This window comes from Chelonoidis abingdonii, chromosome 13 (genome assembly GCF_003597395.2).
Source record: "Chelonoidis abingdonii isolate Lonesome George chromosome 13, CheloAbing_2.0, whole genome shotgun sequence".
Classification (NCBI taxonomy): Eukaryota; Metazoa; Chordata; order Testudines; family Testudinidae; genus Chelonoidis; species Chelonoidis abingdonii.
In genome coordinates this window covers 7,590,722-7,661,863 of record NC_133781.1, presented here as the reverse complement: position 1 = coordinate 7,661,863, position 71,142 = coordinate 7,590,722, and the positions used below count along the sequence as shown (strand labels likewise).

At 47.7% G+C, this 71,142-nt stretch overlaps 2 protein-coding genes across 6 annotated transcripts in view; both read right to left on the bottom strand.

The window, feature by feature from the left end:
* The window catches only part of DNAH9 (dynein axonemal heavy chain 9), a 396,459-nt gene extending 371,785 nt beyond the window's left edge, over positions 1-24,674 (bottom strand). For 2 of the 4 annotated variants that reach the window (XM_032803609.2, XM_032803618.2), the window contains exons 1-6: positions 24,212-24,259; positions 18,392-18,588; positions 15,151-15,309; positions 9,347-9,477; positions 4,057-4,268; positions 2,273-2,506 (exon numbers count right to left, since the gene is read on the bottom strand). In XM_032803609.2, coding sequence (XP_032659500.1) covers positions 2,273-2,506; positions 4,057-4,268; positions 9,347-9,477; positions 15,151-15,309; positions 18,392-18,519 — 864 coding nt within the window. In that variant the 5' untranslated portion in view covers positions 18,520-18,588; positions 24,212-24,259. Of the gene's footprint in view, positions 1-2,272; positions 2,507-4,056; positions 4,269-9,346; positions 9,478-15,150; positions 15,310-18,391; positions 18,589-21,636; positions 21,765-24,211 lie in introns of all 4 variants that reach the window. The other 2 variants (XM_032803600.2, XM_075071725.1) reach the window with 2 other exon arrangements.
* Positions 24,675-34,653: 9,979 nt separating this feature from the next.
* On the bottom strand, positions 34,654-63,013 carry ELAC2 (elaC ribonuclease Z 2). 2 transcript variants are annotated; one of them, XM_032803642.2, is made up of 24 exons: positions 62,685-63,013; positions 62,216-62,266; positions 62,050-62,120; positions 60,511-60,575; positions 59,197-59,254; positions 55,268-55,336; positions 54,516-54,671; positions 53,715-53,773; positions 52,868-52,926; positions 52,704-52,776; positions 51,356-51,468; positions 49,186-49,284; positions 48,032-48,170; positions 47,863-47,948; positions 45,526-45,644; positions 44,500-44,596; positions 43,857-43,995; positions 42,684-42,722; positions 42,385-42,494; positions 38,803-38,902; positions 38,599-38,719; positions 37,904-37,982; positions 36,837-36,981; positions 34,654-35,424 (listed from the first exon to the last, which is right to left on the bottom strand). In XM_032803642.2, the coding sequence occupies exons 1-24, from the start codon at positions 62,933-62,935 to the stop codon at positions 35,170-35,172; spliced, it is 2,553 nt and encodes an 850-aa protein (XP_032659533.1). In that variant the 5' UTR covers positions 62,936-63,013; the 3' UTR covers positions 34,654-35,169. The 2 variants fall into 2 exon arrangements, with proteins under 2 accessions (XP_032659533.1, XP_032659544.1); XM_032803653.2 differs by lacking the exon at positions 54,516-54,671 and having other exon boundaries at positions 62,685-62,955.
* Positions 63,014-71,142: the final 8,129 nt, after the last annotated feature.

Sequence of the window (71,142 nt, the reverse complement as noted above, 5' to 3'; positions counted from 1 at the left end):
CCCTGGGGCTCAGGGGCAAATTAAAGGTCCCAGGGCTCTGTCCACCAGGGGGAACCCCAAGCTTTGCGGGGCTGGGGCAGGGATTTAAAGGGCCCAGAGCTCCCGCTGCTGAGGGAAGCCTGGAGCCCTTTAAATCCTGGCCCCAGCCCAGCCACCAGAGCCGTGGCCAGGATTCAAAGAGCTCTGGGCTGCCTGCAGCTGCAGGGACTCTGAGCCCTTTAAATCCCGGCCCCAGCCCTACCTCCGGAGCCGCGGCTGGGATTTAAAGGGCTCTGGGCTGCCCGCAGCGGCAGGGAGCTCTGAGCCCTTTAAATCTCAGCCGCAGCCGGGATTCAAAGGGCTCTGGGCTGCCTGCAGCTGCGGGCAGCCCAGAGCCCTTTCAATCCCCAATGTGGAAGTCGATGCAGTCCAGCATGGTATACTGGCTCTTGCCAGTATGCCGTACCAGACCGGCTTACTTTCACCTCTGCCTATTGAAAGCACATGACTGTAGCTGGGTGGTTACTCCGCTCCTGCACTGAAGGGCTTAAAACAGCCCTGCCAGGGGGCTGTGGCAGGGAAAAGTTGGGCTGATTGGCAGAGCAGCCGCAGCTGGGCCATGCCCCAATCTGACCACAGCTGGCCTGTATAAAAAGCCTGCGAGCCAGAGGCCCAGGATAAGTCTCTCTCCAGGCTGGGAGACAGCAGGGCCTGGCTGCCTGCAATAAGGGTACTGGAAGTGAAGCAGGGCTGGGGAGAGCCAGGGGAGCAGGGGAGCTCCAGGCTGGCAACTCCCCAGGCTGCAGGGCCTGGTCCAAGGCCCATAGAGGTACTGGGAGGCAGAAGAAGGCAGCAGGTCTGAACCCCCTTGCTTATGATGAGTGGCTTTTACACTGCAGTCTGCCCCAGGGAGCAGAGGCTAGATGGTGACTGGCAGTAGCCCAGACTGAGACAAAGTGGGAATAGAGGGTTGGGGGTTCCCCTGGGTGGGGAGACCCAGAGACTGCCAGGTATTGCCAGGGGGCAGCACCCCAAACACAAGGAGCAGCGGGTTCTGGGGGGGACATGGGAGCCAGTGGTAGCGGGACACTGGGCTGAAGAGGGCGCTGCAGAGGCTGGAAGAGCTAATTCCCTGGATAACCAGCAGGAGGTGCCTCAGGGGTGAGTCACGCACCATCACACTGACGCTACAGAGCCACAATGTCATCAGTTGGTAGGGTTGCCAGGCATCCAGTCGAAAAGGGGACCTGACATTGTCCACATTAGTCTTCTTGCCGAGAGCACAGGAAGAGCAGCAGCTGCTTCTGGAGCCTAGAAGAGCTGCTCAGCTGCTGACGAAGAGAACTGACTGGCTCCCGGACCCAGCTCCAGCCTCTCCAGAGGCCACTGCCGGGCAGCTGCAGCTCTGGGCTCTCTTAGCAGCAGTGTGATGGGGGGCTGCCTACCATCCCCAACTGAGCCCATGCAGAATTTCAGGGGGTACTAACTCCTGCCTAGCACCCTCTGACTCAATGCTGTGAAGCGCAGGCCAAGGACACCAGCAGGGGATTAGCACTGTGTGGGGACATGGGGCACAGGGCCTGTGGGGTCCTCCACAGACTGGATGGATTTAGACAAACATCTCAACTAAATTTAGATTATACAGCTAAGGTGGGGCTATGCGGGGCTGGAACGGGCAGTTTCTTGGCCAGGGGGCAGAGCCGGCTGGGGCTGTAGCAAGGGGCTTGGCTAAGGGGCTGGGGCTGTAGCAGGCGGTTTGGCTCTTGAATTGGGTTGCAGCCTTTGAGGTACCAAACCCAGGACATCTGGGATGATCCCAAGCCCACAGACCTGGCCAGCTGGCAGTGTGTACTGAGCACCATACAGATTTCCTGGGACAGCTACCTTAAATAAAGGGACGATCCTGGGAACACTCAGACAGATGGCAGCCCTGCTGTTGAGGGGCACCCACAGCCCCAGGACTGAGATTGGGCTGATGGATTTCTAGCTCCTGTGTGCCGTGAAGCCCAGTACATGCCACACATTTCCCTTTAGAGGGCTCTGCTTCTTTGGAGTGAATAAAACACCAACACCAGCCCAGAGAGAGGGACCCAGGTGTATATTCCGCATGTTCTTTAGCCAGGTTATGGTGCAACCTGGGTTATGGCCCCTGCCGCACTTAGCAAAAAATTGATTGGAAAAATGAGAAGGCTCCTTACCTACAAGGTGGATGAAGGGGTTTGTTGTCGAAAGTGGATTTATCTCTGCAAAATGCTGTCTCGGGTTTCACGGTATTTCAAGACCAAATACTCACCTCCACCATCTTAAGTCTTCTTAGGAAGCTGTCCAGCCGTGCAAACACCATGAGGGATTGGAAGTCCCATTCTTTCACTCTTTGGCCTGGTTTAAAGTATGTGTGGAGATTTTCCCGTCTATCCTCAAACGTCTGCTTGAAATAACTCAGGATGGCGAGCACCTCCCGCACTTTGCCCAGACTTTCTTCTGCTTCCCCCTTCAGAATGTCTTCTGGGGTCAGGTAATTCCAGGCCTATGATGATAGAGTCAGAATTCAAGTTCTGCTGCCCTGACGGTCCGGTTGGGTTTTTGGGCTGGCTACATTTAAATGTGTCTCTCAAACCAAACAATGTTTTTAAAAAAATCATTATATGGGGGAGCCTCAGGGGATGAGGAGATGACATGCCTTTTTTAATAAGCTTTCCTTAGCAAATCTAAAGATCTGGGGATGAAATCCAGGGACACCTTTCCACAACTCCTGCCTGCCATGAACACAGACGCCAGAACTCCAACTCCACGGACTATTCCCAGAGCCCAAAACCCAGTGCTAGCATGAGAGAGCTAGAAGGCCTTTCTAAGTGATGGTCTGACACCCAGCATCTCACTTGGTTTCAGGACTGATGGTTCCACAATGGGGTGGAAAGGCAAACCTTACTTAGCCTCTGACTGCTAAAGGGGGAGGTGAGGTCCTTCCCCCTCTGGAGAAGCAGCAGCCTTTCCCTCAGGCTGTAGAGTCCAGGAAGCCTGTGGAGAGCCAACGGGCCAGCTGCCATTTTGTTTTACAAAACCATGTAATGAACTCTGTGATGCCATAAGCTTTGTTTTCACTTGGCTTTTTCATTGCAATCTGCTGGGGGCTTGATCACTATTATTTATACAACACCAAGCAGAGCTCTGAGCACTTCACTGTGCTCTGACCTGCAGACTCTACAAACTGGGGTGCGTGCAAATGCCATAATCAGAAACTCCCAGTTTCCCTCAGCATTCCTCTGTTGAACACATGGGAGAGTTTGTGCCCCATAGAGGCAAGAGATTCTGCTCTTAAACCATCAGATCTTGAAGAGATCCACAGGAGGCAAGGGGTAGCTTCACAGAACTCCCCCAGCAGCTGCTGCCTCTGGAATTCCCTGGGGGTCAGGCACAGAGGGGAAAGGCAAGCATTACTGGGGACTATCTGCAGTGATTGTGTGGTTTTCTGTGGCTGAGAATCCAGCAGAAACCCACTAGCCCTGCTCATGGCCTCCTGGCAAAGCTGGGACCACATGGAACTCCAGAGAGAGGCTTCCATGTGACCTGGGTGACCATGCTATGGAAGTGCCACCACCCATTAATAAGACGCTTGGAATTGTGGGTGTTCATGGAAGTGCAGGGAGCACATGTCTAAGTGGATAAAAACACAGCTGAAGGACAGATGAGATGCAAGATAAAAGCCAAATGTCTGAGCAGCTCTCTTTGGTGCAAAGCATTAGCACTGCAGTATTAACATTTCTCCAAACTGTTCTAAGCAGACGTGAGCTCTGGCACTGGGGGGCACAGTGGTTTGTGATGGCTTTCATGTCTAACATGGATGGATGTGCAGCCCAGACACTACATGGCTGGCAGAATCAAGTGCCTGCATGAAACAAATCCCAGACAAGTCTAGTGGAAGATGTGAAAGCGCTGATACCTAGGGTCAAGGTGCAGTGTTGCAAGTGGGGCGTATCCTGACCTTGACCCCTACCCCATCTGTGGAAGCCTTGAGATAGAAATTTCTAACTGAAATCTGGGGTTCGAGGAGTGGTTTAAAGGGTCCAGGCCACCTACTTGTTGGATGAGAAGATTGCAGATTTCCTGAAGCAGCACTATGATCCGTGCAGGCGTGTTGTAGTAATTGGATGTGGCCCAGATTAAACAAACCATGTGGAGCAAGGGACTGATCAATGGCTTCACCTCATTAAACTCAACATTCTCTATCTCCTCCAAGACGTGCTGGAGAGGTGTCAGATGCAGGTTAATATCCTGGGCCTCAGTCAAAGCTGTGAAAATAAACCACACACATGAAAGGTGAGGTCTGTCCCTCCCTAGCATGCAGCTATTGCCTGGGCTCTGATTATCTCTAATGTCATTTCACACCCACAGGCAAAAACTCAGCTCACAAAATAAATTAAGCCAATTTATTTGGAAAAATGAACAGCAAAGGGAAACAGAAAACAACATAGCCAAAAAAAACCAACATGGTGTTACTCCTTGGGACTCTGGATAAAGCCAACTTCTGTCTATTTCTGCATCAGTTTTACCAGTGTAAAATACACAAAAGCTGCTTATGAAGTAGTTAGGATCGCTATGCACCTAACATACCCCAAAGCCTGGAAACCATAACTGTTGTGCCTTTGAATGTTACTAACCTAGGTTAGTCTACAGCAGTGGCTCTCAACCTTTCCAGATTATCGTACCCCTTTCAGGAGTCTAACTTGTCTTGTGTATTCCAAGTTTCACCTCACTTAAAAACTACTTGCTTACAAAATAAGACTTAGCAAAGAAGGGTCTACAAAAAACAGTTCTGCAGGCTACAAACCTGATTGCCAATTGATACAAGAGTTAGTTCTTCAAGTATTACTCTCCTAAACAACTAATTTAGAACAGCCAGCTTGTCTCTCTAACACAGGGGTCCCCAACGCAGTGCCCGCAAATGCCATGGCGCTCGCGGGGACATCTAAATGCACCCATGTCCTGGCCGGCGGTCGAGCATCCGCCAAAATGCCACCAAATTTCAGCATTTCGGCGGTGACGCCTCTCGATGACGCTGCTTGCTGCTGACAAGCGATGTCATCAAGAGGCGTCGCCACCGAATTTCTACGGCATTTCAGCGGATGCTCGACCCCTGCCACGGTCCTTCGTCTGGCACTTGCCAGATGAAAAGATTGGGGACCACTGCTCTAACACTATTAACAGGATCGTTATGAAGGAGTGAGAGAGACTGGCTGTGATGCTGGCAGACCTCACTGAACACTGACAAATGCATAGCCAGAAACCAGTCTGGTTCACCTGTGAGTTAATATAGTTAAAATAGATATTAGCGTGATAAGGAAGTGTTTAGACTTTATGGAATGCTTTTAGGATGCTGCATGTATTATTCCTACTTATAATATCTGTATGCCATGGTATGAATTTATATTGAGCATTTGCATTGTAAACCTCTGTAACTGTGTAACTCACCTAACAGGAAAAGCAGCATTAATTAAGGTAAAGTGCTTGTCCTGCACACAAGGTAGCCCACTGAAGGCAAGTGTGGCATTGTGCAGCATCAAAGGACAGAGACCTTGTTCACTGTATTCCTGACTCCCTCTGGGAAGGGGAGCCCTGCACATGAACTCATCCCTTCAGATAGATTCTGGGGGGAAAGGGATAAAAATCTCTGACAAGGAGAAACTGAGTCTCTCTCTATGCTGTCTAGACTCTGAGGGGCAAAGATTCCTAACCATAAACAAGAGATCCCCATGCTGCTTGGCCTGGGTTAGCCCTAAATGACATACACAGCAGCTTATTAGAGAAACATCTACTCATAACTCATTTGTGTGTGTACATTTCCTGTTTTAACCCTACAAATAACTCTAATTTCTTTTCTTTGTTAATAAATCTTTCGTTTATTACAGGATTAGCTACACGCATTGTCTTCGGTTTGAGATTTGAGTACAATTGACCTGGGGTAAGTGACTGGTCCTTTGGGACTGGGAGTATCCTGAATATTGCTGTGTTTTTTGGTGTAAAGTGACCATCTATCACATAGTCCAGCTTGCCTGGATGGCAAGTGAGACTGGAGCACTCAAGGGGACTGTCTGTGACTCCATGGTAAGGCTGTTACAGTGCTTTAAAAGTTCACATTGGTTACTGGGTTGGTGAAATCTAACTATAGAACATGCAGCCAGTTTGGGGTTTCTGCCCTGCTCTGTAACAGTCTGCCCTGAGGCTGGGACACACAGACGTGAGCCACTCCAGACAGTGTAACACTGGCGCTGACTAGAAAGAAAAGAGAATTCAAAAGAAAAAAAATCCCTCCTCTATTCAACTTCAGGAGAGTTACCCAAGGCAAATAGCAAGTCTCTGTCCTTATGAAGAAGGCTGTGGTGGGAGGTGGAGTGTAATGCAGCGCTGTCTCATCCACACTAAAGATGCTTCCAAAGAACAAGACTTCTCTTCTGCAGAGTTGCATTTTGTTACAAACTTAAAAAGAAACCTCTACAGATGGGAGTCCACCTTCTGCAGCAGCAGCAGCTGCTCAGGAGAAAAGTGCCTTGGCTTTGGTGAGCTGATAGGGTTAGTGACACCAAAGTTCTCAGAAGATGCTGGTTGTTTTGGTTGAAAAGAGGTTGTTTTTTTTTGCTGGTCTATAGATTACTGTTGGTCACGAAACAGGTGGTGTATCAGGGTCAGATTCACAGGGGGAACTTAGGTACCTACCTGCCTCTTTAGCTGGCAAAGTCCAACCTTTAAGCACTACTGACATTCACAATATCCTGCTCAGCCACCACCCAACCCCAAAGGTGCCTAATTTACTAGGCACGTATGTTTACACTGGTAAACTCTCCAAGGTACCTATATTTTGGCAGCTGGGCATGTACATAGCTGCCTCAGTCCAGGAATTGTCCAGCATCTCTGTGACGCACTCCCACCTAATCCCCTAGTCTTCCCACCTATCTCACCCATGAGGCCCACCCTGGCCAATGTGCTCAGAGGCTGCCTTCAAACACATCGACCAGGTCAGGCCCCACGCAAAGCATAGCTGGAGCACCAGACCCCTTTTATCCAACAGCCCCATAGTGAGGGCACGCACCCAGCATGGGGTTCAAATTCCACTCTATGGGCTTGTCTTCACATACAGCACTGCAGCCGTGCAGCCACCGTGCTTACGGAAGACACTACTACACCGACGGGACATTAATCCACCTCCCGAAAAGCAGTAGCCATGTGAATGGAAGCAGCTCTCTCAGTGACCTAACACTGTTTGCATGGAGGGGTTAGGTTGGTATAACTACTTTGCTCAGGGGGTGGATTTTTCACACCCCTGAGTGACATAGTTATACCAATATACAGATCTGTTTTGTAGATCTGGCCTATGGCTCTCTAATCCTCTTGTTGGAACTGTTCCACTCTGTGTAAAATGCTTAACTAGTCATTAAAGCAGGGACTGGGACTTGAGACTCCCACGTCCCAGGTGAGTATTCTAAGCATTGGGTCAATCTCCCGTTCTCTTTCTCTCTCTCTTTGGCCCAAATGAATATTTAAATATTTTGTACAAAGTGGCACAACTTTAACAGAAGTTCTCATCCCAGACGCTTGGGCACTTAGCTGGGATGTGAGAGACTTGGGTTCAAATCCCTACTCTGCAGGGAGTTGATCAATTTGAGCACTGATTTCCCTGCTGAAACCAGGTGTCCCACAACCTGAGAGAGTGCTCGAACTATTGGGTATGGTGGGAGTGGTACCAGCCACAGCTCCTCATTTTTTTCTTGAGAAAGGTGCTTAAGATAGGTCATCTTAACTCCAGGAGCAGATTGAATAGCCGTGAATCTCAAGCAGAGGGAAGTCCCTATCTCTGGTCCAGACTTAGGCACTGAAGTTCCTTTGAGGGGGCGGGGCTTAAGCGCTGTAACGCTCAGTCTAAATCCTCCTTATCAAGCTAGCCCTCACGGCCTTCTCAGAGATTCCTCCTTCCCCAATAATGAAGGAAACCACAGTAAATTCTCAGGATTTTGTTTGGGCTGGACTGAATTCCAATGGGCATGGCTTACTTGAGAAGACTGAACTTCTGCAGAGTTGCGCATTGCTTGGCTGTAATTTTGCTTCTCAAAAACACACAGTAGAAAACTTCTTAGAAACTATTCTTTTTTTTTCTGTAAAATGACAAGATTTCCGAATAAATGTGTCAACATTCTTATAATTCTGATTTAAATAGGGAGGCAAAGGTCCTTTGTTTGCCCAAAGGAGCAATTCCTCTTGTTCCAGTGTTAATGCACCAGGAGGGCAAAATAAGGAGGAGAAAGGGTGGAACGTTTAATCCCCTGCATCACCTACAGGACACTAACCCAGGCTTTAATCTTTTATGTTTTCTTTAAAAGTGATACCAATTAGGACGATGGTCTTGTTCAGATCTTATGACCTAAGCAGGTCAGTACTGGGTAGAAGATCTTGAAGGAGATCCCAGGTGCTGTATGAAGGGATTCTATGGATGTTCCCTCTGATCCAGTCCAACACAATGCTAGAAGACACTCTTTTCAGATGAAACATAAAACCAAGGACCCGACAATTTATTGCACTCAAACCCATTGCATTTTTCCTGGAGATAGTGCAGACTTTTTGTCAGAGAAGAGGACTCTACTCAGCCAAGCCACTGACCTGCTGTGTGACCTTGGGCATGTCACATCAGCTTTCCACACTCGTGATGACGCCTCAGGAAACCAGGGAGAACAATATTTGCCCACCTTTATCAAGTGCCTTAATATCCTCAGACCAAAGAGTGCTCTGCCCGCACCGGTTGCAAACTATTATTTTCACAAGACTGGGGTGTAAACCCTGGTGTCCAGACTAAATTCCAGTTTGGGCAATAATTAGTCTAATGAAAACTCCTCTTGTAGTTCCAGTTGGATGCAGTATTCAACATTTCCTGCCCTAACCTGTTGTGAAGGGCTGTGGTTTGCTGTAAAGCAGCCACCATGATCATACTGTAGTAGAAGGTGACTTTAATCCATCAGGATGAGGCACTCTGGATTAATAGGAGATTATTACTAAAGGTGGCACAAATCCCAAAATTCCTTTAGGGACCTTTCTGGATCCACAGACCAGTAATCAAACTGGTCCCAGGATGGTACCAAAACTACAGGGTCATCTACAATCCCAAATCTCTAACCCTTCTGCCCCTTCCTCCTCCCAGATGCCCCTCCCAACAATCCCCTCCCTGCACCCCTCTCCCACAGGCTCCAAGGCTTCACTAGGACATCAAGGACCAATGTCACTGCAGACCAGTCATGTTGGGACTGTAGCTATAAAAATCAGGGGATGGGAAAAGACCAACCATGAAATCAGCATAGGTAAGGCAAAGAGGGTGCCCAAATCTCACCTTCTACGACATCTCTGAACATTGCTTTGAAGGCTGGGAAGTAGCTGCTCTGCACTCTGTCTAGCAGTTCGGCCATTTTCCTCACCTTCTGAGTTCTCAGCTGATTGTAAATGCATTCCAGGTCCTCATACCTACAGCAAAGCAAGAGAGATGAGAGTTCTAGGTAGAGATCACAGCAGCTGAACCCAGGCAAATAAATGTCCATCGCCACTCCATCTGCACTGAGCAATTCACACCTAGCCTGCACGGCTGCTGGCTCATAGGAGTTCCTCAGATCTCATGGGCTTCAGCACTGTGAGGGCTAATCCTTATTCCAAGGGGAAGCCCAGTTCAGGGGCCAAAGTCAGTGACTGCCCGCAGTCCAACTGCCAGGTGCCCCTCCTGAAGTACAAGACAGGAGGGACGGAGGACAGGAAATTAGCTCTGCATTTTTTTAACTGAGTTGGCTGAGCATGACTGGAGTTTATTGTAAATAAAAACAGCTTGTAACAAGTCTGATTCCTGAGTCAGGGTCTGTCACTGCAACTGAGGCCTCTAACCCCTCACTGCAAGCAGAGAAACGGATTCCTTTTTGTCAGAAAATGTAACATGTTCTGGGCTTCAAAAACTAGCTTTGAGTTTCTTGGAGAGAGGGGAAGAAGTCCAGTGAGAGGCTTCCATTAGCTTTTACGGGTGTCTGTGACACACTTTACCTCAAAGTAGCACCCTGTAACCCCCACACCCATCATTTGTATGTGGTTGTGATATTTCATACAAAGCATGCCTTGTAAGGTGCCATATGAAAGGTCATGATCTGCTGAAACCCATTGTCTTGTCAAAACATGTATATTGTTAGTGTGTATGAATACACTATATGTATGAAAACACTGCTATATGGTTGTTGCTGAAATACATTGTGTGTCCAGGAGATGCCCACAGCTAACTCTCCAGTGTCAACAAACGAGGTGACCCTCACCCAGGCGGGCGTTAAGTGACCATCGTGAGCCATTGACTAGCCAGGTAATGTAAACAAGAGATTTATAATTTTGTGAGAGACAGTTGTACAAGCACCGCACAATGGGGACTGCTCAACTCTGTGACTCATCAAGGCCCACCAGGACATGCCTGGCTAGTATCGTTCCTGGGACATGAACTGAAAGTATAAAATAGGGAACAGCAGCATCATGCAATTACCTCTCTCCTCCCCCACCTACAACGGAGGCACCAAGAATGCTGAGAAGACAAAGACTTCAAACTGATGAGATTGGTCCTAGGCTGAAAAGGAAATTCAGCCTGTGTATTAAGAACTGTAACCTGCCTGCAACATCCGGTAGGGTGAAAAAAAGCTGTTTGATTAATCTTGCTTAGACTAATGGAGTTTAGAATTTAGACTGCGATTTTACTTTTATTTCTTAGGTAACTAACTCTGACCTTTATGCCTACCACTTATAATCACTTCAAATCTATCTTTCTGTAGTTAATAAGCCTATTTTAATGGTTTATCTTTACCAGTGAGTTTATCTAAAGTGCTTGGGGAATCTGCTCAGATTACAAAGGCTGGTGCTTGGTCCATTATCCTTTGACAAAGTGGCGAACTAATTAATATGTTTGCACTGTTCAAGAAAAGGTCTTGAGCAGTGTAAGATGGTACATTGTCTGGATGCAAGACTGGGTGCTTGAGCTTTCTGCTAGTGTCTCCCACTTTACAGTTCACGAGGGGCTTAGAGAGCACTCATGCAACTTACATGGGTGTGTCTCTATGCTGGTGGCTGAGTGATAACAGCATCAGCTGCTTGTCACAAGCAAAGCATTGAGAGAGACAGCCTAAGCTGGAGAGTTTAGGGGGCAGAGCAGTCTCACGGTTCCAGGTTGTACCCTGGGGTCCCCATCACAGTCTCGCCTGTTCTTAGCTGTGATGGAAGGGGGATTTTAGAAAAGATCACTTAAGTTTGGACTCCCTGAGCTGGCGGTCAATTGAAATACTGCCAGTTGCACCAGCAGTGACTTCCTGTGTATTTCACAGCTCATGGTTATTTTTTGAGCTTGAATAAACTTCTCTATCTTGAGTCTTTATATAAACTTTAAACTGCTTAGTCTTTAAAAGCAGCAAAGAATCCTGTGGCACCTTATAGACTAACAGACGTTTTGGAGCATGAGCTTTTGTGGGTGAATACCCACTTCGTCAGATGCATGTATGAAATTTCCAGGGGCAGGTATATATATGCAACAACCTAGAGATACGAGGTTAGTTCAATCAGGGAGGATGACCTGTTTCTAGCAGTTGAGGTGTGAAACCAAGGGAGGAGAAACTGGTTTTAGTTGGCAAGCCATTCAACATCTTTGTTTTAAACCTGAGCTGATGGTGTCAAATTTGCAGATGAACTAAGCTCAGCAGTTTCTCTTTGAAGTCTGGTCCTGAAGTTTTTTTGCTGCAGGATGGCCACCTTAAGGTCGCTATAGTGTGACCAGGGGAGGTTGAAGTGTTCTCTACAGGTTTTTGTATATGCCATTCCTAAGATCTGATTGTGTCCATTTATCTTTTTCTGTAGGACTGTCCCATTTGGTCGATGTACATAGCAGAGGGGCATGCTGGCATATGATGACGATGATTACATTGGTGGATGTGCAAATGAATGAACGTGATGGTGCGGCTGTCTGGTTCGGTCTGTGGATGGTGTCGCTGTGTGTAATAGTAGTGGGCAGAAGTTGGCTCGAGGTTTTTGCATTGGATTGGTTCCTGAGCTAGGATTACTAATAGGCGGTGTGCAGTTGCTGGTGAAGTAATGTTTCAGGTTGGCAGGTTGTCCTGTGGCAAGGACTGGCTGCCACCCAAGGCCGTGAAAGTGTGGATCATTGTCCAGGATGGTTTGTAGGTCCCTTATGATGCGTTGGAGGGGTTTAGCTGGGATTGTGTGTGATGGCCAGTGGAGTCCTGTGGTTTCTTTCTTGGGTTTGTCTTGCAATAGGAGGCTTTGAGAATATCGTCTGCTCTGTTGATCTTGTTTCCTTATTTCCTTGTGCAGGTATTTGTAGTTCTGATTGAATGCTTGGTGGAGTATTTTGTAAGTGTTGGTCTCTGTCTGAGGGTTAGAGCGGATGCGGTTGTACCTCAGTGCTTGCTGTAGACAATGGATCGTGTGATGTGCCCGGGATGGAAGCTGGAGGCCATGAAAAGGTAGGCATAGCAGTCGGTAGTTTTCAGTATAGGATGTGTGTTAATGTGACCATCCTTATTTGCACCGTGGTTGTCTAGAAAGTGGACCCTCCCATGTAGATTGGTCCAGGCTGAGGTTGGATGGTGGGGTGGATAGCTGTTGAATTCGTGTGGATATTGTCCACAGTCTCCTTCCCATGGGTCCAGATGATAAGATGTCATCATGTAGTGTAGGTAGAGAAGGGGCGTGAGTGACGAGAGCTGAGGAAGCATTGTTGCAGGTCGGCCTTAAAAATATTGGCTTATTGTGGGGCCATGCGGGTGCCATAGCGGTGCCACTGATCTGGAGATATAGATTGTCATCAAATTTGAAATAGTTGTGTGTGGAGATAAAGGCACAGAGCTCAGCAACCAGTTGTGCTGTGGCATCATCAGGATACTGTTCCTGACAGCTGTTATTCCATCTGTGTGTGCGATTGTTTTGTAGAGAGCCTCTACATCCATGGTGGTTAGGATGGTGTTTTTCTGAAGGTCACCAATGCATTGTGTAGTCCTCAGGAAATCAGTGGTGTCACGGAGATAGCTGGGAGTGCTGTGCATATGGGTCTGAGTAGAGAGTCCACATATCCAGACAGTCCTTCAGTGAGAGTGCCAATGCCCAGATGATGGGGCGTCCAGGATTTCCGGGTTTGTGGATCTTGGTAGTAGATAGAATAACCTTGAATGGGGCTTTAAGGGATTTTGATTTGTTCGTGGGTGTTAATGTAGGGATGTGTCCTTGAGTAATGGTGCCGTTTTCTTAGTGTATTGCTCAGTGGGATCTGAGGGTTAAAGTGGCCCTGTAGAATTTGGTCATTGGAGAGTCTGCTCGGAGCCTCCTTGTAGTATGACTGTTCATTGATGACAACAGCACCTCCTTATATCGATTCTTTGATTGATATATGTCATGGTGTGGTTCTGAGGCTTGTGGATGGCATTGCGTCTGCTTAGATCTAGTTTATGGAGACAAGCGATGCTGTTTTCCACAATTTCTATGCCGTGGCAGTCAGCAGAAGCATTCAGTATATAGGTCCACACTGTCATTTTGACCCTCAGGATGGAGTACATGGTGGATGTTCTTCTCCTTGTGCTGTGGGTGGAGGTACCTTGTGTATCAGTGGCTGTTCAGTGTTTCCTGAAAGTATTCTTTGAGTTGGAAGACGGCGAAGGAGGCTTCCAGATCGTCGCAGAACTGTATCATCGCTTTTGGGGATGGCAGGGCAGAAAGAGAGTCCACGGAGATAGCACAGGCTTTCTCTTCTGTGCTGTGTGTAGTTGATAGATTGACGATATTGCTGGTGGGTTAGGGGTACCATGGTTGTGCCCCATGTGGCAAGCAGAGTTTAGACAGCTTACAGTCCTTTTTCCTTTGTAGAGAGTGTAAGTGAGTAATGTAGATCTTCCTTTCATATTTTATGTGATGTCCATTTTGTAGGAAGTTTGGTTTATTATGAGAGTCTCCAGGTTGGAGACTTCTTTTTGAATGTTTCCTTTTTGCTGTATAGGATGCTGATCAGGTGTGTTCCTCAGTTCTTTATGATTATGTCATAACAACTCTCTCACTGTGGTCTGTGATTATGTAGTATAGCAGTGGATTTTACTTTAGTTCATTTGGTATGATGTCCATCCGTTTGCATTTGGAGGTAAGATTATACTGTCTGTACTTGTCTGTATTGTTCCAATGCATCATCAGGGACCTACAACCCACCTGGACAATGATCCCACATCTTTCAACGGGCCTGTGGTGGCAGGCCAGTCCTTGCCCACAGACACCTTGCCAACCTGAAACATATCTCACCAGCAACTGCAGACCGCATATTCAGTAACTCTAGCTCAGGAACCACAATGCAACAAGCCTCGATGCGACCTTGCCGCATATATTTACACCAGCGACACATATCTAGGACCGAACCAGATCAGCGCACCAATCACCGGTTCATTCATTTGCACATCCACCCAATGTAATATGCGTCATCATATGCCAGCAATGCCCTCTCTATGTACAATCGACAACCGGGACATGTCCCTTATCGGAAAAGATTAAATGGAACACAAATCAGATCTTAGTGAATGGCAATTACAAAAACCTGTATGGAGACACTAACCTCCTGGTCACACTATAGCAGACTCTTAAGGTGGGCCATCCTGCAGCAAAAAAACTTCAGGACCAGCACTTCAAAGGAACTGCTGAGCTTCATTTCATCTGCAAATTTGACACAACATCAGCTCAGGTTTAAACAAAGACTGTGAATGGCTTGCCACTACTAAAACCAGTTTCTCCTCCCTTGGTTTTCACACCTCAACTGCTAGAACAGGGCCTCATCCTCTCGATTGAACTAACCTCGTCTATCTCTAGGTTGCTTGCTATATATATCCTCCCCTGAAATTTCCACTACATGCATCTGACGAAGTGGGTATTCACCCACAAAAGCTATGCTCCAAAACGTCTGTTAGTCTATAAGGTGCCACAGGATTCTTTGCTGCTTTTACGGATCCAGACTAACACGGCTACCCCTCTGATGCTTAGTCTTTATATCTTCTCTGAGTAGTGCTGGCTGCTTGCAGCATTTCCCTTCCATGCAACACGAGCTTCGACTGACAAACATACATTGCCAGGCTGCCTGCAACTCACCTGTTTTTCCAGAATTCTAACTCCACCTTCGGATTGGGGTTGCTGCCTTGCAGAAGTGGCTCTGATGACTCTCTTTTCAACGCTCCCTGGATCTGGTAACTCCATTCTATCACTCTTGACTCAATGGCATGCACGAGAGATTTATCCACCAGTTCCACACTGCAGAAAGTAAATACAAAGTCTCCCCGTGAAGTTTGATTTTTGTTTGACAATTCACAGGATATGCCTGTGCAAAATAATCAGATGCCAACATTTATTTCACAAGGTGCTGTGTATCTTAAATCCCCACACTTTTTTTATAGTACAGTAAATTCATTCTGGAGAAAGTTTCTAAAATGCCTTTATAGTGGATAACATCATCTAAGCCAACATCCTGCCACCAGCAGTGACCAGTGGCTGATCATTGAAGGGAAGGCAGGCAGAAACAATAATGCACCCAAACATCTTACTTTCTGACCCCCTGAGGCACATGTGAATGCCCTTGGCACGAGACTTGCTCACATTTAGTATTTGAGCTTGCACAGCATGGACAAGATTGTGGCATGCATGCCACTTCCCCAGTTGGGGGTGCTGTGGAGCCCCCCATCCCAGGAGGAGCACTGGGAAGACTATGCCTCAAGCAGAATCATCTCTCCCAATGCTGCTCTTGGCACAACCTGCTCCATCTTGCCTCCAGTGATTTACTAGACTCAGTTAGGAGAGAAACCATGCAAGGTGGCTGCTAAGCTGAAGGAGCAGAGGAGGTGCCAGCTTGCTGCCCAAAAGGGTGGAAATGGGGAGCACAGCTCCTGATAATTGTTGGATGTCACAATGCTCCTCTGCTTGCCGCACCAAATGGGCTTATTCTTCAAAGATTTTTGTGTAGCAGACAGACAGACAGCCAAAGAAATGCCATAGAGCAGAACTGGGCCTCTCTTTGCTCGGCCAGCTATGGGGATCAGCTTCTCTCAGGGCATGTCTATCCTGGGTTTCTCTGTAGCGCCTTGTCACTGCAGTATTTAATCACTGAACCTCTCAGTTACAATCTTTGGCTTGATCCTGCCCCTCTGAAGTCAACATGAATGGGAACAGGCCCCTAGGCAGGGAGATGCATCATCTCAAGACAGGCAGCAGCACCATGGTGAGGCAAAGAAAATGATAAAGAGGAACAGGGTTTGTTTCCACTAGTCTAGAGGGTTACACACTCCACTGCTGCTGCCAGCTGAGCTGGCAGGTGGGGGGAATGGCAGAGACCACAGTCTCTATCCCTGACCCTGTAGCCATTTCACCTACTTTTAATGTTACCTAATCTAAGCCACTCCTCTTCCTCTCCTTGTTGCTTCAGCAGTTTCACATCAGCAACTTCCCGTGGCAGCCCATATGGTGCAGCAGGCAGAGAAGCCTCAACAGTAGCACTGTGACATCATAGATAACTCACCCAATCAGCACTCCCTCCCTTGAAAAACCCAAACCCTAGTTTCAGAGTAGCAGCTGTGTTAGTCTGTATCCGCAAAAAGAACAGGAGTACTTGTGGCACCTTAGAGACTAACAAATTTATTGCGGCATGAGCTTTCATGAGCGACAGCTCACTTCCTCAAGAAAGCTCATGCCGAAATAAATTTGTTAGTCTCTAAGGTGCCACAAGTACTCCTGCTCTTTTTCCAAACCCTAGTCTTAAACCCTAACCCTGCTGCCTGCCTTGGTCATCTCTCCCCTTCACAGTTTCTCCTGGCTGCTGCAGGCAAAGGAATCTCTCTGCCTATGGCACCAAATGGGCACTGTCTAGCTAAATTACAAGTTTTGACTGGACAAAGATAAAATGATCTTGCTTAAGCCAGGCTTAGCGGGGGTGGGAGGGACAGTGCAAAGCTCCAGCCTCACTCCAAGGCTCCTGATCTGAAGCAGCTCCCACTATTCCAGCCCTGAACCCCCATGCATCCCATTCTGTCAGAGCACCTCAGTTCTGACCCACAGGTTTATTTTGCTGGTGCATTTCAACCAATAGGATTGAAGTATGTAAATGAACTAGAGCAGGGGTGGGCAAACTATGGCCTGCAGGCCGAGTCCGGCCCACTAGTCATTTTAATTGGGCCCTCAAGCCCCCTCTGGGGAACAGGGTCTGGGGCTTGCCCTGCTCCACTGCTCCAGTCAGGGAGTAGGGTTGGAGGCCACACTGCACAGCTCCCGGAAGCAGCGGCATGTCCCACCTCTGGCTCCTACACATAGGGGCAGCCAGGACGCTCCACTCCACACGCTGTCCATGCCCCAAGTGCTGCCCCCACAGCTTCCATTGGCCAGGAACCATGGCCAATGGGAACTGCAGGGGAGGCGCTTGCAGACGGGGCAGTGCACAGCAGAGACGCATGACCACGCAGGAGCTGGAGGGTGGACATACCGCTGCTTCCAGGAACCTCTTGAGGTAAGTGCCCCCCGGAGCCTGCACTCCTGAGCCAGCCCCCCATACCTCAGCCCTGATCCCCCTCCCACCCTCCAAACCTCTTGATCCCAGCCAGAGCATGCTCCTGCACCCCAAACACCTCATTCCCAGCCCCACACCCCCAGCCCACACTCCCTCCTATACCCCAATCCCAATTTCCATCCCCTTTTACACCCACCTTACAATTTCTACACTCAGATAATTATAATATGGAGATATACCTATCTCACAGAGCTGAAAGGAACCTTGAAAGGTCACTGAGTCCAGTCCCCTGCCTTCACTGGCAGGACCAAGTACCATCCCTGACAGATTTTTGCCCCAGATCCCTAAATGGCCCCCTCAAGGGCTGAACTCACAACCCTGGGTTTAGCAGGCCAATGCTCAAACCACTGAGCTATCCCTTGGGCCAAAAAGTTTGCCCATCCCTGATCTAGAGGGTATGAATGATGACTGGCTGTGTTACCTCTGATGTCACAATCTCCATCTGCCTAGAGCATCAAATGGACACAGTAAGGAAATGAGGCTTTTCCAGTGTTTTGGTTTCCTGACTACCTCCAAAATCAATGGGGGTCTTCCCACTGATGCTTCAAATGGTCCCAGAAATTGTGGAACTGATTGGATGTGATCTTCAAAAGTTATCGCGTTACAGGCAGACAAACAGAAATGCCATCAGCTTGAGAATTAGGCCTTACTTCCTTGGCTGACTAGCAAGGAGAATGGACAGTGAATGAGGAAAGTCTTGCTTATTTTTGTATGGGATTCCTAGGAGAAATAAAAACAAACACATGGCGAGCAAAGTAGATGAAAACTCAAAACTTCACTTACGTTTTTCCATTTTCACAATCGATATACTCCATTCTGTCAGAGCCTGCTGGAAGAGGGAGCAGGGTCTTCCCTTTTACTTGACCAATAACCACAAAAATGTTACTTTTCAGGCTGTGGACATGACGCATAATGTCCTGTGACACCACATGTGGCCAGCTGTGGTGATTCTTCTGGTTTGCCAGAACTGGTGCTACTACCTGTAATATAAACCATTAAACCAGTTTACAGCAGATAACTAATAAATAAGAAAAAGCCAAATGGGACTGAATAGCTCCCGGGCCCTGGAGCCTTTCATCAGCCAGCCACCAAACTGGATCCCATGTGTCCACATGAAATGAGCATAGAAAGGGTTCACGCTGGTTCCTAATGGACCCATTATAATCGTCAGCCCTGTTGGCAATCGGAGCAGTCTCCAAGGACTGAATAAGCCACAGCAAGTTACTTCTTCTCTACCCCACAGTAGCAGTCCTTGCTGTTTATATTGGGACACCTATGAAGAAGCCTGCACCTCTGCCCCCAACACTCCACCTGTTTTGTGGATAATTAGAGGGTTTGTAGGCTCAGTACCTTTCAAAAAGGACACAATTTAGTTATAAAACCCCAGAACTCACTTGTAGGCAGTATTTGCTCCTTGCTTCTGCATTTATCAGTGTCTAGAACAAAGAGCTCAGAAATCAAAAGATTATTCCCAAATAAAAAGCTACTAGTTCAGCAGGAGTTATGCAGGAAAGCGTATGATGTTGGAATCCTAGCACACTCCAAAACAGTATGTCTTACTTATATTCTACACCTTTCAAAACCCCAAACATTTGAGAGTCTGGAAAGGAAAAGAAAAGGGACCCAGGCAATTCCACTCACGATCTCCCTGCCTGCTTTAAACCCACATGGCTCTAACTAGGAGTGGGTGAACAGATGGCTCTAGTCTCTTGTCCTTTTACTAATCATTTTAAAATGTTCCTTGTCTTTACTGGATTTGGGATTGGTTTCCAACTCCTCTGTGCAAGAGGGCTCAGTCTGTGGGCAGCCATTAAAAAAGAGCATGTTAAAGGTCTGAGCACCGGGTACGTTCAAAACCACAAACTGTGACTCTATGGAACTGCAATCCAACTTCATTTGGCTACAGGGAATCCTTCAGTGCCTCTTGGTGTCTGTTCCTTTCACCTATCATTGGAGATTCCTTCTTGCAGGCTCTCTCATATTCCAGGAGGGTGGCAGCTGCAGGCCTTGATGACAGTTTTCTTAAGGGGGAAGCCATCCTAACAGCCCATCCCAAAGCCTGGACTGTGGTCCCATCTTTTGATTGAAATAAGATAGTTCCTGTGTCACTATTGTTCTTAAGCCTCATGATCTTCCATGCTAAACTCAGTTGCACACCTCAGGTGTTCAGACGGCTGTGGGGACAGTGCCTTTCATGACCTTCCCAGTACTGCCTGTGGCTTTTGCTGAAAACTAAAAGCCAGTCCCATTCAGTCCAGAAGTGATCCAACGGGATCATATTCTGTATCCACCCATGCTGTGTGCTCAGTGAAGTTCCTACTCCAGAACAACTTTCTACTGAAGGGTGGGTGGTGGTCACTTCCACAGCATGTATTCATCCTGTGCTGATTGAGAGCTGTGAAGATGCTACTTGGAGCTCAGCTAAAGCATTATTGTCTTGATGCTGTGTCAAGATCAGACTGGATCTTCTGTTGCTAATAGAGATAGCCAATGCCTAGGGACCACAGCATGCCAGTTTCTCTTACGGAAGCTGTTGTGTCTCCTTTGTTCAAAAAACCAACGCTTAACTTTGACGCTCTGGCTGACAATTGCCCAGCATCTAATCTTCCGGTTCTGGTTAAGATTATAGACACAGAACAACTTGCAGAACACCTAGATGTCTCAGGTCTCTTTGACCCTTGTCAATAAGGGCACAGAGCAGAAACTGCTCTAGCAGAAATTATCTCACTCTAGGGATGGAAGGAGACTGGGTTTCCAGGCTAATATGATTAAATCTATCAGCTGCTTTCAATACCATTGGTCCTAAACTGCAGAATGTAACAGGAGCAGATGGGGTTGTTCTCTGGTGACTCCTTTCCCTCCAGAAGGTGGCTTTAGGAGACTTTTCTTCATCACTGAGGGCACTCATCTGGAGCCCAGCAAGATCCCTGCGTGTCTTTATTCTTGTTCCACTTGTGTGCAAGGCCATTAGGAAGGTTAATGAAAGCATATGGGAGACCAGTGCTTTCAGTATGCTGACAGTCAGCAGTGTATCTGTCTGATTCAAACTAGCCCATTGTTCTGTGATGTCTGGGTGAGACTGGGACTTCAATGAGAGCTAACTAGCTGAAGCTCAGTCCAAATAAGACAGAGGTAATGTTTATTGGTTGGAGAAAACAACCAGAAGATATGGCAGGGATTGTATTAGCCACTGTGACTGAGGAGATATTGGATCCTAGCTCTTGCTAGATGATCATAATCATATAGCAGCAGCTTCTAGGAAGGCTCTTGTCCATCTTCATCTGTACTGAGGTTGTGCGTTTCTTTCAGATGAGGACCTTGTGTAGGTCAACAATGCAATGTATCTTGGCAGCAGCACATGACATCACTGCTCTGGGACCTCTACTGGCTGCCTATTGGTTTCCAGGTGGAGTCCAAAGAGTTGGTTTTACCCTTGGTTAAGATGGCCTTCTCAAAATAGTCACCATCTCAAATTGTTCTCAATAGGATTGAACTCATCAGTTGCCCTTACCAAAGATGGACACTTCTTCCCACTGTTCCCAGCTGGAGTGAAACTATGCTGGAGGCAGAGAGGCACAGCAGAATGCAGGGGTTGGCTATCTTTGCTATGGGCAGCCTGTGGCTTCGGTCCCGATGAGAACAGATGGCAGCCATTTGGTAAGTTTTTCTAGAGCAGAACTTTATTCCTCAGCCTCTGCTGAAGGGGAAACTTTCAATTATGAGAAATAATTAATAAAGTTACCATTAATCCTAAATATCTATACATTCATCTATCCTATATCTTCAAAAACAACTAATTATTGCACCAGATTTTCTCAAGATTCACCTTTCTGCCAATTTCTTTGTTAATGGACAATGACTGAGCAGAGTCTAACAAGTTGCTAAAGTTCTTAAAGGACCCATTTTAAAATTAATTTTAATTCATAAACTAAAGAAAGAAAAATCCCCAATAAAACAGTGAATTTAATTGCGTGACATCCCAACTGCCAGGGCCATACATGTTTCTGCAGCAGAAAATATGTCACTACACTGGGCTCTGGTCAGGTGTCCTGGTCAGCAAAAGGAGAGGTTCTTCAGACTCCTTCAAGTCCTCCTTGCAGGTCATTGAATACAGTCTAGCCAGCAAGACCAATCTTTCCACTTGGGTACCGCTCTCCTTCAGAGAAGCAAGGGCTTGGCTGACAGGGCAGAGTAGGAGAATGGGAAGATTGAGAGAATCACGTGAAGATCTTCAGCAGAGGGTGGAGCCTGCTCAGCAGCTCTGCTTGCAGCTCTGCACTGCTCCTGCACTGCCTTCAGGCCCAGCTCCGCCCCTCTGCCAAAGAGCAGCACATGTGACACAAGCAGAGGCGTTCCCATAGGAGGCATCACCACAGAGCTGGGGGCTCATCTAGTGGAAGGGCCTGTTCCTGTCCCCAGTGTGACTGACTGATTCAGCCCAATAGTGCAGTTTGTTCACATCAGAGAAGAGTCATGAATGATCAACCTGAGCGTGGATTTTCTATAGCACCTTGGGTTCCTGAGTCAGTGCAGGGACTAAGAGGGGAGGCTTTGTACCTCCCTGATGTGATGCTGGGGCAGGCAGGGGATAGAGAGGCCACAGTAGCAGGTTAGAGGAAGCAGCCCTGCGGACAGCCCTAGCTTGCCCTCCCTAGCTCCCACTGCCGTAGTCCTGTCGTAGCTTCCTACTCAGATTTGAACCTTAGCGTTCATAAACTGAGAAGCTAGCATGAACCCTCTAAGCTTAATTACCAGCTTAGATCTGATATCGCTGCCACCAGCCAAGTGATTTGCAATTCACCCAGGGGAGCCATGCAGCCCCTTGGTGCCAGCCCAGCTTCACCCTACTCTGCACACACAGCAGGTGCAAAGCGACTGCACAGGGGAGGAGAAGGAGCCTCCTTGGTTGAGTCCTCTTGAGCCTGCCTCTCTCTATTTTCAAGAAAACCAGGGAATTCTAACACAAAAGACACTTTATGAGAAACAGTTCAGGAGGCTGAGAGACAGCGACGCAAAACCCAAATGCACAATGCCAGGAAACACAGCACAAAGCCATTCACCTACATCCCTCCTCTTCTCTCTCTCACTCACACACTGCCCATTCCCCCAGCCAACCAGTCCTACTCAGTTAGTCACCACAGTCAGACCCTTAACTCTACTCTCTGTGGAATGCCACAAAACAATGCCTACATCTCCAGGACAAAAAGCTACATAAAGAAATATGCATAGCAGAGATCAGCACATGCACCCTGCTCAGGATGCATGACCAAAGGAGCCCCAGTGACATCAATCTAAAACTATTCATTACACTCAAAAAATTCTACATAACAGCTGGAGTTTACAAGTCCTCTCATATGCTACCTGTCACCATTTACAAACAGTCACAGCACACAAACACTGCAATCTGTGCAATTATGACTTACCAAATTGCAGAACCCATAAAAAAGACTGAGATGTAATATTGCTCCACATAAACAAATATGCTACCCCACAAAATCAGAATAACTTGGTCAGTAGCCTACAACTGTGAGCTGAAGGTTCAATGTCTTACTATAACAATGCCAACTCCAAAATACTGCCACATTCACATCTACTTCCACATACACTCTTATCATTGTATAGATTTTCCATCTTAAATTCATACCGAACACATTAAAAATAAATGTTTATTTTTAAAAAATTCATTAGGTGACACCTCTATTGGGAAAAATACTGGTAACATATTCTAGTTCACAATATTAAGATTACAAATTAGTTGTGATTCTTGACAAGACCTAAACAGAAATCAAGCTAACCATGAGAAACACAGATTAATCCCATAGGAACACTGGCATTAAACAGGCCCTGTCTACAGGTGTGTTTTGATTTTGTAAACACTTCCCTTCTGGGCTAGCCTGGGGCTTACAGATGGCAGAGTTAAGGGAATCTGCGTGGCCTGTGAGTGTGGATGAGTAGAGCAGCTTTTCTCTGGGAATGGATGGTATTTGGGAACAGGGATGTGTGGGGCTGATGTACCGAGATACATGGTGTTACACTGTGTTGTGTGTGTTCCAGTTTTGCATTGTTGTCCCTAGCAACTTGTTCTCCTTGATGTTACCTTAACATTGCACACAAACCCTTAGCAACTTGTTTTTTACCACTGTGACCTGTGTCCCTGGGGACACCGCTGGTTGAGTCACCGCAGCACGGACTAACCCTGAAATCTCTGCTTCCCCAAGCATGAGCTGCTGCTCCCTGAGGTAAAAGACCCCACTGCTTGGCCAGGCTACAGCTCCTCAGCCTCTACCTCGGGCTCAGCCAGGCTGAGGTGAGAGAGCCTGGAGGGTGGGGATGAGTCACAGACCTCTGAACTAAGGTGGGAACCAGAGAGGTTCCCTCCTGGTGCCAGGCCCACCCAGGGACCTGGGGCCCTAGCACAGCCAGGCTGGGCACCTCGCTGGCTCCCTGGGCTGCTAGAGACAGAGCCAGGCCAGAAGGGGGGCAGCCGCGGGGGTAGGTCCCTGCCAGCCGCCAGGACCCAGAACCGCAGAGGGGAAGGGGCTGCCCCTGGGGTCCCATCCAGCCGCCCCCGCGCTGGGGCTCCCCGCGGCGCGGCCCCCTTACCTCCTCCACCAGGGCGGCGAAGTGCTCCAGGGAGGAGGCGGGCAGGTCCCCGTAGAGCAGCTCCCCGGGGCCGGGCGGGACGCTCAGCGGCCCGGGCCCCCTGCGCAGGAAGAACAGCGCCTTGCCGCGGCAGGGGCTGGCGGGGAGCTCGGTGCTGAGCGCCAGCTGCCCCGCCGGGCTTAGTGTCACCAGCAGCAGCGGCTGCCCCGCGGCGCCCTCCACGAAGCCCCGCAGCAGGGGCTGCGCCTCGGGGCTGCCCGCACAGCGCTCCCAGCGCTCCGGCTTCAGCCTGAGGCTCCGCACCACGCGCTCCCCAAGCAGCCGGACGCGGGGATCCGAGGTGGGGGCGTCCTGCGCGGGGGACCCCTCCTCCGGGCCGGCCATGGCGCTGCAGGCAGGACGCCCCGGAGCGGGGGCTGGGTAGGTGGCTGCGTCCGGGTCCCGGAACTGGGGGCTGGGGTTGTGCTGGGGGCAGGGTCCGGGGAGGGGGCTGCGCTCGGGTCCCGGGGCTGGGGGCTGCGCTTGGGACAGGATCCGGGGCTGGGGGCTGCACTCGTGGCAGGGTCCGGGGTGAGGGTTGCGCTCGGGTCCCGGGGCTGGGGGCTGCGCTCGTGGCAGGGTCCGGGTCTAGGGGCTGCGCTGGGGGCCCAGGGCTGCGCTTAACGCTCCGCTCCGGCTGCCGGCGGAGGCTCCTTGGCGACTGTGTGTACAGCGCGGAGCTGCGGTTGCTTTGGGGACTGGACGCGGCTCCTCCCCCGCCTGAGGCAGCCGCGGAGGCAGCTCGGGTTCCCTCCGGCTGGCCGAGCCTTGAGCGGCAGGAAGCGGAGTCTTGTGGCTCCACCCGGGGTGGGTGTTTCGCGATGAGTGCGAGGGACTGTGGCATGTGCCACACACACACACCCCCGCTGGCCAGGGCCCCAGAGGTGTCTCCCCCGCACGCCTTTGGCCCCCGCTGTACGTGTCCTAGTGCCATCACTCTGCCAGCACCTGCACTTGGCTCGCCTGGGGTTTGACTTGTCTCTCCCAGCATGATCAGATGTCCCGATTTTATAGGGTCAGTCCCAACATTTGGGGCTTTTTCCTATCGAGGCACCTATTGCCCTCCCCAGGGGTGGCTCTAGACATTTTGCTGCCCCAAGCATGGCGGCATGCCACGGGGGGCACTATGCCGGCCACAGGGAGGGCGGCAGGCAGCTCCAGTGGACCTCCTGCAGGCTAGTCCTGTGGTCCGTTGGGAGCATGCGGAGGTCCACTGGAGCCGCCTGCCGCCCTCCCGGCGGCCAGCATAACGCCCCCCGTGGCATGCCACCCCAAGCATGCGCTTGGCATGCTGGGGCCTGGAGCCACCCCTGGCCCTCCCACCCCCATCCCGATTTTTCACACTTGCTATCTGGTCACCCTAAGTGTGCATGGGTGCTAGAACTGGGGTGCTGGAACTGGGGGGGGACCGCCACACCCCCTGGCTTGAAATAGTTTCCATCATATGCAAGGTTTACCATTTGGTTCAATGGTGCGTGCACACACACACCAGTACTCCTGCCAGTGTGGGGGGCTGGCGAATTCTGTGGGGATCCATGGCCTGCCCCTGCTGGCTACAGCTTTGGAGGTGACACAAAGGAGCAGACTGTGCTTCCGCTTGGATTTCAACCTGTGGTCCATGAACCCTGGGGGGGTCTGCAGATTGTCTAAGATTCCCAAATGGGTCTGCAAATAAAACAAGGTTGAAACTCCCTGCTTTAGTGCTTTGTGCCTGTGGGAGCATTTGCAGCATTGGGATGTCACCAAAAGCTGAATGTCCTCCAAGGGGGTTGACTGGAAGGGAGAATTGGCCTGGTTCTACTGGGCAGCACTGGTGCTAGAGTTCCTCTCCACAGCTTTGTTTGCAGAACTGCAGGGACAGGGTTTCTGTCAGGGTTTATCCCAGGCAATGCAAACCCCAAGATCACATTCCTGCCCTCTAGCAGAGTGGGCTGGTTGTAGCTGGGCAATAGTTTTAGCAACTTCTTGTGCAGGAGGCAGTGTTTTCTTTGTGGCATAGAAGCCTGCAGAGCTTTTTCTTATGCTTTGAGAGCCAGTCTGATGCCCCCTGCTACATTTATTGTGAGCTGCTGGGAAGGTGTGTGTGATGGGTTCAGTCACAAAGAACCCCTAGGGACTGTTACCCGATGTGCTGAAATTACCTCTGATCTCGTTTTCCCTGCCAGCCTGGGACTCTAGAACCCTGGCTTGTTGAGCCAGACATCCTAGCCTGCTGCACCACAGACCCAGGGTCTGAACCATGCCCCCAAAGCTGCAGGCTTTAAGTGAAAACTGCTCAGCAAATTACCTACTTCCAGCACCCAGTTCCCAATGGGATCCAAACCTCAGATAAATCTGTTTTACTCTGTATAAAGCTTGTACACGGTAAACTCATAAATTGTCCACCCTCTATAACACTGATAGAGAGACATGCACAGCTGTTTGCTCCCCCAGGTATTAATCGCTTACTCTAGGCATATTAAAAGTTATTTTATTAAGTATAAAAAGTAGGATTTAGGTGGTTTCAAGTAATAACAGACAGAACAAAGTAAGTCACCAAGCAAAATAAAACAAAGCACGCAAGTCTAAGCCTAATACATTAAGAAACTAATTACAGGTAAGATCTCACCCTGATAGTCCAATAAACGTCTTTCACAAAATAGACTCCTTCCTAGTCTGGGCCCAATACTTTCCCCTGGTACAGTCTTTGTTAATTCTAGCGGACATCTTAGGTGGTAAACAGAGGTATTCTCACGACAGGGACCCTTTGTCCTGCTCCACTCCCTTTTATAGCTTTGACACAAGGCAGGAATCTTTTGTCTCTCGGGGTCTCCACCCCTGCATCTAAATGGAAAAGTACCTGATTTAAGATGCATTCCAGTATCAGGTGACATGATCACATGTCCTGTGAGACCCCAGCCTCCATTATTCCTGAGCTGGCCCACAGGTACACGGGAAGGTTTTCAGGTAAACAGAGCCATTTACAGTTCATTGATTCTGAAGCACCCTTAATGGCCTCCACTTAATATATTTACATCAGTAATACAAGTTTATATCTTATTCTCCTAACTCCAGACATAGAAATAACACATGCAAACAAATAGGATGAACACACACAGTAGAATATAGGCTTTGTAATGATACCTTACAAGAGACCTTTTGGATAATGCATATTCCAATTACATCATATTCAGATTCATAAGAATATTTTCATAAAGAATGTGGATGCAATGGCACAGTGTGTTCAGTCTCCATGGCTCTGTAGTACAGTTCTACTCTTGTTTGGTTAATGTGGGGCTCATTCAGAAATGTCTGAGTTCTAAGTTTTCCCAGAGTGACCTGTAGGGTCTGGGTATGGCAGAGTTTCTCTGGACTGGCTGGCTAGATAGTGTGGCCACATCAGCCACATATAGCAGCACTTTATCTCAGAGTTGTGCAGTGGGACTCCTAGCTTTGGGGGACTGTTCCAATAGGGCTGGCAGGTCACCCATGTGTAGATTGAAGAGAACGGAGCTGAGATTCCTCCTTTATTCCCCTTTTTTGCTTGAAAGGCCTCCATTAGCCTGCTGTTTATTTTTAGCCTGCATTGGATACCTGGCACATGATTTAATGTCCTATGTTTTCCCACCAGTTCCATTTTGTAGAAATTGAAGATTCCATCCTGGGTGCCTGACTGAGCTAAAGGCTTTTCTTGGCCCCCAGAAGCAGGCAAGCATTTCCCATGGTTTTTTTTTTTTTTTTGGGTTGTTGTTGTTTGTTCATTTTTTTATACGTTTGGTTAAAAGGTAGGAATCAATGGTCACTTTTCTGCATAGAGAGAGGTAAACAGTGGTGTCCCCCAGGGGTCTGTACTGGGACCAGTCAACATATGCATAAATGATCTGGAAAAGGGGGTAAACAGTGAGGTGGCAAAATCTGCAGATGTTACAAAACTACTCAAGATAGTTAAGTCCCAGGTAGGCTGCAAAGAGCTACAAAAGGATCTTTCAAAACTGGGTGACTGGCCAACATAATAGCAGATGAAAATCAATGTTGATAAATGCAAAGTAATGCACATTGGAAAACATAATCCCAACTATATATATATATAATGATGGGGTCTAAATTAGCTGTTACCACTCAAGAGACAGATCTTGGAGTGATTATGGATAGTTCTCTGAAAACATCCACTCAATGCAGTCAAAAAAGCAAACAGAATGTTGGGAATCATTAAGGGTTATATAAGACGACAGAAAATATCATGCTGCCTCTGTATAAATCCATGGTAAGCCCACATCTTGAATACTGTGTGCAGATGTGGTCACCCCATCTCGAAAAAAGATGTATTAGAGTTGGAAAAGATTCAGCAAAGGGCAACAAAAATGATTAGGGGTATAGAATGGCTGCCATATGAGGAGAGATTAATAAAACTGGGACTTTTCAGCTTGGAAAAGAAATGACTAAGGGGGGATATGATAGAGGTCTATAAAATCATGACTGGTGCAGAGAAAGTAAATAAGGAAGTGTTATTTACTTCTTATAACATAAAAACTAGGGATTAACAAATGAAATTAGTAGGCAGCAGGTTTAAAACAAATAAAAGGAAGTATTTTTTCACTCTACGCACTGTCAACCTGTGGAACTCCTTGTCAGAGGATGTTGGGAAGGCCAAGACTATAACAGGACACAAAAAAGAACTAGATAAGTTCATGCAGGATAGGTCCATCAATGGCTATTAGCCAGGATGGGCAGGGATGGTGTCCCTAACCTGTTCGCCAGAATCTGGGAATGGGCAACAGGATGGACCACTTGATGATTACCTGTACTGTTCATTCCCTCAGGGGCACTGGCCACTGTCAGTATGAGCTAGCATGTGTCTGTCTACCTAAGCTGGGAATGACATTATCTACCTCAGGCTGAGCTTCCTCCTCCAAGAGGCCGACGTGACTAGTGCAAGGAGGGTGCTTCTGGGCTCCTTGGGGCCACAGACACGGAGATGAAAATGAACAGAAACAGGCTCAGGCTTTATGCTGTGTTTTATCTCCCCTCCCCCCCCGTTTGAACCTTCAAATTCACAGCACAGCCACCTACCGCACTAACAGCTTATGGGGTTAGAGTTAGAGGCAGAGACTCTGGGTTTGCAGAGGTGGTATCATAGCAGGTGACCAGAAGATCACACTAAAATATTGGGACACATTGGGGTGACATCAGCACTGCCCACAGTCCACCCCCACTCCTCCCAGGCTCTGCCCCAGATCCAGCTCCCTCCCTGCTCAGCCCCCCACTCACCTCCTCACCCTCCCCACCTGCCACTCACCCCTAGGGCACCAACTTCCCCTCTGCTGGGTGGGTGCTTGCCTCTTCCTGCCCTCGCCCCACCCTCATTCCACCTTCTTCCCCCAAATCCCCACCCCTGCCCTGCCTCTTCTCCACCTCCTCCCCACTCTTCCCCCCTCTCTCCCAGAAAGCGCTAAGCGCTGCCAAACAGCTGTTAGGCGGTGGGAAGCACTGGAGGAGGGGAAGAGCTGGGATGCAGCACCTTGAAGGGAGGAGGCAGCGAGGATGAGAGCTTGGCTGCAACTTTTCCCCATGGATGCTCCAGCCCAGGAGCACCCACGGGGTCAGTGCCTCCCTCCCACTCGCCTCCTTACCTGAGTATCGGGACAAGTGGCGTCCCAATCATACATTGATGAGGACGTCGGACAAAGGGTTAAATATTGGGACAGTCCTGATTTTATCGGGACATCTGGTCACCCTAGTAGCACAGTGGGGTCCTAGACCATGATTGAGCTCCCAGGCACTACCACAATACAAATAATATCAGAAAAACTGCTGGTAAGGCCTTGCTATTATCCTCTGTAAGGAGCAGCCCATAGAGGGAGCTACAATACACCTTCTACCACTGGGTGACAACTGGCAACTTATTTGTGAATTAGTGCTAGAAATCTGGGTGTGAGTATCCCTGAGCTCTCCCCCTGGCTCTGGGAGTTCAGTATGGTCTAGCAGCAGAACAGCCAAGTGTAACAGTGGCCGGGGGTGGGGGTGGGGGATAGTCATCTTCAGGGGTTGTAGTTGGATTCTCTGGGTCTAAATGCATGTCCCTCAGTTACCTGAGCTGAACAACTACAACCAATAGCATGCAAGCAGCAACGGGCTCTTAAAAGCTAAAGCCAGGATGGAGATTTGTGGCGGGTTCCACAAGATTGAGTCCAATCTTTCTAAAAGACAGTGTGGCAAAGAAAGCAAGCCTTGAGGTGGACACATTACAGAGCTGCATTCTAGTTTCTGCTTTGAGCTCATGCACCCCTCCTCCTCAGCTGGGGAGGAGGAGAATTATAGCTATTCTCTCCCCAAAAGGGCTGTGAGCATTAAGGGCACAGAAACGTGAAGAGCAGAGATTACAACCAAGGGGCTCTTGTCTCTGCCAGTAGCCAAGCACCCCTTCTACCAGACATCATGTGGGGCAAGTCTCCCTCAAGGCAATCAACATGGATAGTTTGCTGGTTGTGGGGGAATATGTGACAGACCAGCAGACTGTGTGTCACAAGAGGCACAGTGCTTTCCAGGTTTGGGTGAGCAGAAGGGCAGAAGCCAGCCCCACATCTAGACTAGTAGCCACCTGTTTATGGCCTTCATAGCATATCCCCACTCTATCATCTCATTCAGTATCAAGATGTCTAATTCCACTTCTGATCACCCCTTTGTTATTTTTAAAATAAGCCCCTTTGTGCTTTCTCATACTGCCCCACAAGCTTGGAAAAGCTCCCTATAAATACCTGCAAAACTCAGAGTACGGATACACTATGCTGTACAGCTATAGTGCCATCGGGTAGACGGTTCCTACATCAACAGAAAGGGTTTTTCTGTCCATGTAATTAATGCCTCAGATGTGGTAGCTAGGTTGAGGGAAAAATACTTGGGTATGATATTTTCAAAACAGCCCTCAGTGCTGTAACTAGCTTGAAGTTGGAAGTGTAGACCAGGCCTAACTAATATACTCCTTCAAATTCAACAGGCCTACAAAAGTTTGACAAATCAGGCTGCTGGTATGCTGAGACCACTGCCCTTCACACTGCTCACCCTTGTCTCTTTGTGCTCCCCACTTGTCTTGTCTTGGAGACTGTAAACATTTTGGCAGCAGGAACTGTTTTGTTGTGTTCGGACAGCACGTAGCACTATGGTACTACAAATCATGCTGGGATCAATACAGCTAAACTGGCTGTAGACATGCTACTCACCATACAGCTGAGAGTCTCAGGGTGAAACCCTGGGCCGTTGACTTAGTAGGCCAGGATTGTCACCCTCCAACTACCCTGGATCTCACTCTGTAGGTATAGGTGTGGGTGGGAATGGCCCACAGAGATACTCCCTCTTGTCGAGGGAGCAACACACTATATTGGAACTCGAAAAGGTACAGAAAAGGGCAACAAAAATGTTTAGTGCCATGAATCAGCTTCTCTATGAGAGGAGATTAATAAAATAGACTTTAAGGAAGTGTTATTTACTCCTTCTCATAACACAAGAACTTAGCGCTTACCACATGAAAAATATGCAGACTATTTAAAACAAAGGGAAGTGTTTTTTCACATGACACACAGTCAACTTGTGAAACTCCTTGCTAGGGGATGTTGTGAAGGCCAAAAGCATACCTGAGTTTAAAAAAAACCAAGAAGTTCTTGGAAGATAGGTCCATCAATGGCTATGAGCCAGGATGGGCAGGGATGGTGTCCCTAGCCTCTGGTTGCCAGAAACTGGGAGTGGACAACAGAGGATGGATCACTTGATTATCTGTTCTGTTCATTCTCTCTAGGGTAACCTGGCATGGGTCGCAGTCAGAAGACAGGATAGTGGGCTAGATGGACCTTTGGTTGTGGCTCTTATGTAATGTTGTCGGCTGGGGCTGGTACCTACTGTGCCCGTGCTCACTCTGCCTGGGGCAGTGGTACCACCTCATTGTGGGGCATATTGCTGGGTCTTCCAAAACCAGCACAAAACCCCATTTCCTTTAAAACTTCCAGAGCCAGAGGGCAGCTCTGGAACATGCAGTCCTGGCTGAGAGGAACTCCAGGCTTCCCAGCCTAGAGAGAGGAGTCTAGATTTTGCCAGCCATTGCTACACAGCAGCGTGGAGTATGAGGAAATGAAGGCAGCAGGTTTCTTTACGTGGGCAGCATGGACAAAAGCCAGCTGTGCTTTTAGACAAGGGCTGCTGCATGTTGGGCAGAAGTGACCAAGTGTAGCAGCAGGGAGAAAATGTTCCACAGGCACATCATTTACTTTTGTATCTGGGTGGGGGTAGCAGCCCCCATTTCAAAATGAGGAACACGCGGGCAATCTCACACTGGGGAAGTGGTTAGCCCTGTGGCCTTGGCCAAGCTCCACCCAGGAGCAATTCACCTGTGCACCATGCCATGCCTCTGACTTTGCAATTAGAATGACAATACTGTATATATCTTTGGCCCTAATCACCCCCACACGGCTTCCCAGAGGGTACCAAGTAACTTTTCCATTAATTCACTAAGTAATTAGGATCAGTAATGAAGGGTATGCTTGTGTTCATTTTGGATAAAATGTGGTTTGCAGGGTGCTTATGCATAGGGAAGCATGCTGTGGCTCACCAGCCTAGGAACATGCTAGAGAAGGCCAGGAGAAAGAGGGGTGAGCTCAGCATGTGGAATAAAGAACTATGAGCATGTGATAAACAAACCCATATATGGAAAGGTTAACTCTGATTGGTTAGAGGTTCATGTTATATAACTTGTTATGTAAGTGCCATGTGCTATAAAATAGCAAGGGGAGGGGCTCCTTGCTGGAGGGATGGTGCCTGATTTTTTGCACAAGGGGTTTTCCTCGTGCACATATTTGAATAAAGCCTTATTGAATTGAATCGCATCGAAGTCCCTTGATTCTACCCAGCATCAGACTCACTAGGAACCACAAAATCCCAAGAGTAAAGAGCCAGGATTGCTGTTGCCTCAGTGTGGAAGACTAGTACAGCACATGGGGTTTTTTGTATTCTTATTCACACTCTCCATTTATCCATGACTTGTTGGCAATGGCTCAGAGTTGTGAAACAATTCCTACCCTCATCTGGAGAGTTGCTGCACTGGAAAATCTGAACCCATCCAATTACTACTTTGCCCGCATTTTAGTAATAGCTTTACTTAGAACAGTTCTGTGAGACTTCTTACTAGTGTGTTGTCACTGTGCCTTGTTAAAGAGCAGCTATTTTACACTACACAGGGCTGCATTCCTAGGAGATAAACAAACAACAGGGATTAGGTTAGATCAGACAATTCAGAGCAATGAACAAAGACACTAAGTGTCACAGGGTCTCAAAACCTCATGACTTTCTGCAGTATTGAATTGTACGTGTCATAGCTTCCCTCTGCAGACGACGTTACAGCCCTGCTAAACACACAAATGATTTAGCCAATTTGTCTTAATTTTCACACTGACTGAAGATTTAACATTCTTAAACCTCTTCTACCACCATTTCTTGAGCAAACCTTTCATGTAGGATTAGTTGCTTAAAATCAGTTTTTGGTACAAGAAAAAACCTTCTGATTAAGCCAGTTAAGCAGAATCTCCCCAGAAATGCACTTAAAACTGTTCTAATAACTACACAGCTGAGCAGAGTAAGGAACACCACTAGTCTGACACAGATTCAGAAATCCAAGGTGATAAGCCACCACTGTGATCATCTAGTCTGATCTCCCGCAGAGCACACGTCACAGAACCAACCCCCCTCCCCTGAATAAATTCCTTTTGAACTAAAGAATCTTTTTTAAAAAAAAGCCAACTTGATTAAAAGTTGTCAGTGATGGAAAATCCTTCATGGCCCTTGGTAAACTGTTCCACTGGTTGGCAGAGGAGTGCTGTTCTCTCAGCAGCACACCCTCTGTTACGTTAGTTCACTTGTGAACCTTCCCTTTCCCTTTATCCAGTACTCGATCAGCTGGATGAGACTCAGTCCCTTGGTGTCTAACCAGCCATGTGGCCCTCTGATTGAAAAAACTTTACAGCGATGCTGTCCTATTTAGCACTTCAGTCTCTACCCCAGAGCAGTAGAGGAGAAGCATCCAACTTTGGTATCAGCTCCTTAGTTACATTAACAAAATGAGCTGATTGTGTGGCAAAGGAAGATTATTTTCCCTGAACTCAACTGATACAGAGTAGTGCTGGAGGGGGCATAAATCCCTACCCATAGCTCAAGAACTTGAGAGATTCTGATCTTTCCAGCAGGGCTACGACACCAATTTAGGATCAGGGTCATACTCAGCTATTCCCAGTTTGTTTTGTTCAGATCAGCACTATGAAGAGATCAGATCTGCTCACTAGCAGAACTTGTAGAATCAAATTGAGAAAGCCATAATAATAAAGATGCACTGCAAAATTACTCAAGATTCCTGTGTTCAAGCCCAGTGAACCTCAAGCTACAAAATAAACTGTTAAATTGGGTCTCATTTTATTGTGGAATTACCTCATCTCATCATCTGGGATCAGACCCTTATTTACACTGTTACATTCCCACAATTGTAAGCAGAGGCTTTCCCAATGTACTCTGGGAGATTCCATGGCCCCATGGGGGTTTTGTGGACCTCACCTTCAGTGACTTCCTGTCATCACAACTGCTGTTACACACAACAGCTTCCAGTCTAAAACCAAAAATAAATAAAAACACTTGGGGGAAGAAAGGCAGCTGGAAGTTGACAGATGGCTGGTAGCACCAGCAGGAAACATGAATTGCATGTGCTGACATGGGCCAGAGACCTTGTCAATGCTTATTATATACTTGGTAATCTCAGCACAAGGGGGAACCCCGCCCATGTAGCAGTTGCAGGCATTGGCAGCCCGTCACCACAGGCACCCCATGCCCTCACTTGGGGGGGGTATGCAGCACTCCACACTCCCCAAAGCTGCTCAGAGCCACTTTCTTTCAAAGGCTGTATGCTGCTTGGCTCAGTTTGCTGTTTTAAGCTTCTTGCTCAGCCCTTCCTGATGGTTCTCTGCATGTTCCCGTTTCTTTGAGACCGGGGTTGACTTGCTAGCCTTGTTCTCGCTGTCCGCCAGCTTCTCTGAAGCTACAATAGCCTCTTTCAACAGGCGCAGCTCCCGCTTCTCCTTCCGCTCCTCCATTTCCACAATCTCATCAGCAAACAGAGCCTTCAGGGGCTGGATCAGCTTAGGGATTGTCACAAAGTCCCCAAAACACACCTGAAAGGCAATTAGTTTCAGATTGACATTCACAGGGAGGGGAGACTGCAGAGGAATAGCATTTTGCTCTGTGCCTCTGTTTCCCCTTACACCCTTTGCCTCATCCATTTACACCTCAAGCTCTTTAGACCAGGGACACTCTCATTATGTCTGTCTAGCACCCAGCCCAGTGGGGTCCAGATCGCAATACAGGGGCAGTGGGTGTTTCCTTTTCTATTTATCTCCGAATCCCCACAGAAGGCACTGTGTAAAAAGATCTCTTCTGAGCACAAGGCAGGGAATACACAATATAAAAGAGTTAATGGGCACCAATCCTTCGCCTAGTACTTGTTCAGTTCAATAAGCAAGTGCAACAAGTTTGTGTTTAGTAGCCTTTTGTCATGTAAAGACACACCCAGAAAGAATGCAATGAGGTGAGGGGAAGGGGAGGATGGCACTTAGTGCACGGATTATACCTAACATAGCAATAATGCTTTGACATGCAGGGGCACTTTGGAGAGGACACAGTGGCCCACAGACAGGCAACCCCCCTGGATTGCGCACAGGGGAGCATATCTAGAACACCAATAAAGAGAGGGCCAACGCATACAAAGACATCTTTCTGGGAGACAACTTGACCCATTTAGATGTGGTAAATGCTACGTAAGTGCTATGGTGGCAGCAGAAAGCACTGGAAGGGTGGGCAGGAGGGAGGGGCGCTGCTCTCTCAGAAGTCAGTGTTAGGGGCGCCTTGCTATGCTATTGGAGACCAGAGGGCTCTAATCCTCAGCCTGCAGAGGATTAGGTTAGTGCCAAGAGGAATTAAGATACCAGAAGTGTATGCCCATCAGTCTATTAGTCCTGAAAACGCATGCACCTGACTCACACAGAGGGAGGGTTCCAGCATTGCCTGGGAGCAGCTGCTCTAACATTGCCCCACAAGGTTCCCTTTGGTCAAGTGGCTTTTCAGTTCTTACTGTGCAAGTGGCACAGAAAAGCCCTCTTCTTTCACACTCATCCTCTTGGCCTCTACACCAGTGGAACCAGGCAAGGCAGGCTCCTGGGCACAAAGCTGGCAGCCTGTGAATACTGTAGACATGAACTTCCCTATGTTTGCAGCAAGGCCATAAAAGGACAATAGCTGCAAGACTAGCCTTCTTCAGAAGAGCTACCTCTGGACACCTCCTCAGCTGGCAAGTTCACCCAAGAATATTGATTGTGGCAACTGAAGACTTCACCTCCAGCTGCTGAGCAAACAGTCCAACTGTAGCAGAGATTCCCTGTACCCAAGGAAGCGCTGCCAGTGGAACCCACTGTGCTCAGGAAGCTCACTGAAAGTCTCCTATTCTGGGTTCAGCAACAGATCTGCAAACAACCCGAGTTTCAACCCAGCCCAGCTCTTTTGAGAGCCTGGCTTCAAGTTCCCAACTTACCCTCATGTGATCAAATGCAATTCCAACCTTGTCAGAGAAGTCTGCACTGAAGAGCGGGATCTTGGCGTACCGCTGGCTGAAGTGATTGAGCATGATGAATTCTGCATTCATCTTCATCCCAACCCCAATTGCCTGGGACGTCGTGCTGCAAGGGGATTGAGACTGAACCATTAGTGGAACTCTGGTGACCACACAGAGAGGCCAGACAGCACAGCCCTCTCCATGAGGGGATCTGGAAGCAGCGTTACCAAGTGCTAATGCCCCAGCCTTTACTCAACACAGGCAAAACGTGCCAGCTGGAGCTCAAGTGCACGAGAACTTGAATTGCTCTTATTTTAATCAGCCAGTGCATGAAGACAGCTTGCTCATCAGCAGATGTGGCATACAATGAGTGAGTCACACTTGCCCCTCCAGCAAGGAGGAGGGGGCAAGCAAGGCTGCAGTGAGCTGAGTGTTCACCATTTTTTAGAAGAATTCTGGGAGCATGGGGTTTACTTGCATGCTTGTCTCTGGTGGTGCCAAGCTTGTTATTCCCATCCCCCCCGCCTCCCCCATCCCATGTACTAGAACCACACCCACATCCCTCCCCCTTACCCATGAGCTGTGCTTGGGTCTTCTCTGCACCCATGTAGGGCACAGTGCTCCCTTTCTTACCCCCTTTGAACTGGGCATTCACAAGGCACACACCAGTCCTGAGACACGCAGCTCATATCAGTCCCAAAGTGAATTCAAGAGTGAGAGGGGTATCAAATGATTCAAGTCCTCACCCTAATACCAATGGGTAACCAGCTAAGGGCCCCTCTAGCAGAGCACATTTCTCCAGCTACCCAGCTGTATAGTAACAGTTCCCTATCCTGAGGGGATGCCCTCTGTGTCCAGGTTACAGAACCAGTTACTTCACCATCAATAAGACGTTGAACTCTCAAACTAGGATCATCCAGAGCCTGGAGATGCGTGCGCACCCAGGACATCCTGGGCAGCAGAAATCTCTTTCATCACCAGCTCCGAGGGCCAAGCCCAGTTCTGTATCTCACTCCTAGGAAGACAGTTTCCCAGAAATACCCTACCTGTGTGTCTTCTCTACTGCCTCTTCTTCTAAGCCATCCTCTAACGTTGCTTCATGGATCAACAGTGTAGCATCTTTTCCTGCGTAAGACCGTATATTCATTCTGTACTTCTGGTGGAACACACATTTCCCCCCCGCCCGACGTGGTATCAACTAGGACACGTACTATGTTTATTAGAAAAACAACAAGGCGTCCGGTCGCACCTTAAAGACTAATGGATTTATTTGGGCATAAGCTTTCATGGGTAAAAAATCCACTTCTTCAGATGCCCAAATAAATCTGTTAGTCTTTAAGGTGCCACCGGACTCCTTGTTGTTTTTGTGCATACAGACTAACACGGCTCCCCCCAATACTTGACACTATGTTTATTAGGGGATAAGTGTGCTTCTCTACTCCCCAGTACTTCCAGCAGTGAACCCAGAAAGAAAGGCAAAGATAATGCACCCCAATCCTTGTCCCACCTGACCAGTGTAGCTAGAGTTAGTTATAATACTTGTGGCACACAAAAGTTAACATACAGAGCTGTTCTGCACTCAGTCTCTACTCAGAGCCCAAGACTCCCTCCCTGCAGCATTTTGAGATGAGACACCCCTACACTTGCAAGAGCAGATTATGGAGGATTTATCGACATCTGTTTCACTCACTAACAAGCCAACAACCATTGGCAAAGTGATTTAAGCGCGTTTTCAACTCACCCATTCGGACCAAGGCCTCGCAGGGCATCGTGTCACCAGAATAGACGATTTTCCAGCCAGATGTGTGTTCCATCGAACAAGCAAAGGCATTTTTACAGTGCCGGACCTCGCATGTCTGGAACTGAACAGGACCACAGGTGTTATCCACCATAGGTTACCCCTACACTCTTCTTGCTGCCTTCTCCTGGCTGCCAGCCAGCTTACCTCCGCAAAGTCAAACTTCTCCAGCAGTGAGCTAATGAGAGCTTCGGCTTTAGGCCCGATGACTTTTGCCCCTTCCACCAGAAACTTGGCAGGAATCATACTGCAGAAGAAAATGGGGAGATATTTAGGAAGTCAAGGCTTCACTGAAAACTGTTCATGTGAGCAGAGCAGCACATTCCATTTGAGAAACAGTGAGATTTCCCCAGGACAGGTCTACTAGGTCCATGCTGGGACATTCATGTTTTATTTTTCCAACTTCAGATTGTTCATCCTCAAACCCTTCCTTGAGTCCCAGGGCAGGTCCCTTTCCCATGAGAACACCCTCCCTCCACGCCCTTTCGCACAGCTCTCCTCTCATTCTCTCTTCCCCCACCCTTCTTCCATAAGCAGGGAAGACTCATCCACCAAGTACCCTCTTCCCATCTTCAAATTAATTTCCCCTCCTGGAATCCTTGCTCCCTTGTTCTCTCACTCTCTTGCCTGGGCTGTTGCTTCATGCCTGTTTGTTTGATCTCTGCTCAAGGTCTTGCTAGGTTGCTGGAGTGCCATGCAAGTTTTGCATCATCGCATAAATGGCTAGTACAATTCAGCAATGTCAAGCCACATCCGCCCTTTTCAAACTACGAAGTATGGAAACATGCACTGGGGAGAAGTCAGAGCATCCTTTGCAGCATTAGTGGAACTGCCTGCAAAGCACCCTGGATTGAGATGTTACTGCCTGACACTCTGAGCTATTAGTGCTCTAGTCCAAGCGCAGCAGCACTAATGGCTGGAGTGCCACGTCTGAACAATACCAAAGAGATCACAGGCCTAGAAGGAGCCTATTCTGAACAGATCTCAGCAACTTCCAAAACCATACGGTGCTGGACTGAGTTGGGTCACATGGCCCTGTAACTCCAGACACACAGTGTCCAAGCCCACAGTGTAACACAGAAGGAGCCTGGCTATCGAAAAGTCAAGTCTAGCTAGTGGTATGCAACTGCAAAACCTAAAGTGATCCTTTGACATAAGGCCTCAGCATTCACACCTCCTACAAACAAGCAGGAGATTTTCAAAGTGCTCAGCATTGGGCTGACTCTGCCCCTACTGAAGCAAATGGGAGTTCAGCCATACACTTTGACAAGAGCGGGGGTAGGCCACACAGTAGAACAGGACACTGGTTTTAATGGTCTGCCATGAGAGGCTACTGGGAAGAGAACTTTCTAATGGGTGCCAGGGAAGGCAATTGGATTTTCCCCAAAGAACCTCTGCACTGATGTTTGGTAGAAGTTTATAATGATCTGAGAGTCAACAATTAACAGAGTGCCCACTGGGGCCACCTTCCCTCTCAAGGATCACCCCGCTAAGCACACGTGACCTATGACAACTCAAAGAGGAGTGCAAGTTTCATGCCAAAAACTGCTGGAGTGCATCGAAGTTCCTTTGTGCTTATGCAGTAGCCAAAAGAAAGAAACTAGGTCGTTGCCTGCAGAGTCCTGATCTGTTCCAAGGGGTATGCAGCCTGGCCAATCTGAGCTGGGTCTGCTGGTGGCTGATTACAGGGCCTCACATCCTAGAGAAGCTTTATTGTTACTATGAGAGTTTGAATTGCAAGGATTTAGACTAGATTCTGCTGTGCACGCTCACAGGGAAAGCTCTCAATGCCCAGCCTTTTCAGCTTGGGTTTTGGTCAGTGGCGCTCAGAGTACTGGAGCTGCTGGAGGAATTCTGTTCCATTCTCAATGCTTTGGCCCCCCAATACTGGCTTGTTACCACCCATCATGAGGTGTTGAGTTGACTAGCAGCAGCAGTGAGGGCTGCTCTTAAGCGAATCTATTTCCTTCCTGTCAGAGTTCTCAGAGCAGTTTTGGGCAATGGCTCTCCCTCCAAGGAGAACGTCCCAGAGTTCCACCAGTCCCCTTCAATGCATATCACACTGTGGAGGAGGGGTGCGGAAGAGAAGAGACTAGTGGCTTCGGCTTGCAGATGAGAGTCAGTGGCTGAGGCTCAGTCCTGACAAAGATGAGGTGACATGACTGTCATGACAACCATCACATGTGCCACCATCAGCTATGCCTTTGTCAGCTTGAGATCAGACACAGCAATGGCCTCTATCAGTGGGAGATCTAACTCCCTCCCTGGGTAACTGACACAGGACGTAGGAGCTCACTGCTGGGAGCACACTATACCAATTCTCCAGAACCTGCCTCTCCCGAGAGGCACTCAAAATGGAAGGCCCAGTTTTACAACATAACCTGTCACCAGTCCTTCAAGTACCCAGTGAGCCTGCTTAGACCCTGGGGGGCTGCTTTCTACCTCTTCCTTCAGGATTTAGTGGGCAGAGTTGGGTGATTATAGCTCAAGAGTACACATCTGGGAGGAAAGGACTATCATCCAGAACCAGTAACAACTAGCAGGTTAGCCCATTAAGGCAACAGGAGATTGGGCAAGTGGGATCATGGCAAGGAAGCAGGTGGGGGCTAACCAGCAGATACTGACTGGGACTTGGCTAGTCAACTGTTAATGCTGACAACCCCTAGGTGAGTCCTGGTTGGCTTGTTCATCATCATGCTGGCCCTCTGACATCCCCAAGTAGGGGAGACCAGAATCCCTAGAGGAACTGCAATCACCTGTCTGGAGCCATGGGTCAGAAGCTAGCCTGCCAATTCAGGCTCTGACACAGGATATGGCTACACTGCAGCTGGGAACTGAACACCCCATCTCGAGTACACATACAAGCTCTAGCTTTGAATGAGCCAGCATGCTTAAAAACGGCAGTGTGGCTGTAAGGATGAGCCACTCGAGCACAAGCCGGTCCACGATCCTAAGTATGGACGTGGGTGGCTAGCCTGAGCCACTGTGACCACAATGCTATTTTTACCGTGTTAGCTGGATCAGATCTAGTTTGTGTTTTCATGTGGGCTGGGGAGCATGCTCTCCAGCTGCAGCTTAAACATACTCAAAGTGTCAGGGATAGGGTGCCTAGCCCAGCAGCAAGAACAGCTCTCCCTTCAGCCTTGGGATCCCTGACCTCAGGGCTGGGAACAAACATCACCTTATGGGGCAAGGTCAGCGCTCTCCTGCCCCCAGCTGCTGCAGTCATTAGCAGCCACTGCTAATGACGTGGCTTCCAGACATGTGCCCTTGGAATACAATCACCTGACCCTACACACTGAGTCCCAAGTGAAGACTAAGGAGAAACCAGCAACGCCAACTACTCTACTAGCCTGCCACATGGCCTGTGATTTGAAGCTGTACTCCAGCTCCATCAGTGCATGCTGCAAACTCCACCTGTGCACTCAGGCTCCAGGGGAGGAAGGAGCAAGAAGGCAGTGTCTGAAGTGGGGTATTTGAGATCATCCCTTTTGGCTGGTTAGTTTTTGCAGTGAGGTGACATTTTGCTGCTAAGATTCTCTGACCAGCTGCATTTAAGTGCTCATCAATTGCAGAAATCAACTGAAATACAACAGACAGAGCCTGTACAGCATACTGCACTGCAGCACAGGCAAGGCAGTGGTTTGCCCTGGCCCATGAATCAAAAGGACACAGTGGGAGTATTTCCCAGTAATTCAACTACCTGCTACTAGCCAGGGAGGCACTCACTTGATGTGACCAAGAACCTCTTGGCAGTTGTCGTGGTACTGATGTAGCCATGACATGATCTGCGTGGGCGCTATCAGCAGCAGCGGGCTTGATGGCTGACCACGGGACACCTGAAAGAGCAGAACAGGCGAGGAAGAGTCAATACCGGGGAAATTGCTTCAAAAATAGACTGAGTCTTGCCTTGCATCAAGGGAGAGGCAAGTGTTGCTCCATTGATGTCAGTGGAACCACATCCACTGGCACCAGTGGTGAACTTGGCCCCAAGGTTTAAATGGCAGTGAAATAGCTGAGGTACTTACGAATGCGCGCTGTCTCTCCAGCAGAATGTTCAACAAGCCCTAGAAGAGAGAATATGGAAGAACCGTTGTCAGTCAGTTACTGTGTAATAAACTCACATCAGTGAAGCAGGGCGGCACTAACAGAGCTGATTTCACAGCCATTCCATCAGCTCAATGAAGTGTGGGGCACCTCGAGGGACAAACTGGACCACTGCTCCTAGGCCTCCCCACCGATGCTGCCTCTGCCCAGATGGCTTTTGCCCTCCAGAGCAGTGAGAGAAGACAATCCTGTAGCCCAAACCCTTGTAAATCTGTGTCCTAAAAGTTCACATCTGAAAGCTACAACCCTTATAAAGACTTTGGGAGAAGGTGGGGGGAAGAGGGCATGGGGAGGAGAAACACTGCAGCTGAGGCCATGTCAGCCAGGAAGGAGAAAACCCTAACCTGCTGTTTGAGTTCTGTGCCATGGCTGCGTTAGCGAGTAGCAGAGAACGCTCAGATCCAACACCCGCTGGTTCAGAAGAGCTAGTGACAAACCACTGAAGACCTCACTCAGATTCTGCCAAGGATGCAGCTGCCCTTTTCCCCACAACCCTTGGAGAAAGGGAAGCCCTTCTGTAAAGTGCAAGCCATCGGGGCACAAAACGCAGCCTGCCTGGATCAAGCCTGCATGGAACAGGGAGCCTGCTAGTTTGCTAAAGCTTCTTGTGACAGCACATTCCAAGTGGTGAGGAGTGCTGAATTTATACCCCTGGGAACTCAAGAACCCCAGAAACAGATACTGTAAAAATTCAAGTTTATTCACCCAGCCCCAGCAACATGCCTGAACCCAGGCTTGCAGGGACCAGTGCTAGGAAGAGAGAGGATTAGTAGCAGAACAGAATTCAGCAAGGCTTGGGGATTCCCAGTGGGAAGAACAGTTTATGAGTTACAGCTGGGAGGCTACAACCAATATTAATTCCAGGACCATCTAAAAACAAGGGCAACAGAATTGCATGGAGCAGAGCAGGGCGGGACATTTGATGGAGACACTGGAATGGTTACAGAGCCAAGCAAGAATGAAACATTCACAGGAGAAATGAGTAGCACACAACAGAACTTTCTGTGACAAGAGCCACCGCTGAAGTGGATACAGCCCACACCCAGCTGGGAACGTGCCTTCTCTAACTCACCCTTCCACCCCACGATACTCACTGTGTGATGATCGGCATGGATGTGAGACACAAACACGGCTGCTGTGTTGCACAGGATTTTGTCCACCTGGTCCCCATAGTGGCGACAGAGCTGGCCAAATGTTCCCTCCCCACAGTCCAGGAGCAGCGACTGGGTAGAGCTGGCGAGAGAAAAGAGGGGGTGTATTGCTGGCTGAATGGATGACAACAAATGAATGCTGCCCAGCAAGCCAGCTCAGGGTGTGATCTGGAAAGGCAGCAAACAGCATTTCTGCCACTAGTGCTCTCTCTCCATAGAAAGGACCTGGAGGGGCCAACTCTGAAAGTTCAGTCTCCATAGCAGCTTCAGCTCTTGTTCTCTGACCTGATGCAGACAGGAATGGGGATACCTGATGTCAAGCAGAGTGGTGGACTGAAGGCAGTCACAAGACCACTTTGCCCACCTACAATGAGAATCTTGAGTATGTTTGAACTAGTGACCAAGGTTCAACATTCCCAGGCCCAATCCCTTCAGCATCTGCAAGGTTATTAGGTCCATGAACTCCAAGCGAGGCACACATCAGTATGCTGGCACATCTGTATAGCCATCCACATGACAAACCACTTCCCTCCCCTGGCGATTCCAAACGTACTGGAAGGGAAAAGTACAGAGTGCTAGCATTTACCTGCTATTTATCAGGGTGGCGCTGACATTCCGGATTTTCATTGGAATTGCAGAGCCTGTTCCTAGGAAAACGATTTCCGGGTAATGCTCAGTTTTACCTAGAGAAAATATACAACATGCTTTGCATTAACGCTGGCAAGAGCCTGCTGCATTGTGGTATGATTAGCTCCCAGCCAGGTTAGAAGTTCAATATCTAAGCACAAGATCTCCAGATTCTGCCTCAAGCTAGTCAGCTCGTCCAACTGGATCTTGACCCCTAGCCTCCAAGCTAATGGAGTGGGGATGGGGAAAAGGGACAAAAACTTCTAAAATGATAGCAGGACACCATGCTGCATGTCCACCCAGAATGGAGGCAGGCGAGTCAGGACTGGGCTTGGTAGTGACTGACATACACTGCCATCCAATGAGAAGGGACTTGGGCCTCACGGCAAGATTGTGGACAGGCTGTGCTGGCTTTTCCTGCAGTCATGATTTAGATGTTGATTCACTGCCCCTGTGTCACACAGTGGCATCAGTGCATAGCCAGATGACCAGAGCTGGGTTCCAGAGGGAGCCGGCTGTGGATTAGATGCTGTTCTTCGCATATTCCACCAAATGAACAGCATGTTAGAGGAACACTGACTGTTTGGGATCGCAACTTCAAAAACCCAAAGCAACCAGCGATGATCAGAGCACTGCAGTAGAATGCAATGCTGGGGTTTTGCTGGCGATTAAACTCTCCCCTTGCAGTGCTGGAGCCCCAAACCCCGCACCCTCAAGAGCTAAGAATGCATACTGGTTTGTGCCATGTTGAATGACAAAGAACAAGTAGGAATGAGCCCATCCTATGCTCTGCTGGGCCCTCAAAGCGACCCTAACAATATGCTGAATTAATTTGCTTGCAGAGCGATGGGAATATTTTGCCTGGACAGTGTCCCCTTAGAATGCAAGTCCCCAGTTTGTTTCTATCCAACAACTCAACCCACCTCCCTGGTCAAGCCAGACTTATCTGCTACTTCAATCAAAGGGCCCTGCGCACTCTCCTCACCTGACCTGACTGGCCCAGCCTGCAGGCTCTCTCTGCACTCCTTCACACGGTCCTGGAAGCCAGGGAGCTCCAGAGCTTCAGCCACAAATTCACTGGAATTGCAGACAGCAACCACATCCCTGAAAGGATCCACAGGCCACAGATCAGGATGTGGCTGGGGAGGGAGGGGGCAGCTGAAGAGAGTTTAATTTATGGGGCAAAGTGTCAAATTACTGCGTAGATACTAGCCTAGTATGAAAGTTTCCTTAACAGCACCCAGATGTGCCTGCTTTAAAACTACCATCCACCAGAGGGCAGTAAAACGCCACATACCCATGATTGCCAGCAGACTGTAGAAGGAGCATGGGCTCTTGGAAACAAGTAACTCACTCCAGCAAGAGGGAATCATTGCCTGAACTCAGGATTTAAGCCAGTGGTCCCCAACATTTTTCATCTGGTGGGCGCCAGATGAAGGACTGTGGCAGTGGTCGAGCATCTGCCAAAATGCCACCTCTGGATGACGCTGCTCGTCAGCGGTAAACGGCATCATTCAGAGGCATCGCTGCCAAATTTCGGCGGATGCTCGTCTGCCGGCCAGTACACGGGCACATTTAGATGGGGACCCCTGATTTAAGGGCTACATAGTGCACTGGGTCCTAGAGAATCCTGCACAGCTCGGGGCAGCGTACAGCACCATGTACCAAAAACTTCACTCATCCATACTAGTTTCAGAGCCATTCTTCTTGCATGTACAAGAATATCCTGAGAAGGTTTCAGGACCATTATCACATGCAAGTAGAGTGAAGCCTTAATGTTTGAACAGAATCCATTCTGCTTCCTCACAACTGAATTTGAGACTTCCCTCTTCCTCTGAAGCCATCAGCCACAGCTGGAGACAGAACACTGGACAGGGAGGACCAGTGGTACAGAAACCTTTCTTAGACAGCTGGCTGGAGAGCGGGTCTTGCTCACTCAGGGTCGTAACGATGTGGGGTTTGGAAGGAATTCTATCCCCCTCTTCCCCATCAGACTAGCAGGTACAACAGTGTGTTCTATTTTCCCTTCTGCAGCATGGGACCTCTCTCACCTGCTAGGATCATCTGGGCATGTCTCCCCTAATCAGTTCCCTGCCATACTAGGGGTCTTGGGCATTGGTACCCTCTAGGTCTCTCCTGTTCTTGGCCTGGTGCACACCACCATTTTTAGTATCCAGAGAGGGGGAGGGATAGCTCAGGCGGTTTGAGCATTGGCCTGCTAAACCCAGGGTTGTGAGTTCAATCCTTGACGGGGCTACTTAGGGATCTGGAGCAAAATCAGTACTTGGTCCTGCTAGTGAAGGCAGGGGCTGGACTCAATGACCCTTCGGGGTCCCTTCCAGTTCTAGGAGATAGGTATATCTCCATTATTATTGTTTTAGTCTAACACAAGCCATGGGATTTGATACAGGAGTAACGCAGTGTAATGTAATGGCCTGTGATATACAGGTTGGATTAGATCAGTGGTTCTCAACCGGGGGTATGCATATCCCCAAGGGCATGCAGAGGTCTTCCGGGGGTACAATCAACTCATCTAGGTATTTGCCTAGTTTGACAACATGCTACATAAAAAGCACTAGCTAAGTCAGTACAAACTGAAATTTCATACAGACAATGAGCTTGTTTATCCTGCTCTATACACTGAAATGTAAGTGAGATATTTCTATTCCAGTTGCTCAGTTTTACCATATAATTATAAAATAAGCCAAGTCAGCAATTTTTCAGTTAGTGTGCTCCGACACTTTTGTATTCTTATGTCTGATTTTGTAAGCAAGTAGTTTTTAAAGTGAGGTGAGCCATGGGCTATGCAAGACAAATCAGACTTGTGAAAGAGGTACAGTAGGGTGGAAACATTGAGAACCATAGGATGAGATCTAATGATTCCTTCTGTCATAGAGATTTCATCGTTTTAAGGCAAGACGACATACATTTAGGCATCCACTTGTACATTACACCTACAGGTCCAGTCAAACGTAGAGTCTAAGTGCTCTGGAGCACACAGAGTCTTAGAGATTTGTGAAACATTCAACAAAATGAGGCCTTGGATTTCTTTGGGGACCCCATAGTGCAACCCCCATCCACGTCCCAAGAGACACACACACAACTAGCTGTTAAAAGATTCTCCAGGGGTCTGATCCTGCACAGACTGGCCCAGAATCAGAGTGCAAAGGTGACTTCAAGCCACCTTTGCTGTACCACCATCATTTAGATGTTGAATGCTCCTTGATTTCAGCTCATCATCTGATCCTCTAAAATGACTTCTGCTCCCCCCAGGCAGGAGGCCAGATTTCTCTTCAGTTTATATATAACCAAGGGTACCAACCTCTGCCACTGCGGTTTGGGTCTCAGCTGGTATTTCAGGAGACATTCTCCCCGCACAACAGGAACGCTGAAAGTGGCCTCTTCTTCCTGGAGAGGAGACAGAAGGAGCAACATGGAAGCGTGCATGAACTCGTCTCTGCAGACATCTGCCGCCAAGCGTAGCCTCCTACCCGACTCTGGTAGCTGGTTAGCAGTGGGAAGATTTCTGAGTGAATGAGGTTCAGCTGAGTTTGGATCTTGTGGCTGCGGAGACAGTGCACAGTGTTTGCATTTTCATTAAGTATCAAATGTTCAGTTGTGGGTCCAAACCTGGAGAAAGACAGAAGGAACAGTAAGATACGTGTCCAGAAACAAGCCTACTTCAGCTCCAACCCACTGCCGGGCCACCTGATGCCATTAACTAACCACTGCTCTCTGAATTGACACATGCCCTTTCCCACAGCTGATTATAGACTCAGACTTTAAAGTCAGAAGGGACCATTATGATCATCTAGTCTGACCTCCTGCACAATGCAGGCCACAGAATCTCACCTACCCACTCCTGTAACAAACCCCTAACCTATGTCTGAGTTACTGAAGTCCTCAAACTGTGGTTTAAAGACCTCAAGGTGCAGAGAATCCTCCAGCAAGTGACCCGTTCCCCACGCTGCAGAGGAAGGCGAAAAGCCTCCAGGGCCTCTGCCAGTCTTCCCTGGAGGAAAATTCCTTCCCGACCCCAAATATGGCAGTCAGCTAAACCCTGAACGTGTGGGCAAGAATCACCAGCCAGACACCCAGGAAAGAATTCTCTGTAGTAACTCAGATCCCACCCCATCTAACATCCCATCACAGACCATTGGGCATATTTACCTGCTAATAATCAAAGACCAATTAATTGCCGAAATTAGGCTATCCCATCATACCACCGCCTCCATAAACTTATCAAGCTTAGTCTTGAAGTCAGATCTGTCTTTTACCCCCACTACTCCCTTTAGAAGGCTGTTCCAGAACTTCACTCCTCTAATGGTTAGAAATCTTCGTCTAATTTCAAGTCTAAACTTCCTAGTGTCCAGTTTATATCCATTTGTTCTTGTGTCCACATTCGTACTAAGCTTAAATAATGCCTCCCCCTCCCTGATATTTATCCATCTCCCCATAGCCTTCTTTTGGTTAGGCTAAACAAGCCGAGCTCTTTGAGTCTCCTTTCATATGACAGGTTTTCCACTCCTCAGATCATCCCAGTAGCCCTTCGCTGTCCCTGTTCCAGTTTGGGATCACTGAGTTCATGGGTTATGCTTCCTTCAAGGTTATTTTAAGTCAACATAATTAAATAAAAGCCATGTACCTCTCCAGCCACTGTTTGTACCGGATGTCTCGAAGCACTGACTCTGGGGTCATATGAATAACCAAGGCTACGTGACCCTCAGCCTTCCCTTCTTGGTACCTAGAATAGACATTTAAGATCAAAGATTACAACAAGCTTGGCTCCTATTAGACAGAGATCTCACCTCCTCACCTAAGATGATGAGGCTGCTCTCCAGAATCTGTTTACTACCAAGGACACCATAGAGCATAGATTTCCTCCAGGAAGGAAGCCTAGCAGAATGGTTAAAACTCAGATCTGAGAGTCAAGGAGTTCTGGGTTCTACTCCACACTCGCCAAGATCCACAGTGCCCTCGGGCCCCTGATCCCACTGCCTCCATCTATACAAGGGGGACAATTCCTCACAAGCAAGAGGGAGATTAATGATAGGGTAGGCTCGTTACTCGGTAAGCAGTTTTAGCCCCCCTCCCCACCCACCACCACCACTCCTGGCTTGGGTGGGGGAGTTTTGCCAGCTTTAGCCTCACATGCCACTCCTGGCTGGGGTGGGGGGCACAGCGGCCCTATGCCAGCTTCAGCCCCGCGCGCTGCTGCCAGCTTTAGCCCTGGGGCTTGGGGCACCCCTGGTTGAGAACTGCTGGTCTAGATAATACTTAGCCCTGCCATGAGTGCAGGGGACTAGACAAGATGACCTCTCGATGTCCCTTCCAGTCCTACAATTCTATGATTCCATCTCTGCGAGTTGGGTGTGATATTAAGAACAGCCATTGTCCATTCAATTGCAGTAGGGGGAGGGTGCAGAAACTAAGTAATTTGCATTTTGGCAGATAACCCCAGTGGGGAAAGCAGCAGCAAGACAGACTCCATGTTGCCTACCCCTCAGCTGGAAACTGACTCATCTGGAGATAGTCAGAAGATTGAGACTACAGAAGAGAAGGGTACAGAATCCCAAATTATCAGCCCAGAACAAAGGTCTCAGGGTGCCTTTTGACTTTGGAAGATAGATCCTAAGCCAGGAACTTGGTCAGTGATATTGATGGAAACGTGCTGAAGGGGTTTTACCTTGAACCCAGACTAGTCTGGGAGATTTTAGTGTCCAGAAAATGTTTCTCTCTCTCGTATAACCATTTCAGACTTTAATCCGTATGTTCAGTTCAAATCTCTCTGGAATTCAATTAACTTAATTTAAACCAATCCAGAGCTGTGTTTGAACTGAACTGTTTGGTAACTCCAATTACAGCAACAAACTGCTAGATACTGATTCTTTAAAGGAGCAACAAACCTTAACCTCCCTCTGATTGTTCCAAGACAGGGCTGGACATTTCAGAACACCTTTTGCAGAAACGCGAGGCTGGGGAGAGTGTGGAGTCATCTTACTAGTTATTAACCAAGGCTGGTGGAGACCAGCAGAAGTATGATATTGCTAGTAGGCTCCCGGATCCCAAGTGTTGGGCCAGGCCTGCTCAGTACATAGACCAAATGCATGCTTGTTGCTGACTGTGGGCATCCCAGACAGAACTGCAGTAGCGAAGCATTAAGGCACTTAATAGTTATGGGGTAAGAGAACTCTTGACACATTCTGGGGTGAGATCCAGACTGAACAGTGAGTAAGCTCATCATATGCAAAGACCTTTGAAATCTCAGCTACTTAGATGTAAGAACCCACTAAAAGGTGCGTATCATGCAGCCCAGTTACGTGACTATTTAAAACTAAGATAGCGGTAACCTCATGAAATATAGTAACTTACTAAGTGCATCAGAGAGAAATACCTTCACCTCTCCCCCAGAAAGCCCCTTCTCCCAAGTAAGATGGGCCTTGCAAGGTGCCCTGAAGGTAACAAATCCAGGCTACTCCAGGCCCTGGGGACGCGAGTTCTGGAGTCAAGTGCCCTGCACAGAGCACACCCCGTCACAGCCTTGCCTCTCATACTCTAGCTTCTGTGCCTCTGCGGATCCTTTTTCGGTGGCTCTATATCTTGGCGCGCGCTATCTGCAGGTTTTCTTAACCAGGCCATTCAGGATGACTTTGCTGTCTATGGCTCTGGCATTAGCCCACGAACCATATCAGAGTCCATTTGTAACCAGGCTAACAGGAGATTTTCATTTTCATAAAGTGCTCAAGCCTTAGACCCCTCCCCCACCAGCCCTGTATTCTAGGGAGCACCCTTCCCTCCCTCCACCCCCACTATACCTGCGGAACGTGTCATTTTCACAGACGGCATCCACAAAGCCTTCATGAGGACATTCCACTACAATGAACACAGAGCCTGGATCAGGAGAGGTACAGACCTCTTCGGGCAGGATCTGCAATACAGCACACAAGGGTTACACCCTGGTCAGTCCATGGCACATGCTCTCCGAACATGCTCGAGTACGCAGCTCCCTTTTGGCAACATAACCAACAGCACATGCTGCCCAATCACCAGCCTCACTTCATTGCTCTTCCACAGCCAGCTGGGGACCTCACAGAACTTGCTCGCTCATCAACTGGGTGCCAGGGTGCTCTCCTCAATGGTCAGTGAGTCCAAAGATTCATGCTCCAGTTACCATTCTGGCACTGGAGCCATTTTCTCTCCTCTTCTCTCTCCCTCCCTCTCATCGATTCTGCTGGGTCACACAGCCTAATGGATCCCTGGCAATAGCCTCAACAAAGCAAGAAGCGTCTCAGCTGCAGCTGAGGAAAGTTCAGCCGCTTTCTCTGTGCACTGGGGCATGCTCCCATGAGCTCCTTTGGGGAGCAGGTCCAGTTGTCCTTCACTCGTGTCTCCTGGGGAGCAGTGATTGTATTTATGGATCCACCAGAAACACTCATGGTTAGAGTCTCTCCCCCTGATGAGGCACTAGCCTTGGAGATTAAAGTCTTTATCTGGCCCCCAACATCAGAGCCTTTTAACTGTCTGCAGGCGGGGTGACAGGATAATGAACGTGTGTAATCAGTGAGTGGGGACCCCTGCTTACAGTGGGTCAGGTGTGGGTCCTCCTCTGGATCTGAAAGCATAAATGCCTCTACTGCCAGAGCTAACGGACCAGCTGTGTTAGCTCACAGGCTGTCACAGACTCAAATTATTATAACTGGGCCAGCCACTGAAGCTGAGAAACAAAACACCCCACAGTTGGCATGGGATACACAGTCATTTCTGTGTGTCTCACCAACCCTTCTCCTGTGATGGCAGATACTGAATGGATCCCATCTGCAGTGACAGGCACCCTGGGACAACCCGTTACAGAATGAGGCTGGGAAAGCTTGAAATTGAAACAAGCTGCCAAGAAATGTTATGGAGTCCAAGGAAACATCCAAGGCTGGTACCTGCCATTAAGAGGCATGGTTCAGGGACAGTTCAATCAATCCTACCATGCAACAGGAGCAATGAGAGGACTAGATTGGTTACAGCTGCAGTCCCAAGAGAGGGGATGATTGTAATTGGCATATGAGCAGCATTTAGTTACTACAATGTTCTAAGTGAGATGGGTCCCATGAGGAGGCCTGGTTACAAACATACCCTGCAGCACGGCTGGGATAGCCTAGAGTGCAGTCATACCTCTCTGCCTTCGAACATGACACTCTTCCCATCTTTGAGAGCTGCAATGATGGGGCCAATGGCTGCTGTCCCACTAAGGATGAGAACACAAAGACAGCATTAGACTGACAGCATCCATACAACCAGGATCCTCCCAAGCACACAAGCAGGGCTCTTGTACTTACACTGGCAGGCCTAGCTCCTTCGCTTTGGCCACCAAGAAGTTTCCCTTCTTTGGGTGAAGCTGAAAATAATTTAAAAGAAAGAAGTTTTTCCTCAAAGTTCCCGTGTAACAAGTCACCAATTCTTTACAATGTTTAAACATGGATGGAAACGGGGAGTAGGGGGAAGCAAAAATGGGGTTCATGCCCTTACTGGCTCTGAAATGAGCCATGAAGAGGGACTGCAGGAGATTTTCCTCAGGAATTTTTTTTTTTTTTTTTTTTTTTTTTTTTTAAGTCTCAGGCACATCAAGTCCTCTCTGCCCTGCTTCAGTGGCTGATCTGCCCAGAGGTATGGATCTGGAGCTCCAACCCTTAGAGATGGAGAGTCTAAGATTTTCTTTTGAGAGTTCAGCAGCTGACTTACAGAAGTGTTACAAAAATAAAGCACTACCTAAAGTATTTTAAACAGCAACTAAAAGTCTTTCTACTCTCGATGAGCTTTCACTGCTGTTATACGTCCAGTCTCATAACCCTGCTAGTTCTTCAGTCGCCCACAGAGTCTTCTAGGAAGAGCAGGGTAGACAAGACCTGAATTTGTAGAGTAATAGACAAGCAGAAATAAAAATCTTTCTAGCCTTGATGAAGCAGCAAATTAAAAAAAGCTTTCCCTTTTGTCGGTCAATTTTAAGTGAGAAGCGCCAGATAGCATTCCAACCCGCCCGATTCTCAATGGCTAGTGTTACTGGATACAAAGGTTGGCATAGAATAAATGTCCAAAAAACCCTACCCTGCTGCTTGGTGGTATCTGTAATTAAACTGGTCTAGATAAAAGAAGGCAGGAACTCCTATTCCATATGACATTCCTTACTTTACAGATGAAAGCCACCACCAGGGTTGGGTCTCTGCTGCCAACTCTCCTGTTGCCATCTTTAAAGAAAAAAAAGTTATACAGGATGATGTCGTTTCAGCATCTTTTTCCTTACAGCAAAAGGTGCCAACTTCCTGCAGTGTCCCAGAAAAGCTAGGATTTAATCAGGAGTATTTTTAGTAAAACTCATGGACAGATCATGGGCAATAAACAAGAAGTCACAGCCTGTGACCTGTCCATGACCTTTACTATAAATACCAACTAAATCTTCACTGCCCAGGGCCACTCGAGCAGCAGCTGACTGCGGGACTGCTTGAGCCCCACACTGGCCGCTGCAGAAACCATGGAGGTTGTGGAAAGCCATGGAATCCGTGACTTCTGCAACCTCTGTGACAGATATGCAGCCTTAGCCATAAGTGATCATTATGATCATCTGTTGTCTAGAATTCCAACCCAGGGATTCCTCCATCAAACCCAAAACATCTGAAAGACATCCAGTCTTGATTTCACAACTTGCGGGTTCAGAGAATCCACCTGGTACCAAGGTAAGTTGTTCCAATGTTAATCACCATCAGTATTTTAAAAAAAAACCTGTCTCATTTCTAGTTTGAATTAATCTAGCTTCAGTATCCAACCACTAGATCTTGTTTTGCCTCACATTCTCCATCTGCTCAAATTACCCCTAAGCAATATTTCAGCAAAGAGGACCTGCACCTTCTTATCTGCACCAAGAATATCTGTGTAGGAGAGAAATTACACCAACATTTTAGAGTTTTTGTTCGAAAATACAAGTTCATGCACCTGTTTTCTTCAGGGCTTCTCTATTCTTGTCACCTTCTGGACACTGCTGCGCAGCGGTGGGAGATCCAGGCTCTGGGACACATTTGGGGCTGACTCCACTATGGACTGACCTTTCAGGACTCTGATGCAGCCTGTACTCACTGGCTAAATGCCTTCCTGTTCCAAAACCAAGGGAAAAAACAGGTTTGCTCAGGAGGCAGGAATGAGAACACACACAAATGGAGCCTTACTCAAAAGTTTCTTCAAAAATGCCCTGAGCAGTTTAAAAAGAGACAAGAGAGCCCGCTTCCTTGTTTCTCCATACTGCACTCATTTCAAGAGCTCTCCTCAGCAGATCCTCCAAAAGCAAACAAAAAATCTTATCAAACAAGCATGTGCTCTGAGTACAGCTGCTCGTACAAGTGTACCTAATAACATGGAAAGCCAGTTAAGGAAGTATGAATCACAGTAACTTCCCATTTCTCTTCCATGGACTATCACCCAACAGAAAATACCAGAGTTCTTAGAGGAGGCACATCCTTTTACCTTAAAGTCTGGCACCGGCTCAGATATCTTTGAAAGCTACATTCTCACCACAGGAGAAGTAACCACAACCCTATAGTTACTATGTTTCAGGTTTACAAACAGCAACCAGATACCATAACCAGTTCAAAGAAACCCTTACTGCAACAAGTAACCCTGCTCCTCCCTCTCCAACTGCAGCTCCAGATACCCTTTGCCTCCTACCATTCCAATCAGACATCGGTACTCACCCACAAGAGGTACTTGATAGACGGTCATTGTCTCATCCTTATAGTCGGGCTCTGTATGGGGCCGCACAGCTAGCAACAAGATAGTTAAAACATTAGACATCAGTATGGCTATTAACTCCTCCAAAACAAGTATACAAGTATTAATCAGTTACTATAAACAGATGCCCCAGACTCCAGGATTGTTAACAAAGCAGCCTGGAAATTAGAGACAAGTTTTAACAAGCATTCAGGAGCATGCATTTCACAGGAGATGCTCATCAGGCAGTTTCCTCAAGCCAGATGCTGAAATTCTCCACTACTACAGAGAGAAATATGACTTCAGGAGAAAGCAATTATACTAACAACTGCTCTAAGCAGCAGAGATTAAAACAATTCATCACTGCACATCTCTGAACAGGCCAGGGTTTCTGTGGCCTCTGTTCTTTCTACAAGTTTCCAGTCTGCTTTTATACAATCCCAAGAGGGTGTTTAAAGCAGGGGCAGTCCTACATCTGGCTCTGTAGATAGCAGAAGTATTATATATTTATGAACCACTACTTACACTCTGAAGAATAAAACAAGCACTCACAGAACTGCAAGTTGTTTTTGGTGTGAAGTCAGTAAATGGCAAATGCTACACTGCAGCACCCAAAAGGCTGGATTTATTATAATCAGACGACATCTTATTTACTTTGAATAGTAAATTAGGAAGTTGTACTTGAGTTTGTAACACACGTAATGAATTAAAAACAATGGGATCAGGAGTGGATCTGTCACAAGTCTGTATCCAAAACAATAGTGGAAATCTGCATTGCATTCCCCCACCCCCTCCCCATGGGCAGGGTAGTACAAGAAACCTGCTCAGTATGTTATAGCTCAGAAATGATGTGCCTTTTAAATCAGCTGCCTGCTCACAATGGAGAAATCCCAGTTGCACAGGACCTCGGGCATGCACATGCCTTTGCTGCTAAGCTTGCTATGCAATTGCTCATTAAATCAATTACTGCATTAGAAGATGGGAGGGGGACAAATGCCATCACTTATTGTTTTTAAAAGGTGATGAGGTTGGTCCTGAAACTTAATACAACTGAAGGGATTTAAATCCTCCAGCATCAGGGCATAAGCCAGCCACTGAGCTTTCCCTACATGCAAGTTAGTTTTTCTGTAGCTGTCCAAGTGGTTTTGTGCACCTTCTTAAGAGTCTGCCACTGGCCTTTGTCAGAGACAAGATAACGCATTAGTCAGACCAAGAGCTGATCCATGATGGCAACTCATATGTTGTATTCTTCTCTCGCCTCCCCTGGAGGAGCTACCCCATAGCAAGAGTACGGAAGAAATTATTTTGGGCCCAGTCAACCCTTGGCCTTCAGTTTCCAAAGATGCCCAACAATAACAGCTGTGATAGTGTTTGAATAGAGAGAGCCCTCTACCAGAAAGTGGACCGGAAACCATTCATTTCACACAGGTCATCAAACAGCATGCTGGTTCTGAGCCAGTGACTTGGATGGGATAGGATCTGTTGCCCATTCTCAGTCCCCAAGCCAGGCAGCTTGGCACTCTCTTTTAAAACTAAGTTCTTATCAAGACATTATCAATGTGTTCCTGATCCTGGAAAATGAAGTGCCAAGACAACCAAGCATTACAGTGACTCCTGTGTTTTCTGATATGTGGGGAAACTAAGTGCATCTCCACTTTGTCACCTGAAGCAGCTTGAAAACCAGACCCTAGAGGGACTCCAAAATAAACAGTTGGAAGAAGTCATTCTCTTTTCATTTCTCAGAGGCTGCAGCGACTGCAGCTTGGCACTTTGCCTCATAAGAACACAGGAATGGCCATACTGGGTCAGATAAATAATCTAGCTAGCCCTGTATCATGTCTCTAGCAGCGGCAAATCCCAGAGCTACAGCTGAGTGATGCACCTAGTCTTCTCCTAGCTTCTGGTAGTCAGTTTAGGGTTGCACCAAACATGGTGTTCCATCCCTGACCATTTTGGCTAACATCCATTGCTGGAACCATCTCCCATGAACTTATGTAGGTCTTTTTTAACCTAGTTATATGTTTGGTCATCACTACATCCCCTGGCAATGAGTTCCAAAGGTTAATAGCGTGCTGTATGAAAAAAAATACTTCTTTGTATTAAATCTGCTGCCTATTAATGTAATCCGGTGACCCCTGTATTTTGTGAGAGGATAAATAACTTCTCTATTCACTTTTCCCATACCATTCATCATTATGTAGACCTCTATTGTATGCCTCCTTAATCATCTCTTTTGTAAGCACAACAGCCCTAATCTTGGTAGTCTCTCTTTCTCTGGAAACCATTCCATTCCCTTGATCATTGTTGTTGCCCTTTTCAAAACTTTTTCCAGTTGCACTATATACTTTTGAGATGCAGCAACAGAACTGAACACAGCAGTCAAGGGGTGGATGCATCATGGATTGATACAGTAGCTTTAAGACACTGTGTTATATTTTCTATTCTCTTCCTAATAGTTCCTAACATACTTAGCCTTTTTGACTGCTACTGGGCATTGAGCTAAAATTTTCAGAAACTATCCACAGTGACTCCAAAATCTTTCTTGAGTGGTCACAGATAATTGAGAATCCATAGCTGTATGTGTGTAGTTAGGTTTATTTTTTCCAATGTTCATTACTTTGCACTTATCAAGCCTGAATTTAATCTGCCATTTTGTTGCCCAGTCACCCTGTTTAGTGAGATCCCCCATAACTCTCCACAGCCAGCTTTGGACTTAACTATCTTAAATATTTTTGTATCATCTGCAAACCTTGCCACTTCAACATAATCATAAATGATCTGGAAAGGAGCAGACAGTGAACAAGACATGGCCCAGTACAGACCTTGGAGGACCTCGCTGTTGACCTCACTTCATTGTGAAAAGTGACCATTTATTTCTACCCTTTGTTTATCATCTTTTAAGAAGTTACTGATCCATGACAGAACCTTCCCTCTTATCCCATGGCTGCTTGTTTTCCTTAAGAGCCATTAGAGGGGGATAATGTCAAAGGCTTTCTGTACTGTCGGCATCATCCTTGGCCACATGCTTGTTGAACCCCTCAGCAAATTCTATTAAAATGGTGAAGCATGATTTCTCTTTACAAAAGTCATGGTGACTCTTCCCCAACAAATCATGTTTATTTGTGTGTCTGATAATTCTGTTCTTTACTATAGTTTCTGCCAATTTGCCCAATACTGGAGTTAGGGTTACAAACTTGTAATAGCCAATATCACCTCTGGAGTCAGCATTAGATTAACTACCTTCCAGTCATCGAGTACAAAGGCTTGTTTCAGCAATAGGTTGTATACTAATTAGTAGTTCTGCAATTTCACATTTGAGTTCCTTCAGAACTCTTGGGTGATACCAACCATACTAATGAAAGAAACAGTCTTTTTTTCCCCCCTAAAACCTCTTCTATGAGGCATTTAAGAAACAATGGGCTTAAATTACAGCAAGGGTGGTTTTGGTTGGACCTTAGGAACAACTTCCTGTCAGGGTGGTGAAGCACTGGAATAAACTGCCATGGGAGGGTGTGGAATCTCCATCATTGTCTAGCCTCTTAAAAATCTCCAAACACCCGTCAGGGATGATCTAGATAATACTTAGTCCTGCCATGAGTGCAGACGTCTGGACTAGATGATCTCTCAGGGTCCCTTCCAGTCCTACAATACTATGATCAATGTGGGACAGTACTTCAGATGTGTCCCCCGAAAAGGACAGCTGAGATGTGGGTATCTCCCCCACATTCTCTGCAGCGAAGATTGATTAAATGAATTCATTCACTGATTAAATGAATTCTCTGCAATGGCCTCGTCGTCCTTCAGAGTGCCTTTAACACCTCGCACATCGCGAGTCTGCTGTTCAGACAGACATGCAACAATAAGGTGTAGACACTGGAGACAGTAAATGTACACAGAGGAGTGTTGTACATACCCAGGTCTATTCCTTTCAGTGGCCCAGAAAACACTTTGATAGCTTCCAGGTAATTTCGCTGAGAGAGAAAGAAAACACACAATAAGGTAAAAAATCATTACCTAAAGAGAGATCATTGACTGCTTACTACTCAGCTTAAGTAACTTTTTCAAGCAAAGGTTCACATCTAATGAAATAAGAGTCTCTCTCAGATGCAGAGAAGTTCATAAGCACAACTCTGAGCTAGGAGAAAAAAATAGACCCCACTCTATACCTTGTACCTGTTAGTGACTTATCTTAAAGATAAGGTCTGAGTGATGAACAGAGATATTTTGGTGAAACTAAGTCCTGGTATCATATTCGGGGAGTGTGTTTATACCTAACTTGGATGGTGACAGAACACCCCAATACCTTCTGGAATATGTTCGTGCAAGCATCCAGTGCTTTGCACTTCTGAGGAGTGTTTTGTGTTTTTGCAAAATCAGCCATGTTCTTGCCAAGTTTATGTACCAAACAGTGAATCTGCAAACCAGGCATCTGCTTCATAACAGAGCCTGACACCATGCCCCAAGCTTCAGACTCTTTCTACTACATGGAGAAAAATGGACACTATATTTCTTCTTACTATATTAGTCCACCACAAAAGTACATTCAGTTTTGTACATTAGTTTAGGACTGTGTCTCCCTGGAACTAACATATGGTCCTAACAGCTGCAGAACGAGCAAGCTGGCCAGAGATCTCTAGAGTTCTCCCACCTAGCAAGTGCTTTCTTTTTGGGACAGCGTTTAGGAAAACGAATATGAAAGTCAAAGAGAAGAGCATTCCGACGAGTGGACAATCACTAAATACCCATAGATACTGTGAGAAAAATTCAATTCTGACAAGAGGAGACAAGATACTGAGACCAGCATTGGATCTATGTAGCCAATACCGCCTGCCAGCAAAACAGATTTAGAACTTGTTCAGATACTTGCAGAAAAAGGAACATCCAGAAGACCTGCCCCATCATATTGTTTAGGGAGACAGGTGGAGAAAGGCTGCTCCATCTACTAGTGAGTCATTAGCAGACAAGACCATTCCAAGTGGCGGCAGTATGCTGCTGCCTAGAGCTGTTTTCAGTTGGCACAACTCACAAGCAAGCTGTACACACTGCGAAGACAGCCCCAAAAGCAGAACCAAACAATTACAGGGTGACACTTCTTCAGTTAGAAAAGCACCTCACAGAAGGAGCATTTTACAAGGTCATGCAACACCTAGCAACAGCTCTTCACTCACAGATTAAGGTCTCGGACTCTTAAGAGGGTCCCCAATTTCCAAAGAAAACAGCTACTTACCAGCTGTGGTGGCCCTGAGAGAACACACTTTGGGAGCCCTGTTTCCTTTAAGGTGAGAATCATTCCTGGAAGAGAGAGCAGGGAGAGTGGAGCTTTGGAAACAGCCTTCATTACAAACCCACAGAAGTGCCTCCAGAGCAAAGACTGTAATTCACTTTCCACTATCTGTCTAATTTCCACCCTTCTTCACAACGAGATGTTATGCCTGGTGATTAAGGTCCTGGTCTGAGACCCAGGAGATCTGTGCTGAGTCCTTGGCTCTGCTTTGTGTAACCTTGAGCAAGTCACTTCTCTTTGCACCCAGATCCCCATCTGTAAAACAAGGACCACCTCACAGGGATGTTCTGAGGATAAATCATAAATGTTGGGAAGGCACACAGGTGCTACAAGGATAGGAATTACACCAGAAGAATGTGCTATAGTGGAAAGTAATTCAGAGTCCCAGTTTTGGGAATTTTACAATCGTTTACTTCTGAAACACCTTTCCACTCTCCTCTGATGCAAAGAAACCCACCAACAGAGGAGAAATTGACTATTAAAGAGAAACAGAATCAGACTATATACAAAGCTTTAACACACAAAGTAAATTGACAGAGTAGAATGATAATTCCCCCCTATCTTTGCCTGTTAGGAGACTCTTTGGTATTACTAGCAACTAAAGTGGGGAACTTTAGACAGGCAGAACACTTTGAGAATAATTTACCACCTTAGTTGGTCTCGTATGAGCATGAAAGCTACATTACAAGAACAGATTTAAACCATATTGCAGTTGGGTGCTGGATAACAAAACAAACCAACATGTACAGGCTGGTAGCAACTCAGTTAAATAACAGACTCCACCAAGATATTAATTGGCCAAGCTTGTGAGTCCATCTTATTAATTTAAAAGCCTCTCTCTCTCTGTAACAAATTAAACATTGAATACCACATTTGATCAAATCCAACACTTCCAGGAATCTTTTAGGCATCAGTGAATGGGCAAGACTTTTTTTTTTTTTAATGGGGGGTTAACATGGGGTGCGGGGGGAGCTTAATTAATGTTACAGGGAGAAGAGGCACTGATGGTGTGTGAAGGACATATAGAACTCCTGGCATCGGGTGAGAATGGGGGATCCTAGAATGGGTGAAGGGAAAAATGGGAGGCACACAGAATCCCTGGTAGTGGTGGGATGACGGGGGGACCCTTCAACAGGGGAAAGAGGAAAATGGGGTACACACAGAGCCTCTGCAATGGGGGTGCACACAGATCTTCTGTCATGGAGGAGAATGGGAGGGAACACAGCCTGGGGTGGGAGGGAGATTGGAAGAACTCAGTATGAGGGACAGGGTACATGCAGAGGCTTTGCTATGGTGGGGAAGGAAAATGGAGGCATACATAGAGCCCCTTGCATAGGGAGAGGAGCCCTTGAAATAGAGGGAGCTGTGAGAGAGGCACGAGGAGTTTGCTGTAGGGATATGGAGGAAAGCAAGGAGCCCCTAGTGTATGCAATAAACTCTCTCTAAATAAGCCATAAAGTGTGCACCTCCAGTCCCACTTACCAGACAAACCACCAACATTCGCCCAGTTCATTCTGGTCAGGAAGATGTTATCTAAACGAGCCACTTTTAACCTGAAAAGATAAAGGGTTGGATTATGAAATAACCAAAATGCAGCCTGTACATTGTTACAACTTCTTTTCTTTAACATCACAGTAAGAACACTTACTTGTGTTCCTGCATAAGGCGCTGGACCCCTTCCCCGCAGTTAAAGAGATATCTGAAATGGGATCAGAACTCTTATTAGAGGAAACATCACAATTATATCTCAAAGCAGCGTATTTTTCTTTGTCTCGCTTTAAGAGGAAAGCTCAGCACAAGGATGTGTATAAATCCTGCAGCACTGATGGGGCAGTGCAGACACCTGGCTGGTCACAGCGTAGTGTCTTGTTTTGAGAGCCAGCAACCTCCACAGGGGCAAGGGCATTTCATCTGAGGGCAGGTTAGCTTGCAACTGCCCACAGGGGGGACCTAGGGGGCCAAGTCTGATACAGCCCGGCCGGGGTGTAGGGCGAGGAAGCGCTAACGGCACGCTGCCGAGGGCACTGCTGGCAGGAAGAGCCGGGGACGGGCGCCACACGCTGTTGGGAGGGGTGGGCAGCGGCTCCTCAATGCCCCCGGCGCCCCCTCGCACTGACCGGTTGTACTCGGAGAAGACATAGAGCGCGGAGCCCGAGTCCCGGCTCCCAGCCGCCACCACCTGCATGTAGACGGTGCTGGGTCCGGGCGCGCCCGATTCCGAGCTCCGCCGCTTCTCCCGGGCCCGCAGGTGCCGCAAAGGGTCCTTGGGCGGCCGGGGCCGGCGCGGCGGAGCCGAGCCCCCGGACATGGCGCGGCGGAGCGGAGTCCAGCGGCAACCCAGCCGCAGCCCCAGCAAACAGCCCCACATTCAGCCGCCGCGGAGCCCCCAGCCCGGCCTCTTCCACACGTGGCCTCCGGCCGGCGTCACTCCCCTCGCACGTGACACACATAGACCAATCCCGCAGCGTTCGCTTCAACCATAGCGCACCTGCAGCCAATAAACATTCGGTATCGGAGCCAAGATTCCCTCTCATGTGACACCGCCGCCCAATCGAAATCGAGTACTAGTTCCCCTATTTCCCTCGCCTAACACCGCTCAGCTAATGAGAATTCAGCATCCGTGTGTCACATCCCAACCAATGGGATTTCAGTAATCAGTCACGCGCGCCTCTCATATGACACAGACTGGCCAATAGGACGCGCTATTTGACGTCCCGCGGGTCGTCAGGCGGCGGAGGGATTATGGAGGAATTAGCTGCTCCTTTGTTTGCGAGTGTCTCTTGGCAGCACCCTGCGATATTGGCCGGGAGGGGGCGGCTTTCGCAGAGCGGCTGCGCGAGGCTGGGCCGCCCCGGCGGAGCGCGCGGTCGGCCTCTGCCGGGTCCTGCGCGCGCTCGGCCTGCGTGACGCGGTTCCGAAGGGCGGCGAGCGTGTCTCTGGCCCGGCCCCGGGCGGGGGTTGCGCGGGCTGCGCTGGCGGTGGTGGTGCTGTGGACGGGGGCGGCAGCCTCCCAGGCTAATCCTGGCCGGTTTGGGGCGCGTGGCCCCAGCTCGACCCGTTACAGCCTCCGCGCCTTCGAGCCACCTCTCCCGGGGCTCAGTCCCGCGCTTGCGGCGGTGACTGCAGCGTCAAGGGCCCCGAAGGCTGCCAGCTGCAGCGAGGGCTCGGCCAGGATGGGCAGCGGGCCTGGTATCACGAGACCAGCGTGTCTCGGCCGTTTCAGGGCGGCGAGCCCTGCCTGGACGGGCGTTTTCCTTGGGGTAAAAGAATAAAGCCGCTGTTAGCGCACATCGCTCCAAAGGGGCTGCCTGAGGGTACCTGAGCTTGAAGGGTCAGGGCACGTGCGCATGGCCAAGCGGGGTTTCCCTTACCTGGTAATAACATTTTCAGTGCCTCACACCCTCAACTGCATTTCCTGACCTCTTCCCCCCGGCCTGAGAAAAAGTGCACTACACCAACAAGCCACTGTCTTGTAGGATAAGTCCCACTCTGGTGACCTCTGGAACAGTTTTCCTTTTCTGCCAACCTTGCAATGGTTTCTCAGGGTTGTCAATTCCCCAAGTGAACCTCTGTGAGAGGAGCAGAGCTGTTCAGAACTGTACAGCTGTGAGTGAGTGGGGAGTTGGTCAGTTCTTTGCAGCCTCAGTTTTCTTTTTGTCAGTGCGTATTTCATCCTAGTCACTGGTTATGTTTCTAGGGTTGGTTACTTCTGTTAGAAAGAGCTCACATTTCTTTTTCAATTTCAGACCGTAAGCTCATAACAAACCACTTGTAAATGTGTCCGTTCCTGTTCAAAAATGTTAGCCTGTGCCAGAATATCATCTAGCTCAGGTTCTCAGACTTTTGTACTGGTGACCCCTTTCACACAGCAAGCCGCTGAATGTGACACACAGACCCTTATACATTAAAAAGATTTTTTATATATTTAACACCATTATAAATGCTGGAGGAAAAGCTGAGTTTGGGGTGGAGGCTGACAACTTGTGACCCCGCATACAATAACCTCGCCACTCCCTAAGGGGTTCCAACCCCCAGTTTGAGAACCCCTGATCTAGCTCTGACAGGCTGAGAGAGGCATGCCATGCAATAATACTTGCTCCCTAAGCTTCTTGAAGGTGGCAGCAGGGTTACACAAGCCAGAAGCCAAAACCTTAATTGCCACAGGCCTTGTCTTGCTATAAAAGCCTTTGGATCCATTTTCACTTGCCAATACCCACTGTTAAGATCTAGTATATAAAACTGAATACAAGGAGGGTATCATCTGTTTGTGGTCTTTTGAAGTAAGGCTTTTTCAAAGTAACTTCGTTTAGTCGAAGATTCAGTTATGCCTTCTGCAGCTCCTCAGTGACTTGTAAAGTCTCTTTGCAGCTGGAAAACCACCTGGCACCTGTTTAACTGGTCAGTTTCCCTAGGTGTCAATCTTGTGCTAGAGCAGTGCTGTACAACCTGTATCTTTCTTGGGTCTGGAGAACAACTCCTGATTCCTAACATGAAAGTTTCTCAGACTGTTTCCCCCTTCAGATTTTTCTGTGTGCCTTCATTTACTGTATCCTCTGAATCACATTTTACAGCTGTGGGTCCATTCTTTTACCATGTATCGTTTGTCAGAAATTTAAGAAGAATCCGTTCCTGCTTCAGATCCAACAGGACTTCGTCAGCTAAAGTCTCAAAGCAGGTCTCACCCATTAACTACCATTGCATGCCACTGATATTGTGGTTTCAGCCCCTGGGCAACAAGTTGTTCACTGCAAACCAGTCCCCTACAAATCATTTATTTTGCCTGGGTCACATAGAATCATAGACTTTAAGGTCAGAAGGGATCATTATGATCATCTAGTCTAACCTGCTGCACAGTGCAGGCCAAAGAATCTCACCAACCCACTCCTGTATCAAACCTGTATCTGAGCCGTTGAAGTCCTCAAATCATGGTTTAAAGACTTCAGGGTGCAGAGAATCTTCCAGCAAGTGACCCATGCCCCACGCTGCAAAGGAAGACAAACCCTCCCCCCTCAAGTTCCTCTGCCATTTTGCCCTGGAGGAAAATTCCTTCCCAACCCCAAATATGGCGATCAGCGAAACCCTGAGCATGAGGGCAAGACTCCTGAGTGTCTGGCTGGTGAAAGAATTCTCTGTAGTAACTCAGATCCCACATCTTTAAGAGGAATTTCCACAGATTGTGCAAGACACTGTTCTTGATATTTCACAATTAGAAGCTATAATAAAATTCAAACTGCATCCACTGTCTTGGCTATCCAGACTCCTGGCTCAAATTCTAGAGGTCCAGTTTTTAAAACCAATTTTCCCTAATTGAGTACAGCAATGAATTTCTCAATCACTTTTATCTATTTCGGACCAATTAGGTGGTTCAATTCTGGATGCTTCATGTCCCAGTATTTGTAGCATGCCTGGTTTATATTTGAGTCAGTGTCTACAATTCCTGTGCATGTCACAGCTCCTATTACACATTCACTTGCCAGACTCCCAATTATTGTTGTTTAGTTGCTCAGAACTAACCAAAAACAGTGGCGCTGATCTTTGTACCTCCAAACTTTGCCCCTTCAGCTTGGTGTTTCCCCATTTCCAAAACTGGGAGAGGGACTTTCACTAGACACTTGCTATACTCTGTCCTGGCTTAAATTTATAACAGTTCTTTTAATAGCCAGTATTTTCCAGAACTGGCATTTAACTGAACTGATTTCTTAAAAAAACAAAACAAAACAAAAACCTCTTCCCAGTCTACCTTGTTTTACAACAGTGGTTTTCTAATCTTAACCTGAGCTCACCCTTTGAGTTACAATTTTTGATTGCAGCCTCTGCCCCATCCAGACAAAAATAGACACATGCAAAAGTATGCTTGATAGCTAAGGCTATGTTTTAGTCATGGACATGTTTAGTAAAAGTCATGGGCAGTAAACAAAAATTCCTGGCCAATGGGAGCTGCAGGGGCAGTGCCCTGGGCGGCCTGGCCACGCCTTTGCCTAGCAGCTGAGCAAGGGGGATGTTGCCACTTCTGGGGAGTCCCCCAGGTAAGCACCACCCAGATCCTGCTTCACCCCAATCTTCTGACCCCTGCCACACACCCAAACTCTGCTGCTGGTGGTGTGGGAGGTCCAGGGACCTGAGCCTGCCCCAGCAGCAGCCGGTGCACTTGGTGCAGGGGCTGCCTATGTTGCCCCTGAGCCAGGCACACGGGCTGCTGTAGAAGTCACTGCATCCATGACTTCCATTACCTCCGTGACAAACTTGTAGCCTTATTGATAGCTTACTAATAAATGTAACAGAGACCTTAACAGAACTTTAATTAAATTACCTACACTTGTACATTTCATATACACAGATACTTAATGTGAAGGGTTTGGACAGTTTATGAATTTTTGAGGAGATTTTTGAAACGGACACTTTGAAGTTCTCCTCCTCCTCCAGTTTCGAATGGTACTTGGGCTTTAGCCAGCGCAGAGAATCCAATCTCACATAACTAGGAGGAAACAAATGGTAAAAGAGGTTTGATTTCTCACTTTGACAAAGTTGGATATTCTGAGCCAACTTTCAACCAAAAATCCCCTGTAGACTATTAAAATTGAATTTCCAGTGTCCTATCACTCTGAAGTTAATCAGCTACTCTTGAATGTCATTTGAGAGATGGGACAAGGTCACTGTCTCAGTTATCAAGGTTGGATAATCCAGTCATTCAGGGGTGCATTTCCTTTGGGAAAATATTTATTCAAAGTAGCTCTGAGAGAAGTCTAGTGATTCTTGATTGGCTCCACAACACTTAATAATTCAGATTCTCTTTCCTTGATAGCGTCAGTTAACAACGGGAATGGAATGCTTAAACCAGTTTCAGTCTTTGTTTTCCAGAGATCTACCTTTCCCTCGAATGCCAGTATCTTGTGCAGTTCAGAAATAGTACTTTCTGTTCCTTGCTATGAGACATTTAAAGAATTCAGTTTGTCAAAAATATCAACAAAGTAAGCCAAAAGCACCAGCCAGCAGGGATCAAACAGCCTGTCTGTGTTGCTGAAATTCTAATCCACTAGAAAAAGTCAAACTGCATTTCTCAGTTCACCTAACTTCTGGTGTAACAGCAAAGCACCAGGTTCCACTCCCATTTCTGCACAAAGCATTGCAAAGAGATGTGCCTTTGTGGGCTGCATCTTGATAAAGTTCACAATTTTAATAGAACTCAGAACATCAGTAAGTTCCTGATCCATGTTTCGAGTTGCAAAGACTTCATGGTGTATCATACAATGAGTCCATTATATATGTGGAGCAGTTTCAAACACTTTGACTTTCAAGCCTGCACTATCTCCAGACATAGAAGGGGCTCCATCCATGCAGATTCCAGCACAGGCTTCCCACTTCAACTCGTGAGAAATTAGGAACTTGTTTAAAATGTTAAACAGATCAGATCCAGTTGCACACATCTTGATTGGCTTGCAGAACAAAAAAAATCTTCCAATATTGATGTTTCATGAGAGTACCAAATATAAGCAATTAATGAGCTTTTGATATATCTGTTGTTTCATCCAACTAGACTGCAAATAAACTGGATTTCAGTTGAGAGATCAGTGTGCCTTGATATTTTCTGACATGTCAGAAATTTGGTAGCTGACTACGTTGTTTTAACTTCTCTACCACACCGTCACCAAGCACTATCCTGCAAATGTCAGTTGCAGCTGGGAGAATCAGTTCTTCCCCAGTTTTTGTAAGTCTTTTTATTCTTGTAAATGTGGTATGTAACTTGATATGATGCTTTTAAAGCGCTTGTGGAACAGATATCACATTTTTCATTTTGTTTATTAATTTCTTGTAGCTTTCATTCGAAAAAATCTCTGTTCTTTCCTACCAAATCTCCATGTTTTATTTCTAAATGGTGTCTTAATTTTGTTGGCTTCAGGCTATCACAGTGTTTCTCAGAGTGGGGTTGCTGCTTGTGTAGGGAAAGCCACTGGCAGGCCAGGCCATTTGTTTACCTGCCCTATCCGCAGGTCCAGCCGATCGTGCCACTGCTCCAGGCCAACGAGAGCTGTTGGAAGCGGTGCAGGCCAAGGGTCTTATTGGCTGTCACCTCCAGCAGCCCCCATTGGCCTGCAGCCGAGAACCTGGTGCAGCACCCCTGACACCGTAGTTCCTGTGCCTATGGTCCAGTCCACTTCACTAACTGCTTTCCTTAATTTTTTAAAGTTTGCCCTTTTGAAATCAGGACCCTAGTTGCAGATCTAGTTTGTTTATCCTTCCATTTAGTTTAAACTGAATTAGCTCATGATCATTCGAACCAAGGTTGTCCTCTACAACCAGTTCTTCCATGATGTCCTCACTACTCACTGATACCAAATCTAAAATGGTATCACCTCTTGTTGGTTTGAAGACTGTTTGGTGAACAAATCTGTCAGCTGTCACATCCAGGAAAATCCGGGCCCTACTATTATTAGAAGCACTTGTCCTCCCATTTATATCTGAAGAGTTAAAGTGCCCCATACAGTTATTGATATTAAAGAATAGAAGGAGAGATACAATCTTTTACATGAAATCTTACCACATCTTAATCCTGGGCTGGGGGAAGAGTCCTGTCCACATGGCTGGACTGGGTGTCAGCCGCACTCAGTATTCTGCAGCGTCTTGTGTTGGGTTAACCCAATTCCCCCAAGTACATCCCTCATTTTTATATACTCTCGTTTCAGGGCTTGGAAGAGGGGGCCACCCTCTGATTCCTACTGGACTTGTGCCAAGCAGGTCCTCAGATTTCACTCTTCATTTCTCTGTTGCTTCCATTGGTATCCAGTAGATGGTGCTCGTGTATAACAAAAACAATGAGGAGACCTTGTGTCACCTTAGAGACTAACAAATTTATTTGGGCATAAGCTTTCGTGGGCTAATACCCACTTCATCAGATGCATGGAGTGAAAAATACAGTAGGTAGATATAAATATACAGTACATGAAAAGTTGGGAGTTGCCTTACCAAGTGAGGGGGTCAGTGCTAATGAAGCCAGTTGCCAACAGCTGACAATTTCAACAGAGGGAAAACTTCTTTTTGTAGTGCTGACATGGCTAATTCAGTCAGGGTGGATGTGACCGATTCCCAACAGTTGACAAGAAGGTGTGAGTATCAACAGAGGGAAACTTGACAGAGCCAGAAGGGTATCCAAAAGTCACCTACTACAGGACAGGCCCAATAAAGACAGTAACAGACTGCCACTAGCCAGCACCTACAGCCCCCAACTAAAATCTCTCCAGCACATCATCAAGGATCTACAACCTATCCTGGAGGACAATCCCTCACACTCACAGAATTTGGGAGGCAGGCCAGTCTTCACTTACAGACAGCCCCCCAACCTGAATCAAATAGTCACCAGCAACTACACACCACACAACAAAAACACTAACCCAGGAACCAATCCCTGCAACAAATCCCATTGTCAATTCTGTGCGCATATCTATTCAAGGGACACCATCATAGGACCTAATCACATCAGCCATACCATCAGGGGCTCATTCACCTGCACATCTACCAATGTGATATATGCCATCATGTGCCAGTAGTGCCCCTCTGCCATGTATGTTGGCCAAACCAGACAATATCTACGCAAAAAAATAAATGGACACAAATCAGCAACCCTATGCCTGTGCCCACAGCAGGATGTTGGTGTTGGCATCTGGCCCTGCCTGCCATGGCAGGGCAACAAGTACAGATGATCTGTGGATGGAGCACTCCCTAACATGCATTATAGATCTTTAGAGTTGGAAGGGATCTCAGGAGATCATCTAGTCCAACCCCCCGCTTAAAGCAGGACCAATCCCTAACTAAATCCCCAAATGGCCCCTTTAAAGATTGAACTTACAACCCTGGGTTTAGCAGGCCAATGCTCAAACCACTGAGCTATAAATAGGGACCTAGGACTTGCTTGCTGCTGATATTGGCACAGCAATGGTGGTGCTCTCTCTCCTGGTCCCCAGCTGGATTTGCAGCCAGCACATTGCACACTTTCTTGGCATGTTCTCCCTGCACTCGAGTGGCAGGTCCCGGTGCTTGGGACCTGCTAACCAGGGCCTAGCAACTTGCTCAGGTTTTCAGGATCTCCAGATGAAAGGCGTAATGCCTAGGTCCTGTTTGTCTCCATGGGTCAGGCTCTGAGTCCAGCGGCTCTGACGTATTTTCCTGTCATGTGGCTAGAAGACGTCAGGCAGATGCCAGGCCTCTCCTCCAGTGCTCTCTGCAAGCACCACATTCCCTTTAAAATTTCAGACCCTGGCACTAAGTTCAGATAAATAGTCATACATTAGGAGTCTTGCTCTGTAACTGCCATTGCCTTTTTGGCTTCTACATGCATTTAGCAAGCAGGCAGGGCATGTACCATGTGTACTCAGTGCTGGGCTGTGGAGATGGGCAATGGCCATCCCCCTATGCCGTGTAAAGATGGGAGAGCAGAGCATCTAGCAGACAGGAGCTTTCTGGAATCCAGGCTCTCAGGCCTTTGCTTGCCCTGCGTCATAAGGCTAAATTACAATCTAATTTCTCCCTAATGCTTCATCTTTTCAGCAAGTGAAGATCACATGTTGTAATCATCCCCAGCTT

Excerpts from the sequence above, each read along its gene's own strand:
- ELAC2 (XM_032803642.2), bottom strand. The coding sequence starts at position 62,935 with ATGTGGGGCTGTTTGCTGGGGCTGCGGCTGGGTTGCCGCTGGACTCCG. Across the intron at positions 55,337-59,196 it reads ACTGAAAGGAATAGACCTGG|CTGTGCGGCCCCATACAGAG; the intron begins GTATGTACAACA and ends TCTTGTTGCTAG. Across the intron at positions 49,285-51,355 it reads GAAAATGACACGTTCCGCAG|GTACCAAGAAGGGAAGGCTG; the intron begins GTATAGTGGGGG and ends TGTCTATTCTAG.